The sequence below is a fragment of the Stegostoma tigrinum genome, chromosome 9 (genome assembly GCF_030684315.1).
Source record: "Stegostoma tigrinum isolate sSteTig4 chromosome 9, sSteTig4.hap1, whole genome shotgun sequence".
Classification (NCBI taxonomy): domain Eukaryota; kingdom Metazoa; phylum Chordata; class Chondrichthyes; order Orectolobiformes; family Stegostomatidae; genus Stegostoma; species Stegostoma tigrinum.
This window is the reverse complement of record NC_081362.1, coordinates 53,401,569-53,473,657: the sequence shown is the minus strand read 5'-3', so window position 1 is coordinate 53,473,657 and position 72,089 is coordinate 53,401,569. Positions and strand designations below refer to the sequence as shown.

At 40.6% G+C, this 72,089-nt stretch overlaps 1 protein-coding gene across 1 annotated transcript; it reads right to left on the bottom strand.

Annotated features, from left to right (window-relative positions):
* Window positions 1-23,344: 23,344 nt before the first annotated feature.
* Window positions 23,345-60,066, bottom strand: dusp10 (dual specificity phosphatase 10). The gene is made up of 4 exons (XM_048535422.1): window positions 59,917-60,066; window positions 58,676-59,620; window positions 27,148-27,516; window positions 23,345-24,304 (listed from the first exon to the last, which is right to left on the bottom strand). Exons 2-4 carry the CDS (start codon window positions 59,571-59,573, stop codon window positions 24,039-24,041), a joined length of 1,533 nt encoding a protein of 510 aa, XP_048391379.1. The 5' UTR covers window positions 59,574-59,620; window positions 59,917-60,066; the 3' UTR covers window positions 23,345-24,038.
* Window positions 60,067-72,089: the final 12,023 nt, after the last annotated feature.

Genomic DNA, 72,089 nt, shown 5'->3' with positions numbered 1-72,089 from the left:
GAAGTACATCCCTGCTTTTATATTCAAGCCCAATCAAAATAAATGTCGAAGTTGCATTTACCTTATAACTACTGACTGAACCTGCAAGTTTACCTTGAGAGAATCCTGGACGAGAACTCTCAAGTCTCCTTGTACTTCAGACTTCTGAATTTTCCCCTCATTTAGAAAAGAGCCCATGCTTCTAATCTTCTTATCAAAGTGCATAACATCATGCTTTCCCACGTTCTGCTAGACTGGCCCTGCAGTCATAGGTGATGGAACCAACAAGAAGGAAATGTATTTGATATCATCCTCACAAGAATCCCTACAGTGTGGAAACAGGCCCTTCGGCCCAACAAGTCCACACTGAACCTGAGAGCATCCCACCTAGACCCATCCCCCTATAACCCACTTTATCTACATCTCCCTGAACACTATGGGTAATTCATCTGTCACTGTGCGTCTGTCTATGACAATATTGTATAAGGGACCACCTGCAGTACTGTGGAGATACATTGCCTCACATTGAAGATACCCACCACTGCCTTATTATGGCATTACGACCGTATTCAGTCAAATAGATTTAAACAGGTCTAATAACATCAATAGTTCAATGAAGAGCTCAGGAAGCCATGCCAGAAGCAGCACCTAGCATGCTTAAAAATTAGATAACAATCTGGTAAAGCTACTGGGCAGGATTTTTCTACGCTCAACAATGGAAATAGCGTGCAATTGAGAGGATTAAGTGATCCCAGAACTAACGGATCAGATCTAAGTTCTGCAGCCCTGCCATGTCCAGTCAAGAATGGTGATAGACAATTAGGCTGCTAACAGGAAGTGGAGAGTTTACAGATATCCTAACCTTCAATGATGGAGGAGCCCAGTATATCAGCGTGAAGGGAAAGCAGCATCCATTATCATCTAGAAATATTGACTGGATGATGCATCCCAGGCCTCCTCTTGAGCCCCCCCACCCCCTCCCCCCCAGCATCATGGGTGCCAGTCAATTCGATTACACCACATGATATTAAGAAACAGCTGAAAACATTGGATACTGCAAAGGCCACAAGGCCTGACAATGTTCTCGCAATAGCACTAAAGACTTCAGCCCCAGAAATCACTGCACTTCCTAGCTAAGCTGCTCTTGTACTGCTACAACACCTTCATCTACTGACTTTGTAGACACTTGACCAGGTATATCCTCTTCATAAAAAGCCAACACCATTCCAACATGGATACTTCCTGCCCTCTCTGTTTATTCTTGATCGTTAGCAAAGAAATGGAATCTATTACTAACAGTATCATCAGTGATGCTTGCTTAACAATAGTCTGCCTGCTGATGCACAGCTTGGGTTCCACCAGGGCCACTTCACGCCTGACTTCATCACATCATTGACCCAAATATGTACAAAAGACATGAACTCCTGAAGCGAGGTGACAGTGACTGCTCTCAGCATCAAAGCCGTATTTGTATGAAAACTGCAATCTCTACCTCCTTGAAGGACCATGATACCAGATACAAGGAAACGCCACCAGCTGCATATTCCTGTCCAAGCTGGACACCATTTTTAAAGGGGCTGTTATTGTTCTTTCACTGTCGCTGGCTCACAATTCTGAAACTCCTTTCCTGGCAGCACAGTTAATGAACTACCTCCCATTACGACAGCAATTCAAGAAGGTAGCTTACCATCACCTTCTCAAGGACAATTAGGAATTGTCTAGCCAGCAACACATCCCATGAACAAGACAGCATAAAATGCGAGGAATCATAATTGGCCTTTTCCTTAAGATAAAATGTTTAATTGATTAAGACGTGTTTGTCAGCATTAAAATGCTGTAAATAATTTAATCATGTTTACAAATTTACAGATTTCACAATTATCATTGTTCCTACTGAGCTGAGTGCATAATGAAGTCTGACAACTTACAATTGACTTATCAAATTACATTTTGATTAAGAAGGAATTGTTGAACAGCTTAGAGCCTGAAAAGCCATTGGGGAATTGTGCAGTATTCTTAGTTAGAATATTAACTGCAATCTATGTTGCAATCGTAATCATTATTAGGAATGCAACTGATGTTTAGATTGCAATGTGTTTTTTCTATGAATAACTGCAATCTAAAATGTAAAGAGTCAGTCCCAATTGGAACTATCTGAATTCCAGGGCAGGAATTGTATTTGTCATGTTATTTGAAAAGACTGCGCTTACACATATGGAATTTTGATTGCACTGCATCACCGTGCTGAGTGTCTCTGATAACAGGATTTTAGAAGTTGGAGTTATTAAGTAGTGGAAAGTTCAGTGCAAGGGAATTTATAGCTCAAGTTGAGGGGTGGGTGGGGAATTAGTGGGGGTATGTTCATCCAAATTTCCATGATTTTTAAATGCTAGAAATTGACGAAGTGCCACAAATGCATGAACTTGTGGGCACAATTTGACAGGTACAATTTGAGAGCTACTGCTGTTCCTATTACTTAGAGTCTTATGGTCATCATATATCTGCTCCACTTCAGCCAGAGATGGGCAAATTAAGAGGTATAGCTCGCCCAAGCTCAAATTCTCTCTCTGGCCACATAGTGCTTTACCTCTGCTTCGAGTGGTCTTGGAGTTTCAGGGCTGGGGTCAACCTTCTCCGAACCTCTATAATACACCTTCTAAGGAGGGTGTTTGAAACTGCATATAGTAATGGCTCAGAGAATCAGGCTACAACGTTGTAGTCCTACAGCCCAGGGAATGAAGGATGATGGAAGCACAGCTAATGTATCAATAGCGTCCCCATGGTTAAAATAATGTGTCTGAACTTTTAATAAAATGCCCTTGAGATGAATCCTGCTGCTTGATTAGACTGGTTGATAACTTGATTAGCCTGTTGCTTATCATTCTAAATACGCCAACATATAGACCAGATTTGAACTCTGGCTTGTTTTAAGCTTGCTTTGCTGGAATTTTAATGATGCTTTCTTAAAATAAATACTGCTCAAAAGCTTTGTCTGGAGGAATGCCAACAGAAGGTAAATAACTCAGAAAGAAAACACGAGTCAATAAACTGTAAAGGCTGAGGTGAGTAATTGTATAAAAACAGATCTCAGCAGAAGCATTGCTGGTGAAGGCGAAAGGACAAAAATTATCAGAATATTTCATATCTTTATTTAGGCACCATGTTTGCACCTTGTGAGCTTAATGTCAAAATAGAATTGCTGTCACATCTATTTTGACCTAACGTGTGCGTTTGTTTAAACAGTTTTATGAAATCAGTACAGTACCATGGCAAATAGAGTTAATTCCCTGCACTGCTAATAATTTCACTCACAAACAGTGCTCTGCTATGTGTAACTACACACACATTCTGTATCAATGGTGCTGAGGTGGATGTGGTCTAGAGCTTCAAGTTCCTGGGAAAAAATATCAACAAATTGCGGAGGGTTGTGAACACCGCTCAGTACAACTTGAAAACCAGCCTTCCCTCTATTTACTTGGCCTACACTTCCTGCTGCCTTAGGAAAGCAGCCAACATAGTTAAAGACCCCTCTCACCCCAGTTATACTGCCTTCTACCCTCTTCAATCAGATAGATGATACAAAAGTTTGAAAATACTTACTACCAGATTTAAGAACAGCTTCTTCCCTGCTGTCACTAGACTTATGCATGGACCTCTTGTATATTAGAATTGATCTTTCGCTGTGCCTTTTCTGTAGCTGTAACATTATATTCTACATTCAGATCTATTGCCCTGGTATGCTTATGTAAAGTATGAATTGCCTGGTTAGCATGCAAAACAATACTTTTCACTGTACCTTGGTACATGAGAATAATAAATCAAGTCAAATCAAATCAAATATTCATGATCTATGCTGACACTGGGGTAGATTGCTAAGGAATTGGTTTTGTAGTTGCAAAGTGGATGAGCTAAAAGCTGGGCCATCAGGAGTGGTTCCCATTTCTGAATCCCCATTTGATTCAAATTGTGCCTGACTCCAGCACTGACATGAAGCCACACTGCACAACCTGAGACAGAATGGTACTGTTCTTGCTTCACTTACCTGCAGAAGCCAGAAGGTAAATTGGACCATTCGCATTTTCCCACGCTGGATTTAATTTTCAGCTAAAATACTTTAATAGACGATAGCTTGAATGCAAGTGTATGCCTACTTTAAAGACAGTGGCCGTTGTGGCTTCCAGGATATTCTGTATAAAGGTAACACGCTTGAAATAAAATGACAGAAACTTTGGGTAGTATTTAACACAGACAATGTATGCCTTGTCCAATGGCTAGAGAGCAGGTGAGAGCATTGCACTGTTTCCTTGCAGGAAGATCTGCCAAACTAGGTGCCCATCAGTTCCTTAAGTGGAAAATAGTGGGCCTTTACTGAGATCAGTCACACCAGGAGGGTGAAGTTTCATCCCTCTGAAAACAACCAGATGACTGAAGGCTGACAGTTGTATATTGAGGTAGCCTCAGGGAGACTGGCAGCTGTTGGGAACCCATCCATTAGAGGCCCAGGGTCACTGAGGAACATAGACCACTGTGATTCAGGGTATGAGCAGGGGTCACAGGCTCTGGATTGTGTGGGTTTTCAATACATCTCTGAGAGAAAACTGGATATAATATGTTGGAACAACTTCATTCATGTGAGATGGTGAGAGAGAACTCTTCACCTCAGAGAATGTTAGACCCTTTCATGTGTACTTCCATGAGACTCATTATTGCTTTATTTGTTCCATTCTTAAATCTTATTACTTTGCACCTGTGTCCCTTTTCTCATTTAATCTACTGTCTTTCCTCTTACCTCAGGTTTTGACGCTTTTCCCACCTTTTCTCCTGTCACTTGTTTAAAACGTATAATTTTTTGAACTTTTCCCAGTTCTAACAAAAGTTCAATAATCTCTGAAACATTAATTACTTCTCTTGCCACAGATGCTGCTGGGCCTTCCAAGTATTTCCAATCTTTTCAGTTAGTAATCAATGTGGAGGTTTAGGAAACGTTGGAGAGAAAGGAAGCAATATTAACCTTGATGGTTTGGCAGAAACTATTTTTCTCCAAGGTTCTAATTTTAACTTGTCCTTCTAAGAATCTTGAAATTGCAAACCAATGGTTTGAATCATATCAGGCTTGAATCATTAACCCAGTTTCCATCTCTATGGATGCTGCCATACCTGCTGAATTTCTCCACCATTTTATCTTTTTATTTCATATTTCCAGGATCCAACATGTTTTGTTTTAAACTCACGGTGTGCAGATTGCACTTTGATGGTTTCAGTTGGCTTGTCTTATGTTAGCTTTGGCTCAGCTGGTAGCACTGTTAACTTAGAATCCCAAAGTTATGGGTTCAACTCTACTTCCAGAACAAAAAATTGAGGCTGATGTGCCAGCACAGTACAAAATGTGCAATACTATTGCAGGTGCCATATTTGAATGGGACGTCAAATTGACATCCTAACCAATGGACATGAAAATTCCAATGGCACCTTTTGAAGTGGAGGAAGCAAGTAATACCCTGTATCTCGACAATATCTATCACTTTATCTATGTTACAGGCCAGACTGTCTGAGCATACTCTTAATGCTTGCAAATTGGCAACCGCGTTACATTATAGGAATGACTACACTTCAAATGTATTCCATTAACTGTAAAGCACTTTGGAATATCTGGTGGGCATAAGAATCACTGTACAAGCAAAAGTCCTTTTTTATTATTTTATTTGGATGGATGCATGGGATTCATAAGGAAAGTTCAGGTTATCCCTGTTCCCAGTGGAGCACTCCTGTCACCTATAAATATATAGCTCATCATGTCAGCCAACTGCCATTTGCCATTATTTTCAGGCAGCAACTCCCCAGTCTATGCAGATAAGGACTGGAAATTAACGTACCCTGTATCTTACGTTGCAGAGGGGATGAAAGTTTGTTGCCCAACTTGCGCCAACCACCCTCCTTAACTTGCCAAAGATTTAAAATTAGCTCTTTAACTACAAAAACACAGTCCGAAGAAATCTGTAAAAGGAAGTTAGGCCCAACTTTCATCAAATTATTACTTATGAAGCTCAGGGAAATTGCTGGTCAGATGAGATGACATGTAGAGATGGTGAGATATTGATTTGTTTGTTTAATTGTTGAGATACAGTTTACAGAATAGATTGAAATCACTGCATGAGCTGTTTATTTACAATTGGTTTGGACCCACAAAAGCATTCTTCTGTCTGTTTCTAAAACTTAGAAGAACGCAGCAGAGGGAGGGAATGATGTTAGTGTTGGCTAGGGCATGTCAAAGGTTACAGCATCGAGTTCACCTAAAAACACATTTCATTGTTACAACTCCCAGCTCTACTGGATACTGGATATCAGGCAATAAACGTAAATTCTAATGGCTACGCAGAAACTCGTTATATGATAAACCAGTGATGTTGAACATGTGAAAATATTGTTCAAATCCAGTTGGGAGGGCTGGACTACTCCTTTCCCCATCTAACTCTTCTACCAGTCATGATAAAATCTGACATTAAAAGAAAGGGAGTGATATACAATACCGTATATAGATCAGTAACAGAAATGCGTCAGCAAGTTTCTTAAATAAGGAATAAAAGACAAACATATTGCAAATAAAACTTGCTCAAGCAAAAATATTGAGATTATTAGCAGAAGCTGTAAACTGTCCAAATGTATATCTTATACCTTTTTTAAAACTAACCCCTGAAATCTGGAAAAAATATATAAACACACTAAAAAGTGTCAACTTAAAAATGCTTTGGTAAAATAACAGTTACATTCAGGGAAAATAATTATTCACTGAATGTGCAAAATGTTGATCTACAACTGAAGTTACTTTGCAATCCAATTGTCTTTCTGGTTGAATTATGGCTTGATGAATTTTGGTTTTATGGAAACATTGGTGTAAATTATAAAATCTTCTTTACAAACCCTACATTTGTAATAATGAGTTATGCCACTCACAAGGCTTGATGAGACAAGTTTCAGAGAAAGAAAGGCAGGGCACAAGTTATTATTCTGGAGGAGGGTTATTTTCACCTAGAATTTGCGGGATGTGCAATCAATCCGAAAAAGCCAAAATTGGTGATGTAGTGGACAGTGAAGAAGGTTATCTCAGAGGACACTATGGGTAGGCCATGGCTGAACTATTTATCTAGAAACTCAGCTAATGTTGTGAGGATCTGGGTTTGAATCCCATGACAGCAGATGGTGGAATTTGAATTAATTTTTTTAAAAAATCAGGAATTAAGAATCTACTGATGAAATCATTGTCAATTGGGTAAAAACCCATTTGGTTCACTCATGTCTTTCAAGGAAGGAAACCTGCCATCCTCACCTGGTCTGGCCTACATGTGACTCCAGACACATTGCAATTTGTTTGACTCTCAATTGCCTTCTGAAATGGCTGAGCAAGCCATTCAGTTGTATCAATCGTTACAACGTCTCAAAGAAATGAAACTGGACGAATCACCTGATATTGACCTAGTCACTGGAAATGACAATGGTAGACACAACCCTGTTGACTTTGCAGGGTCCTCCTCACTAACATCTTGGGACTAGTGCCAAAATTGGGAGATCTATCTTATAGACCAGTCAAGCGATAGGCTGATAATGACATACTCAAGGAATTATACAATTTTCCAGACACCACCATCATCATTCCAGGAAATGTCCTGTTCCTTTCAGCAGGACAGGCAGCAGAGGTGGCAGCATAGTGGTATACATTTGACAGGGGGTTGCTGTGGGAGTCCTCACCATTGACTCTGGACCCCATGTGGTATTGTGGTTTCAGGTTAAACACGGTGAAGGAAACACCTGCTGATGACCACATACTGACCTCCCTCAGTTGATGAATCAGTACTCCTCCATGTTGAACAACACTTGGAGGAGGTATTGAGGATGGCAAGGGCACAAAAAGTACTCTGGGTTCGGGATTTCAATGTCCACCAACAAAAGTGCCTCAGCAGCAGTATTATAGATTGAGCTGGTCTGGTCCTAAAGGACATAGCTGCTAGACTGGGCAGGTGGTGAAGGAACTAACAAGGGTGAAAAGCATCTTTGACCTCATCCTTACCAATCTGCCAGCTGCAGATGCATCTGTCCATGACAGTATTGGTGAGAGTGACCAACCCAACTCATTATCTCACTACAGTCTTCATTCAAACATGGGCAAAAGAGCTAAATTCCAGAGGTGAGGTGAGAGTGACAGCCCTTGACATCAAGGCTGCATTTGATCGAGTGTGGCATTAAGGAGCCCTAGCAAAACTGTAATCAATGGGCATTGGGGACAAACTCTCCTATGGTTGGAGTCATACTTGACACATAGTAAAATGATCGTGGTCATTGGACATCAGCCATCTCAGCTCCAGGACATTTCTACAGGAGTTCTTTAGAGTTGTGTCCAGGGCCCAACCATCTTCAGCTGCTTCATCAATGACATTCACTTCATCATAAGGTCAGACATGGGAATGCTCACCAATGATCGCACATTGTTCTGCACCATTTGCAACTCCTCAGTAACTGAAGCAGTCCATGTTCAAATGCAACAAGAACAATATCCAGGCTTGAGCTGACAAGCGGCAAGTAACATTCATGCCACACAAATGCCAGTCTATGACCATCATGAATAAGAGACAATCTAATCATGGCCCCTTGGCATTCAACAGTGTTACCATCACTAAATCCCCCATCATGAACATCCTGGAGATTATCATTGACCAGAAACTCAAATTGACTCCCCACACAAATACAGTGGCTACAAGAACAGGCCAGAAGCTATGAATACTGCGGCAAGTAACTCACCTCTTGACTCCTTGAAGCCTGTCCACCATCTACAAGGCACAAGTCAGGGGTGTGATGGAATATTCCCCACTTGCCTGGATGAATGCAGCCCCAATGACACTCGAGAAGCTTGTCACCCTCCAGGGCAAAGCAGCCCACTTGATTGGCATTGCATCCACAAGCATCCACTCCCTCTATCACTGATGCTCAGCAGCAGCAGTGTGTACTATCTACAAAATACACTATAGAAATTCACCAAAGATCCTCAGACAGCACCTTCCAAACTGACAACCACCTCCATCTAGAAGGGCAAGGGCAGTGCATATATGGGAATACCACCACCTACAAGCTCCCCTCCAAGCCACTAGCCATCATGACTTGGAAATATATTTCCATTGGAATTCCCTACCTAATGGCATTGCGGGTCAACCTAGAGTGAGTGGGCTGTGAGGTGTTGCATTTTTATAAGGCAAATCAGGGATTATACACTTAAGGGCAGGGTCCTTGGGAATGTTGCCAAATGGGGGATTTAGTGATGGTAACACTGTTGAATGCCAAGGGGCCATGATTAGATTGTCTCTTATTCATGATGGTCATAGACTGGCATTTGTGTGGCATGAATGTTATTTGCCGCTTGTCAGCTCAAGCCTGGATATTGTTCTTGTTGCATTTGAACATGGGCTGCTTCAGTTACCGAGGAGTTGCAAATGGTGCAGAACATTGTGCGATCATTGGTGAGCATTCCTATGTCTGACCTTATGATGGAGTGAAGTAACATTGGGTTGCAAGTTCATAGGTTCTTGAAGGTGGAATAGCAGGTAGATAGGGTAATGAAGAAGGCATTTGGTATGCTTGCCTTTCAAAGAAAAGAACAAAGCAAATTACAGCACAGGTACAGGCCCTTCGGCCCTCCAAGCCTGCGCCAATCAAGATCCTCTGTCTAACCTGTCATCTATTTTCTAAGGGTCTGTGTCCATTTGCTCCCTGCCCATCCATGTACCTGTCCAAATATATCTTAAAAGACGCTAACATGTCTGTGTCTACCACCTCCGCTGGCAACGCATTCCAGACACCCACCACCCTCCGTGTAAAGAACTTTCCACCCATGTCTCCCTTAAACTTTCCTCCTCTCACTTTGAACTCATGACTCCTAGTAATTGAGTCCCCCACTCCGGGAAAAATCTTTTTGCTATCCACTCTGTCTATACCCCTCATGATTTTGTAGACCTCAATCAGGTCCCCCCTCAATCTCTGTCTTTCTAATGAAAATAATCCTAATCTACTCAACCTCCCTTCATAGCTAGCACCCTCCATACCAGGCAACATCCTGGTGAACCTCCTCTGCACCCTCTCCAAAGCATCCACATGCTTTTGGTAATGTGGCAACCAGAACTGTACACAGTACTCCAAATGTGGCCGAACCAAAGTCCTATACAACTGCAACATGACCTACCAACTCTTGTACTCAATACCCCGTCCAATGAAGGAAAGCACGCCATATGCCTTCTTGACCACGCTATTGACCTGCGTTGTCACCTTCAGGGAACAATGGACCTGAACACCCAGATCTCTCTGTTCATCAATTTTCCCTAGGGCTATTCCATTTACTGTATAGTGTTCACTACATTGAGTGTAAGAGTTGGGATGCCATGTTGTGGCTATAAAGGACCTGGGTTCAGCCACTTTTCCACTACGAGTTCAATTAGGTCTCACTGCTATAGATGTTGTTTAACCTGGAAGCATTCAGAAAAGATTTACAAGGGCATTGTCAGGTCTGGAGGATTTGAGCTATAGGGAAAGGCTGAATAGGCTGGGGCTATTTTCCCTGGAGCATTGGAGGCTGAGGGATGACCTTTTAGATGTTTATAAAGTCATGAAGGACCTGTAAGGTAAATAGCCAAGGTCCTTTTCCCTGCGTAGGTGAGTTCAGAACAAGACTATACACATTTAAGGTGAGAGGGGAAAGATTTTAAAGGGACCTAAAGGGCAACTTTTGCAAGTAGAGGATGATGCATGTATTGAATGAGCTGCCAGACGAAGTAGTGGAGGCTGGTACAATTACAACATTTAAAAGGTATCAGGATGGATATATGAATTCGAAGGCTTTAGAGGGAAATGGACCAAATGCTGGCAAATGAGACTAGATTAATTTAGAATATCTGGTAAGCATGGATGAGTTGGACTAAAGGGTCTATTTCTATGCTATACAATTCTGACTCTACAACTCTATGACTCATTGCAGACTTAATATCTCCATCCAAGCAGATGTTCCTTGCAAATGCAATTTTGTTGCTGCTACAGCCAGTTTATTTTCCTTTGCAAAGTGTTACGGACAAAAGGTTCAACACATACACACACACACCCATATATGTAACATATTTTACATGTCCTATCAATGATATTATAAAATAATATTCACATCTTCACAACAATATTTAATACAGACTCAAACTTTTAATAGTAGAGATAGAGACATTGGCTGAAAAAACTATTTGGGCCATGATGGCTTCCTCAGTTATATTTCCTGTTCCTTGCTTTGTGGCTCACACAGAAAGATTGCAGTTTGGACAAAATATGAAAATGTTGCCTGTTAACATTTTAACAAAAATGCTGCAGCACTTTCAGGAGAGAAAGGAACAAAATAAGGGAGAAAGTGACTGGGACCATGGACAGTTGGGAGTATAACGAACAGTAGAGTATATGGACTTAGGAAATAGTCATAATGAGGAAGATAGTAAAGACCATGAGCACTTAATGTCATCTTGAACCTTCTCTCTGCAATAGTAAATGATTAACCCAACGGAGCAGATTCAGGGTACAGTTGGTACCCTATCCAATGATGCTGTAAGTCCCTGTCATTCTTAATTTTTATGAGGCTGATTCATTCCAAGGAAGTACAAGTCTATAGGTGACATGATGGAGAGAGATTCAATGATAGTCATGGCACAACATGTCATATAGATAACCATCAGTTTGCTGAAAGGCACGTTTCTGTTGCCTCGGTCATTCTGAAGCAATTCTCTAGATAGACTTGTTAAAGGTGTCAATAGTCTTTGTGCACTGTGCACTGCGGACCATTGTCATGTAAAGGGAGGGTGAAGAATCGTGAGGAATTAAAAGACTCATTTGGTAAAGAGGGGATGGAAATACAAGTGACATGGAGAGGATCCATGTTAGTGATTGCTGTTGATATGCATTCCAAGGAAGCCAACACATGGAAAGCAAGGGATCACTTCATACTGTCTGGCTTCCAACTACCTTACTGGTATTAAGTAAGCAAAAAAGCATCAACTTTCCATATTTCCCAGGGAAAGCACATACTGTTGTGTTTAAGATCTCATAACTCTTTTCTTCACAACTACCTCAGCCTGCAAGCAAACTTCCAGTGCCCCTTAAACACATCAAATTATATATCACCCATCTCTGCAGTGAAGATGTTATAAGGCACTTCTAAGAAAATGCACTAATTAAAGCCCAAAGACACAATGCTGTGAAACTAACACTTCTTCCTTAAGATAATCATATAGATGTCAGTGTTACCTTATGGTGTGCCAATGAGCATTTTAAAACATGACTGTGTGTGCTGCAGTGAGATACATCCACAATGTCTGCACACGTGATGGGAGCAGGCTGCTGCCCACTCTTTAGGGATTTGGATCACTGACAGAGAGTCAGAGGGCTTCTCACAATATTTAGAGTGCATGGAGATCGTTCTGAAGCAAGTGCGCCAAGTGTGTCAGGCCTCTTGGTGCAAGGTGGCACTGCCCTGTTCCCTCTTGATTGAAGTACACCTGGAGGAATGCCCAGGGGCGTCGAAAATCTCTGCTAGCCACTTCTTAATATGCTCAGAGTGCCAGTGATGGTATACAGGGTCATGCTGACACCAAACATCTAGTGTAGACTCTTGGGCCTGCCTCTCCATGACAGTCAGTGACCTGTCCATGAAAGGACTCATATGCTCTCAGGCATGAGATATGGTAGAGGTGGTACTGTGGAAAGAATCCATCACCTTCCTACGTCTGTTCAAAACCTCAAGCATTTCTGCCAAATTCTTCCTCTGTTTTTCTCTGTAACTCCAACTGATTGAATATGACCCGCATCAGAGGCCTTTCAATAGGAGCTCTTCTCCAACAATGAGCTTGCTCGTCTGCTTGATCACAACCAGCACACCCCCATTAGCTTCACAGTTTCCTTTGTTTAGACTGTGGACCCTAAATTTGGATTTGACTACCTTCTATCCTAATAATGAATTCCATAACATTATGGTCATTTGTTTCTAAAAGCATCTCACAATAAGTTTATTAATTAAGCTCTTCTGATTAGACATGACCAAATCTAGGATTGCAGGATCCAAGTTTGTTTTCCAATGTATTAAAAAGCCATTTTGTACACATTCCAGGAATTCATCTGTTACAGCATATTGCTGATGTGGTTCATCCAATCTATACATATCTGTAGACTAAAATCATCCAAAATTTACTGTAGCAATGACATGGATTCTCTCTCCTCCTTCAGAATGTCCTTCTGCTGTTTAGGAATGTTCTTGACATCCATGACAATCTCAGCTTTGTGGATACTCCACAGAGTCTCCAGCCAATGCTCCACATTCTTAACATCAATTTCAACTAGCTGCAGGTGGTTACGTTTCCTGCACATGTCATTACATTGGATACTTCCAGTGTCCCTGACATCCTAAACAGCACAGGATGAGTTTTCCAGTGGATTAGGTTGTTTTGGCTTGACTCAAGCTTAAATTACTTTATTGCTATTTACTTCGTTTAATCTAAAGACTATTGAATATGAAGCAGGGGCCGTATCTTATTCCCAATTCTTTAAATATTCTTAATTAAAGCTAGAGACCAATTTCGACTTTAAAAACTGGACAGCATATCAATGTGGACTTCACAAGCTTCAAAATCTCCCCTTCCCCCACTGCATCCCAAAACCAGCCCAGCTCGTCCCCTCCCCCCACTGCATCCCAAAACCAGCCCAGCCTGTCCCCGCCTCCCTAACCTGTTCTTCCTCTCGCCCATCCCTTCCTCCCACCTCAAGCCGCACCTCAATTTCCTACCTACTAACCTCATCCCGCCTCCTTGACCTGTCTGTCTTCCCTGGACTGACCTATCCCCTCCCTACCTCCCCACCTATAGTCTCCTCTCCACCTTTCTTCTTTTGTCTCCATCTTCGGTCCGCCTCCCCCTCTCTCCCTATTTATTCCAGAGCCGTCTCTCCATCCCCCTCTCTGATGAAGGGTCTAGGCCCGAAACATCAGCTTTTGTGCTCCTGGAATGCTACTTGGCCTGCTGTGTTCATCCAGCTTTACACTTTGTTATCTTATAACAGAAATGCTCTGTTGGTCTTGTTTATCAATACAGTTGCTCAGTCTGCCCAGGCACCCAATCCCATTGATGACTTTATCATTTCCCTGTGATGCTACTCTTGAATATTTTCAGCTTTTCAAGTCCTGGTCCATTTGGATCTGCATCCTAGTGAAAATTGTAGGTTACATATTGTCATGGACAGAAAATTCAGTAGTGAACAGGAACCAGAAATAGACATAAAAAGATCAGTTTCTGATTCGTACGATATAATGAGTGGTTTGCCACAAGAATCAGCTCTCAGGCCTCAACTTTTTACAATTTACGTAAATGATTTGGATAAAGGGATCAAAGGGATTGGTAGCCAAATTTACTGATGATGCAAAGACAGATAGGGAAGTAAGAGATAGTTGGAACTGCCGATGCTGAAGAATCTGAGATAACAAGGTGTAGAGCTGGATGAACACAACAGGCCAAGCAACATCAGACAACCAGGAAAGCTGGCGTTTCAGGTCTGGACCCCTCTTTTATGAAGAAGGGCCCAGACTCAAAACATCAGCTTTCCTGCTCCTTTGATGCTGCTTGGCCCGCTGTGTTCATCCAGCTCCACACCCTGTTATCTCAGATAGTAAAGTAAGTTGTGAAGTGGACATAAGTAGGTTACAAAGGGATATAGATAAATTAGGTGAGTGGGCAAGTATATAGCAAATGGAGTATAAAGTGGGAAAATGGTCCGTTTTTGCAGAAACTAAAAGAAAATGTATGATATCTAAATGGTAAGTATGTTACATTCTTAGATACACAAGGGATTTTGGTGTCATTGTGCATGATATGTAAAAGGCCTGTGTGCAGGTACAGCAAGTATCCAGTAACATTAATGGAATGTTATCATTTATTGCAAGAGGAATTGATTGCTAAAGAAAATAGGTAATGCTTCACTTATATAGGGCATTGGGTATGACCGCATCCAGGTATCGGTGTAAAGTATTTGTTGACTCTCTTAAGGAATGATGTAAATGGATTGAAAGAATTCCACAGAAGGCTTTCTCAAATAATGTCAGGAATGGGTGGGTTGTCTCATGAAGAGAGGTTGGATAGGCTAGGTACGTATCTGCTGGCATTTAGAAAGATAAAGAGATAACTTTATTTAAGCATATAAGATCTTGATGGCCTTTGACAAGGTCGAAGTAGAGAAAATGCTTCCTCTTATGGGAGAATCCAGAACTAGGGCTTGTGGTTTAAAATAGGGGCTCATCCAGCAGTTATGACATGAGATTTTGGACCTCTCTTCCTCAAAAAGTGGTGGAAGTAAAGTTTTGAATATTCTTAAGAAGGAAGAAGACGAATTCTTGAGAAGCGAGGGGGTTAAAAGTTATCAGAGGGGAAATGGGAACATTGAGCTATCAGATCATCCGTGATCTTTTTCAATAGCAGGACAGACTTCAGGGGCAGAGTGGCCTATTCCTGCTCCTTGTTCATACATTCCTATCTTCTTGACAGAATGAAACTCAAATTCACCCTTGTACTGCTGTGGAATGTAATCATCCTTCTTTGGTAGAGGTTGCAGTCCCTGAGATGGAACCCATTGCTGCTCATCTCGACAGCAACCTCATTCATTATGGCCACCATCAGCTGGAAATTGAAACTACACGAGTTCCCAAAGTGTTTGGAGGATATCGCACAATGAGTCGTGGGGCAATGTGCTCAGTGACAACATTCCTGCAATACCTGCCTGCCTGACAGCTGAAACAAGTTGCTGGCTTCCCAGGTTGGTAACCAGAGCATCCCTCCTGCCACTTTGGGGCAACTGGCAAAATAGATTTGGGGGATTGGGAATCAACAGTGTGGGCTCCGAAAGTCCCATGCACGTGATTATGAATCACCAAACTCCCTCTTTTGCAATTTCCCATTCCAGCAGAAGTAAAGGAAAACAAATTTACATTCTTGCTGTTGTTCGACTGAGAAAAAGAGTTCGACCAAGACTTTGGACTCTGAAGCTGCCAGCCTTTAGGCTGAAACACCATTGTTGAGGCTAAAATAGGTCAAGGTTCACCACTCAGCTCTTAAAAAGCTGATTGGCTATTATCAGTCAGGATTTTCTTAGCACTGGCATACAGCGTGACTTCAGAAAAAGAGTATCACCAATTTAAGACTGAGATGAGGAGGAATTTCTTCTCTTAGAAGATTGAGAGTCTTTGGAACTCCAGGAAAGTGCACATGAGGAAGGTTGGCTCAGCCAGGATCCTTTTGAATGGTGGCTCAGGCATGTGGAGCCAAACAGCCTGCTCCTGATCCCATTTTTAAAAGGTGTTATGGTCACTCGGAGTGGAGGATTAGTTGACACTGAACACACCCACCACCATCTTTGGCCTGAAAAACGTTAAATTGTGGCCTTAAACTTTGTTGCCCCATCCATTCCCACATTCGATGCTACCCAACTGAGTTTTATTTTCAACCTTTATTGTTTAAATTTCAGCTTTCCGGCATTTGCAGTATTTTACTTCTTAAATTCGCCATACAAGTGTAGCCTTGCCTCATGTGTCATTTAATCAGTCTAATGATACCCTTCAGCATGGAGAACAATACATTGTTTGCAATAACATGATTCTTTATCAATATGGATTTTTTGATCAATTCTTTAATCCCATGTTAAGTTCCATGTACTGCCCCGCCAACATTACAAAAGTACATCAATAAAAACTTGTAAAACAAATCTCATAGATAAAATTCCAAATTATGTTAAATGTTTTCTGCTGCCAAATCACGAGAGAAATTTTACTGTGGATGTTTTGAATGCCGTGTTCTTCTCAATGGGCAGCATATCGAAGTCCTCTGTGGCTTCATATTTCAGAGATTGCATTTGTTACCCTGGCCTATCTGTAGGATAGGGTTTGAACCACATTATCTAGATGGCTATGATCGCCATTGACTGGTTCATGGCTTGTCTGAAAAACAGGTCAAGTTCTTTGCTTGTAAACAGCACCAAAATAGTTTCAGGAGAGTTTCTAATTGCAACTGATGAGCAGCCCATCATATTAATCCTCTGCTATCAGCACTGCATACTCGTCTGTGCAAGAATAGCCCTGATCTCAGCAGCTCTGTATTCAACCTTGGATTTCTTTTTCGACGTATTTGGAAACACCAGCTTCTTTGCCTGAGCCTCTGTGGACGAGAGGCAGAAATGTGCTGGCTTTATATGGCTTGACAGCACACAATCAAATCAGTTTCTGAGTAATTTTTATCAAGCCAAAAACTCGGCTGGAATTTTAAACCTTCTTCCCGTGTTACATCAATACCAGATATAAATTTAAATGAAAGATTTCACGACCACAAATTGAAAAAAAAACACACTCAAAAAGGGTTTTAATAGTTTTAAAGAAAACTGTACCCAGCAGACATCTTGGTTGTACATCATGTTGCAGTTCCAATGCAGTTTGTTTCTGATAATTGGAACACAGATTTCTCTCTATGCTTCCATACATGATGAGCTTCCAAACCACAGTCAGGCAACTTGGTTTTGGCCAGTCACTTTGCTATGGCAAATGAGGAATCAGCAGGCAAGCTGCAGATCTTTAGCACTGAATTTTTAAATATGTAACTAATTACTAGTTGTTTGCTGGCATAGTACTTGAGTATTGTAGTTAACTATTTTTAAAAACTGTAGCTCCATAGAATTGACCAATTGCTTAGGATATTGATGAAGAAAGACATATTTCAAAGGTTATTTTTGTCTTACACTCAGAACAATTTGCAGGAGATACCAAAGCAAGATGATAACAACATTTATACTGTACAGGAAGAGAATGCTGACTGATTAGTAAGCAGACTCTGGTGAAATCAATAGCATAGGTAGTGTATCTGTTAGATGAATTGACAGCTAATTGCCATATGGCCCAGAAAAAGTTGGGCTTTTGTGGTTCAGTGACATCTTCTCTACCGCTGAGCCAGGAGTCCTGAGTTAAAGCTACCTGCTTTAGAGCTATGTAATAACATCTGAATAGGTTGACTGGAAAATACCTTTTTTTTGCAGTTGAGTTTACTTTGAAACCACAATGTCTGCCTGAATGGATTGTATTGCCATGGGATCACTACAGGCCCATTTCATGCAAACATTGTTGTTGGGTTCCATGAAATATGTCTATGATTGAATGACACTTACCATTTACACCTTACATTTGTCTAACATGTAAATTAAATGTTTTCTGTATCTGAATTCACTGCTGCACACCAAACTGCCTCACATATCCGTATGTGTTCTGTGTTCTATCTTGCACTCAAATTTACATTGAAATCGAGAAGTCAAATGAGCTCCCTTTCTTTGACATCCTCATTGAGAAATAAATGGGTGGGTGGAAGGAGGTTTCTCTACCACAAGCCTAGCTTAACTGCTCAAAATTAACATTGGAATACCTACAGTTTCATATACTACATTTTTGGCTTTATCAGTAACTTTAAATTGACTGCAAGCCATTTTCTTATTTTGCAAGCTTGATGCTGAAATATGTATGAAATTCAGTGCTGGTGCGATGTTAGCTATGAGGGCCATTTGTTCAAAGACTGGCAGGTCGTATCAAACAAACAGCAAATTCCTTTAACGGTTCGCAACAGGTGAAGTACTGATGGTGTTCTTCTGGCCTGTGCTTACAAATCTCAAAACTCAGTGGCCACCATTAAACACAATTCTGCGATAGATAGCATTTGCTAAATAATACTGTTCTGTTCAGAATTATGCTGACACTCTTGTAAGTTCGGCCTGTGCTGTGGTGCACTCGATTATACTGGAATGTACATACAATCATACACAGGGTTCTGCTCTTTCCAGACAGAAAGAACATGTGTGCATATTCTAACAGCTTTAACTCAACAAAATAGATGACAGCAATTCACAAATTCATTTCTCAGGTCTTTGTCTTGACCAGAGTCAAACCTACATGGTTAAAGATTTAAATAAAAGTTGGCAGATAACTATCTGTCATCACCTAACTGGTACATTCTTCAATAAAAATGCTTGCCGATCAGTTAGCACACACTACTCATGCAGTATAGATGTTTTCCTTTACACTGTTATTTCTTATCAGTTGAATTAGTAAGTGCAAGGCAAAAAGAATCAATCAGCAAAATGTGCCTTTTTCCAGCAATACTCATAAGTACTATGCCAATTTTATAGGGCTACTATTTTGAATCTAACAATATCACCGGGGTCATAACAAAAAAATGGATATTTGCTGTATGCTGTGAGAGGTGTGTGTGACTGAAAGCTATATACCCATGTATACCTTCAAACAGTCAGCACAAGTGGTCATAGTAAGAACTTGATTACCACTTGACAGAAACAAGGCTTACAAATAGCAATGATGCGGAGGTGCTGGTGTTGGGACTGGGATGGGCAAAGTCAGAAGTCGCACAACCCAGGTTAGAGTCCAACAGGTTTATTTGAAATCACAAGTTTTTGGAGCGCTGATGAAGGAGCAGTGTTCCGAGAGCTTGAGATTTCAAATAAATCTGATGGACTGTAAACTTAGTGTCATGTGACTTCTGAATTTTTATAAATAGCAATGCTCTGCCCCTTATTAAAGTCTCCCCACATGGTTATACTTTGTACCAAATTTTCAACTCGATAGCGCACTGGCAGCGTAATTGTTATTACCAAATTACAGTTCCTCCAAGGTTCTTGAGTAGATCTGTAGCTTGGGTTGTGGTTGGTGTGCTCACCTAAACGCTGTTACTTTATCATTCTTCAAATATCCAAAGCTGTTGCTCACCACCACTTCTCATAAAATGCCTGTTGAGTCCACTCTGATTTATAAAGATATCCTGCTTCCTTTCATAATCCATCCTCTGTGATTTCAATATTCATCTTAGCTCCCCTTACCCTCCTTTCCTTGAATTCATTGAACTCCAGCCTTTTCTAAAGATCTCCCTCTAAGTGAATACTCCCAACCATGAGTGAATATACCCTCAACTGTCTGAATTTCAGATCAGGTTCACCTTGACAATAAATTTGTTACAATAATAATAATAATAATAATAATAATAATCTGAAAAACAGAATGTTAAACAATATAAACTGGCAAGAGCACAGCTTGCACAAGAATACATGCCTTTCATAATTATACTTGTGAAGACATCTCAAATCAATTCATGTACAATTAATAATTATTTTACAGTTGCAAAGTAAGTGAAGAAAACTATATATGGCATCAGACTCTTACACATTCTTGTTGTTATACTGGTCTTTGTACCAGTTATGACCCAAGGCATGACTCTACTCACTGGCCACAAATAATCTCAGCTCCAGGGTATCACTGTGGGAGTTCCACAGAGCAAATCCAGAAGTCTATTATCTGCAGTTGCTTCCTGCCATCATATGGTCTAAAGTGGAGCTGTTTACTAGTGACTACAGTATTCAGTTGCATTCCTAATCTCCCAGATAATGAAACAGTCCACGCCCACATGCAGCAAGATATACACAATGTCTAGACTTGGGCCAATAAATGGTTGATAACAGTCCATCCACTCTAGTGTCAGTCAATGACCATTATCACCAAGACAGCCTAATTATATTGTGCAAGATATGGATTAATTTTATTGGATCATCATTGACCAGGAGTTCAAATGGAGTAGCCAAATAAATATTGTTACTGCTACAGGAGGTCAAATGCTTTGCATTCTGCTTTAGTTTTGGAATGTCAAAACTATCTGACCATGGAAATTAAAGCCAGATAGGCTTCCAATTTGCAACCTGTTTTGCTTGTACCAATTTCCATCACCACCTGAAAACAAATTTCATCTCTCAAGATCGTGTTCCTGTTTAGGACGGAGTAAGGCAGAACACAGACTGATGGATCAGAAATCCATGAAGTTAGATGATCACAAACATATTAAACAGAATCACAACACAATAACGCTAGACAAATCAACTAAGTATATTAAAAAACCTTCAACTTGTTAGAAAGCTCACAAACACATTTTACAATGTGAGGTAGATATCTTTCAACCACGTAGAATGTTTTGAGTTTCAGTACGCACAACCTACAGGCTACAGGTTGGATTCATGAAGAGGTCATCAAAAATAAAGGGCCAGAATTGGGAAGCAACTTGAAAGGTTAGTGCTTTTTCCCTTTTACACAGAGACAAAAGTTTACTTGAATTGCTTGAGACCTTAAAGATTCTGAATGGTCATGAGAGGATAAACACTAAGATCATTTCTCTTGATAAACAAGGTGATAATGAGGGGCTATAAGGAGAGAACAGGCAAAAGCTTATTTCTGAATTGCTTTATCTAAATATTTATTTAAAAAATTATTTAAAATTTGTTTTTATTCACAATTAGATGGATGCTCAAGTAATGCAAATTCACAACTGGGAAGATGAAAAAGATAAAATGATAGGTTTGTAGTCAATTAGGTTGGACAGATGCTTAACACAGAAAGGTGAACTCTAAGCACAGAAATCACCCACAGCAAAAGATTTGAAGGAGAAGGAAGTCACCTCTCCCAGGAACAGGGACATTAGAGCCTGCTGCCTCAGTGATTCTACTAACTTGTTACATAAACATTCCAAAGGTCAGTAATGTTGATAATAGAAGCAAAAGAAACAGCTTTTAATTTCACACGGCAAGGTAATGAAGGTAAGGTCAGTTCCTTTCCCTGCAGATGTTACTGGAAAGAAAAACCCAGTTGGGGTAACGATGAAGTGAAACATGCCTGGGATAAAGGTCTGGCCTGACATCTCCAGATATCAGTCAAAGCCATGACTAATTGCAGTTGTTGGACAAGCTTAGTTTAAAAAAAAAACACATGCACAAATTGGTAAATTTCTAGGTAAGTACTCTAACTTTGGGAAAACAGCCACTGGAAGCAAATGCTTGTCAGTTCCACATTTGAGTATCCAAAGGTGCTTTTGGCAACCGTCCATGCTTTGAAAACTTCAGTTCACCCATAAACTTTGTTGGCTCGGATTCTGTTCACATTGAACCTTCAGGAATAATTTGAGGGCCCATTGCTGTTTCCGAAAATCGTCAGGATGAGGAGATGGTCTCTCAGCCATTATCCAGGACAATTGCTGCTGGAGCCCTGAAAGATATTCACCCTGCCTGTCAACACAAAAAAGTTTCTACAGCTATGGTGGCAGGACACACCTTGACGAGGTTTCCCTCTGCTAAAGTGGTCTGACAGCATGGTCATTGTTATTCTCCAATATTTTGAGAGGGCACTGCATCCTGTTGAGATCAGGAGCTGGCCTGCCATGCTTAATTGGACAATCCCAAAAAAAAGGTGCATTGAATAGATCATGCTTGCACTGTTCAGCCAGGACCCTGAAAATTATCCTGATATCAGTGGACCTCCTACAAAACTAAAGGTCTGCCCCTTGACCATTTTAAAAATCATATTGGTATGATTAACTTCCTTTATTGGTTTGGGCAGAATGTAGATTCAAATCACGTTATGTGTGATTGCTAACAACAAATTTAATCACTGTACATTTGGACATTGCAATCTAAGTGATGTTTCTTTTTGATTGACTACTGTCTATTTATATCCATCTGGTGATCACAAAGTGGGAGGTGAGTTCAGTCTTTATTTTATAAACTTCCATCACTGTACTCATTACAATTATTTTTCTGATCAGAATGATTGAATTCAGTATTCAATTTTAATGCTACCCACACAAATGCATTTCAGACAACATAGCTTGCACTTCAACCTAAACGTTTAACCCATTAATAACACTAAAGCTGAACACTACCAGCTGTAAGCTTTGTTCAAGTCAAATAACTTAATCCAAATACTTGCTAAATTGGACCAACTTAGAAACAGCTTCAGAGCTTATCTGTCACCTCAGCCATTTGAACACGTGCAACTGGGGGGAGGGCAAGAGTCCTAAAAACAGGCAAACAAACATTCAAGCGCTCAATCTTCAAAGTGCATTTGGAACTCCATATATACGCTCACCATACTATTTGGCAGGACTTAAAACTGGCAAATCTGATCTGATAAAGAAAAATGGATTTATATGTATCAAATTGGATTTTTGTGGGGGCTAGGGACTGTTCACAATAAATGTTACATAATCCTGTTAAAAGTTTGCTCGAAGAGGGTGGCTCATACACGATTAACTGTTTTCCCATTAGTTGGCAGGAATCAGCTAGATGGTGCGCAATTCAGATGTGTCTCCTTGTTGCTATGACAAATGTTGCTTCATATTAGCTTTACTAATTACACAAAGAATAATCCACAGATTTGTATGAACAAAATTATACACAGACAACAATAAGATTGTGAAAAATATTAAATAACATTTTACTTTAACATTCTGATCCAATATATTTCAAAGAAGTTGCATCAGTACATATGGTACTGTGACCAGAATTTGAACAAAAATTGCTTTCCATTGATTTAATTTTCCCCCTAAGTTATGAGTAGGTGCATGTTACTGTCTATTTACATGAAGGAATATGCACCTAACTCCATCCATTTGGTATTTCACACGCAAATCAATTATTGCACAATGAGCCTCAAAAGGGCATGTAATTAATGAGACCATTTTTAATTTAACTCCCAAAATTCTCTTCAACCCTTATAGAAAAATATAACCAACATCAACAGAACCTGAACATACAAAATCAGGTTTCACGTTAGAATTCTTTCTTCGTAGCTTAAATTGAGATTAGAAGCAGCCATGTTTGTTGGTACTGTCACTGCATCCAATCTGCTTTGGCAACCTTTGGATAGTTAAAGGACATTCCTTGAGAAGACTCCAAACCATATTGTCACCATCTCTTGCTTCTCTCCACTTCCAGTTGTTTGTTGCTGTCTATGAACCTGCACAGACCATCAACTCTATAACTCCACAAGTAATGACTGTGCAGTCAGTCAGTCTCAGGTTCTCAGTTCCAGCATACTATAAGACACTGCAAAGCAGCGAGGGGATCATTTTAAAAATAAACTACAAAAAGGCAGCCAGGTCATGTTAGACAACTGTTTCCACCCCAACCAGCTTTGGTGTGAGAATACGAGGAGTGACACCATTGTTCAGGTCCTCTTCAAACTCCAGCAACTGTCCCATGAAATTGAGGTTCGGGGAAATAATTGGTCTTTTTCCTTTAACAAATTTGTAGGCATCAGTCATGGTCATCCGTGTGTGCTTCATCAGATAGGCGATAACTATTGTAGCAGAACGAGAAACACCAGCTTGACAGTGAATGAGAAGCCCCTTACCACACTGGTGTGCTTCCTCTGAAACGAAACAAGATATTTTAATGCTTTGTTGGCGGCCCCGTCAGAATATAAAACTACCCTTCCAATAGTTTTTGATGAGACAGAAGATAGTTAAAATTCAATTCACGCATCTGAAGACAGATTCATAAAAAGTTAAACACATGAAAATAGGATTGAGAAAGGATGGTACATATATGAACTCCAATGTTGTTACATTGCTTGTCGATTATTTGAAATTGCATATCTTTCAGTTTCAGTCTCACATTTCTATTTCCATATATCTAATTGTATAACTGATTACATCATTTTGAAAATGGCTGAAATTACTGCAACCTTATTCTTAGGTCATCAGCAAATATACATTTGGATTTTTTATCTTGGCCATTTATTGATATTAAACAAGATGATATTCAAACACTGGTCCATTTGGGACTTTATATAGGACATCTTAGAGTGATATTATTCATCTGATACTAACTGCCCATTTCCTAATTTTAACCAGCTTTTACTACAAATTGACTGAATTCCTGTACATTTTGTTTAATTAGAAGCTTATCATTTGAAAATTGTCCAAATATTCTGAAAATGGAAGTCGAATAATATGGGCAAAATAGATTTTTGAACCGGCAAAAAAGTAAAGAATTTCTGCAGCAAACAAATGATTATCTTCATACAAAATGTCTCCTAAAACAGTTCAAAGAACTTCCTTTTGAACTTAGCAACACACTTACCTGAAATATAATGGTTGGCATTTAACACGATCTTGAAAATTACAGCAGCTTGCTTGTTATTAATTTGTCAGAATTCAAAACATGGGCCTTGCTCTCTATTCCATTTATAACCAATCACCAAATAATTAAAATCTCCAACTTTACATAGATTCAGAGCAAAAGAACAAGTTCTGAAAGGAGTTTCTGGTCTAGGAGATGCAATACCTTGAGCCAGTAGGGATGGATTTATTTACTGATAAAAGGAAACATGTCAGAATGACAACTAAACCCAGCTCAAAGCTGAACATCGTTACAGGTTCTCTGATCATTTCAGCAAAGCAAAATCTTAATGCACAGTATTTTCACCAATTATCAAGGGGTTTTTAAGGGCCGTGCAGTATAATCTAATACATTCATTAGGCTGAGTGAATGACAGATAAAACAGTCCACTCGAGCATAATAAGTACAATCAATCCAGAATTTTGGATGCTGTTAGAAACTGGTCAGCTGCAATGATCGCAGGTGCTCGCTGATAAAAACAGCAAAAATGCAACAAGCACTATTAAGAAGAATTCTCCTGCATCAGTGCCTCAGGGTACTTAAAAGCAGCTTTACACAATGTGAGCTTACAGAAATTTCTATTGACCTTGTGATTATTTTGTGTACTTACCATGCAATTTATGGCTAGTCATCACGCAGGCTTTAATCTATGTTGCTGTCTATTGAAACAATAAATGAATAGCAAGACCTGCAGATGATTTTCCCTGGTTTATCAACGCTTTTTTCAAAAACCTTTTGCTTGAATGCTAGACTGTGTTTAAATATGTTCAAAAGCTTAATAAACAGTATTTTCTAATATACAGAATGGCAAGCCCTGCAAAACAACACTAGTGAACCACAAAGAGGAACAGAACTGAAATCTTCAGCCACACTGAAAATGTTGGAAGGTGCACTGACACTTTGTTTAAGTCAAGCAAAATGACTTGTTGGCATGAAGAAGCATTCAATATATAATAATTCACCTTTAAAAATGGCAGACGGACAATTTTCATCAGCAAGGATTAAGGGCACAGAGTTGGGAGCTGCTGTCTCAACATTGCTGGCACCACTGCAGAGCTGCAATTTTGATGGACCTGGACTCGTATGGAAGGTGACATGAGAGACACTAACACAGTGGTGGTTTGCAGGTGGGAACTATAACAATTGGCAAAGGAAAGAGCAGCTTTGTGAAAGTACAAAGTACGCAAAGTGTTAGCCTTCGCTGTAGAATTGCTATATTTGATCTGACGTGTGGAAGAATGAAATATCTTCATGGCTTTGATTTTGTTTCATCCCTCTTGATACTCAGGTCAGTCAGCTGTTAGGCTGTTTTAAAACTATGGCAGATGGCAAGAGCTTCCAGCTGTATTGAAATAATTTTGACAGATTGTACTGAAAAAGGTTTGTTGACAGCTGTTTAGTGGAATTTATCAAGAATGCTTGGCTGACTTCCTATCCATTAATGGATTCTGCTCTTCAGGGATTGTTGGAATAGCAGACAAGAGGAAGGTAAGTGTTTTCATTTTGATAGATTTAGGAGATAAGAAAATAATGGTTATTTAAGTGGATGCTGGTTTATTTTGAAAGAAAGTTATGAGCTTCTCAAAGACTCCCCAATTCATTTATAGAAGATGCTGACAGAGGGATATTGGAAAGGTTGAAGATGGCTTGGGATGGGAATGATAGGCAGGGAACAGAGACTCTCTGAGCTGATGCCTTACTGAAGAAACACAGACCAATAGATCTGGCCACTTTGTAACTAGCAGCAGAACTGAATTCAAAATCCAGCCTCTACTGGATGAAAATATCACCAGTGGGCACACCTGACTGGGAGGTTGGATCGCAATATTGGGACATCTCCCTGACTACACATCCCGTCTGAAAGAAAATCCAGCTCAGAGCGCCAATTTAACATTTGTGATGACTGTTTAGGACCACAACCTGCTTTGGCAGCAAATGAGGTTATCCTAAAGCGTAACTTTAAAGAACTGTGAACTTGCTGAACCCCCACCTTTGACCAGCACATTGTAATAAGGGGAAGTAATAGACACACTGAATATATTTTTGTTTCAAGAATAAGAGAAAGAGAGTATATTCTGAAAAGAAAATTACCAATGAATTCAAAGGCCTCTTCGAAATATTGCCTGAGATTCTGCTTGTTGCTATCGGTGGCAGGTAGCCGTTTGTAACGGAAGATACCTTTCTCGTAATGGTAAAGAGGCAGGTGGGTAGTTACATTGATAATGTAGCCAACATTCATCCGCTGCATTTTTTCAATATCCTGAGCATCCTGCTCATTTCCAAGAAACAGGAAGGGTAGGATGGGGGTCAGCTCGGCATTTTCAATGTCAGGCGTAGTGGGGATGGATTGAGGTAGTTGAGTTGGAATTGCTGAGGCCGCCCCTGCATCTGGGCACTCCTGAAGTTGCAGAGAATGATCACAGAGATTCTCATGGTGTTGTTTGAAGCTGCTGTGTCCACCTTTGGAGAGGGAAGAAAATAGAACTGTTAGCCACTTGCAGAATTTCACAGCATTCCCAATCCATCAACTGCACTGTGCAATATTGCATAATTCTATTACTCTCAAACATGACAGTCTGGTTTATTTTTTACAAACTAAGACACGTGGAAAAACTCTGCTTGTTTGTCTATTGCAGCACCACGCACTGGCCATAGAAGGTAGGTAACACAGACCAAGAAGATTCAGTACAATGATTCTGTTTCCTACAGTTATCCATAATTCATCCCACTTTCTTCCCACAATCTTCACCTTCATTCACGTCAGTTATTTATCAAACCTCAACCATGTGTTTCATTATTGCCAAGTGATTATTTTATGAAGCTTTGCAAATGGACTTTTGTGAGCATTCATAAATAAACCACTGCAAATAAATGAGTCTGTGTGCCTCTTAATCAAAAAGATCCCCAATATCAAAAAAAGCTCCAGTGTTTTTTTAATCAGTGACTGATCAATGTTCACAATAACGTTGTATCAGTGATAATGGGAATTGCAGATACTGGAGAATCCAAGATAATAAAACGTGAGGCTGGATGAACACAGCAGCTCCTGAGATGCTGCTGGGCCTGCTGTGTTCATCCAGCCTCACATTTTATTATTTCACAATAACGTGCTAGCCCAAACAGTGATGTATCAGATTACTTACTACGCCGTTTAGACTGGCAAGTTCTGGTCACTGCTATCTAAGGGTCATTAGATAGGAAGCTAGACCCCTTTCTTTGTTACAGTTTGCAGACCACTTTTGACATGTGTAACCAGAGCCTATGACATATTATGCTGCTTTTACCATTGAGATACAACCAGGTCTGAAGCAAGTTCTGTCCAAATTATGCAAGCATTAGGTGGCCTAACCTTAAAATGGACCACTGGAGGCTTTTAAGCAAAAGAAACCAAAACCTAATTCAATCCTTTGTTTCCACTCCCTCTGGTTCCGAGCAAATATTTTGATGTCCTACAGATTTTTGCGTGACAGTGACCTAGGGTTCACTTCTTGACCACAATTACTAGTGCTTTTCTCATCGGAGCCAGCTGATTTCATGGCCTCCTTTTGTGGAATGTATTATTTATGGCATTCACAATGACAAAGAGAAACAACTCATGGTGGCACACATTGTTCTGAACACTGGAACATGGGCATGTTCCTGCTGGAATAACGGACAAAGAAATAATTTGTCTTTTAAACCATAATGATGATTGTGTGTTGCTGCAGTACATCAGGCAGGGAATAAATAGCCACGTCCTCTTGAATCTTCTGGTATTAGGAATCTTGGTTATCAATCAAGGTTTAGCCCCTAACTATAATGTGCCATTATACTTTGAAGTAGTTTTCTGGGTTCCAATTCTGCAGAGGATCCTCAAATTTGATAATCTAAAATTGTACAAAGATAATCCGGGGCCTAAAGGAATAGATTTTAGCAGCCAAGTGTCGTGGTTCACAAGATGAAACTCTGCACTATGATACAACCATTGAGATTCTCTGTTATTCCAGGCGGAATGCTGATAGTCAGGTGAGTTTAACTCCCAAACACACACTGATCAGGTTAGACTGCAGCTGTCAAATCGCTCTATTAGTGTGGGATTCATGTTGAAGTGGCCTAATTTGGAAGCATACCCAGGTCAAGAAAACAGAATCTGGATATTGCTCCCAAATGTCTTGTTGAATATGGGGAGTGCTTTGGACACAGAACTGCTTTCGCAGTCATTCCAGTGGTTTTAGCTTTCTTCGATATTTTTAATGAAAGCCTTTAGCAATCTAAATTTCAACGTGACCCTTGTCAGTGGCATGTTTTTGCAAAATGAAGACCATCCCTGTGGCTGTCAATTTATACTTCGTTTCAGATAAATTGCTGCCTGTGTTTTTCTAACTGTTTTCTAGCCCAGATTTCACACAATGCTGAACATTTTGCAGAATACGATAAACTATCAACATAAAATGAATTGATATGAAAACAGAGTGAAGAACTCTGGTTCTCACCATATTGGCTGAGTATTCAGTCGACCAAATGAAAAGGAATTTGGCCCTGATACATTCAAAATAATGGGCCATAATTTGCTGACAAGATAACACTGGTGTTAATGCTTCTCATCGTTATGCACATGCAAATAGTGCAGCTTCTTTGGGTGAAGGGCACATGCATGATTAAACTGAAAACGTCCAAGTTGTTCCTGTTGGACTTGCACCATTAGTTCCATATAAACAACATCTTGCCGACTGCCTCACTGTTCACTTGCATTGTGTGATAACGGCTTGCTATGTGTGTGCAAAGATGCGAAACAAATCTTTGATTGAAAGTCAAAGTCTTACCCATTTCAGTCCAACAGCCCCTTTTACAACACAATCACTAATCAACCTCACTTACGCTGAAAATAAATTAATACAAATATCCAGTCTCATCCCTCATGTTTAAGAGGCATCAATAATAATCACATTTTAATTTTTTTTTGCTTAAAGCTATTGGAAATTGGAGCAGGATTAGGCCATTCTGCCTCGCAAGCCTGCTCCATCATTCATCAGAATTATGGTTAATCTGACATTCCTTATGTGCACTTTCAACCCCCCTACTGGTGGCTCAGTGGTTAGCACTGCAGCCTCACAGCGCCAGGGACCGCGTTCGATTCCAGCTTCGGTCAACTGTCTGTGTGGAGTTTGCACATTCTCCCTGTGTCTGCGTGGGTTTTCTCTGGGTGATCCAGTTTCCTCCCACAGTCCAAAGATGTGCAGGCTAGGTGGATTGGTCATGCTAAATTGCCTGTAGTCTTCAGGGGTGTGTGTGTTATAGGGGGATGCGTCTGGGTGGGATGCTTCAAAGGGCGGTGTGGACTTGTAGGGCCGAAGGGCCTGTGTCCACACTGTAGGGAATCTAATCGACTGACCAAGAATCTATCCCAGCCTTAAATACATACAAGGGCTCTGCAGCAACGAGTTCCAAAGACTCTCAAGCCTCAAGAGAAATTCCTCATCTCAGTCTTAAATTGACATCCCTTTATTCAGGAGACTATGCCCTCTGATCCTGGAGATTCTTTCCGCTGGGCAGTTCCACTATGCTTGGAATCCACCAAAAGACTTGACTTAAAAATCAGGCGGTTTGGACGAAATTAAGCCAACTTGTTGCTCAGGAAAAAAAGTGTTGGATGATTACATATGTAACTTCGGTCCTGAATAATTAAGGAGAGACTCCATATTTACCTCACGTCCCCCCATCGCTGGGACCTAAAGGCCTGTCTCCAAACCCAACCCACATACACCTCCCTTCTCCATCCCCGCAAGATGCAACTGACACTATACTCTTCCCATGCTCTGCAGGCCAGACACAGCAGCTATAAAAGTGGCTGACGGCACTTTTAAATTTCAGAGTATGGCAGCTGTTATATTCTTCTTAAAAATGAGGTGCAGTTTGCTTTCCCCTAAGGCATCCTGACTGAAATCTCCAGAGAAATGTGGAGCTCCCTTCTTTTGTAAAAAGGCTGGAGCGGTACACAAGTGAATCTTCATGTCCATTTTCACTAATCTGACTCAATTTCCAATGATAAGAACCACTACTTTTGTTAGCGTAACCATTGTCAATCTGAAAATATGAAGCATAGTTTCTTCCCTTATTTCTGATAAAATGCCTGATATACTTCAAAATGAAGCAGGTTAACCACAATTCAAAAGAGATCGCAATGTCATTTTACTCTTCACTGAGTTGAAGTCAGTTATGATTCTCCTCAGCAAGATTTTGGACAAGTTATGCAAATGAGGCTTGTGTCAAATTCTTGTTTTCAGTTGGCAGTTTAAAAATATTGCTGATTTTGCATTTATGGAAACATTACTGTGCAATGACAATGTTATTCTGAGTGAAAACAAAAATTTCTTTAAAGGGAAGTTTCAAACAGGCCAGAAAGTGTGTGCAAAAATGCACGACAAAACATAACAGGCAGTCCCCCAGTTGTGGCTCAAGATCACATCTGAAGTGTCAGTAATAAAAGGATGGGAAAACCCAGTGGCTAATACCCCAGAGCCAGACCAGCATTGGAAATAAGTGGCCTACAGCGAGACATCAAGAAAATCAGGCTCTTGCTGCTTACCCTGTTGATTTCTCAGCTTCAGATATTTATTCAGTTTTCCACTAAAAGCTACAATGATCTCAGCCTCATGTTTGTGCCAAAACATTCAACATGCTTCAACAACAGGGCATGCAAAAATAAAACTCCTACAGTCAAATCTCCAAACCACTGTTTTCACTATAAGGTGTATGAGCACATCACCAACTCGATCCATACTCACATCTCCCACAAATTCCTCAAATCATATTTTTTCCATATCTTACAATAAGCATTAGCCAAAGTAAAGAATGACACTTGCTGGCTGTAATAATGGTATACTACTTGTATTTTTAAAAAATTTTCTGTGGCATTTAAGTCAGTGAACCACACAGTCATCCTCCAACAGGTCTCTTGCATTATACAGCTTCATTTGACTTGGTTCACAGCATCTCAAACCCAGCGTTTTGTCTCTCTTCAGGACTCCAGCTGTTCACATTGGAATCATCCCGATGAATTTACAGCAGGTGTTCTCCGAATGGCTTCAAAACTCACCCTTCATTCTGGGGCATGTGTCAATGCATCAACCAATGGTTTGCACAAAAGTTGTTACCACTTCTTTATCTGGCCTTCTAAAATATCATCAAGTTCTTCACTAGTTTTATTTATTTGTACTTTCAGGAAATTGTGCATTCAAAAAAAGTGATCAGTCTGTTGATAATGGGAACTGCAGATACTGGAGAATCCAAGATAACAAAGTGTGGAGCTGGATGAACACAACAGGCCAAGCAGCATCTCAGGAGCACAAAAGCTGACGTTTTGGGCCTAGACCCTTCATGAGAGAGGGGGATGGGGAGAGGGAACTGGAATAAATAGGGAGAGAGGGGGAGGTGGACCGAAGATGGAGAGAAAACAAGATAGGTAGAGAGGAGAGTATAGGTGAGGAGGTAGGGAGGGGATAGGTCAGTCCAGGGAAGACGGACAGGTCAAGGAGGCAGGATGAGGTGGTAGGTAGGGAATGGAGGTGCAGCTTGAGGTGGGAGGAAGGAATGGGTGAGAGGAAGAACAGGTTAGAGAGGCAGAGACAGGCTGGGCTGGTTTTGGGAAGCACCCGGTGTGGCTTCCTCTACATTGGGGAAACCAAGCGGAGGCTTGGGGACCGCTTTGCAGAACACCTCCGCTCAGTTTGCAACAAACAACTGCACCTCCGGTCGAGAACCATTTCAACTCCCCCTCCCATTCTTTAGATGACATGTCCATCATGGGCCTCCTGCAGTGCCACAATGATGCCATCCGAAAGTTGCAGGAACAGCAACTCATATTTTGCTTGGGAACCCTGCAGCCCAATGGTATCAATGCGGACTTCACAAGCTTCAAAATCTCCCCTTCTCCCACCGCATCCCAAAACCAGCCCAGCTCGTCCCCTCCCCCCACTGCATCCCAAAACCAGCCCAGCCTGTCTCTGCTTCCCTAACCTGTTCTTCCTCACCCATCCCTTCCTCCCACCTCAAGCCGGACCTCCATTTCCTACCTACCATCTCATCCTGCCTCCTTGACCTGTCCATCTTCCCTGGACTGACCTATCCCCTCCCTACCTCCTCACCTATACTCTCCTCTCTACTTTTTCTCTCCATCTTCGGTCCGCCTCCCCCTCTCTCCCTATTTATTCCAGTTCCCTCTCCCCATCCCCCTCTCTGATGAAGGGTCTACGCCCGAAACGTCAGCTTTTGTGCTCCTGAGATGCTGCTTGGCCTGCTGTGTTCATCCAGCTCCACACTTTGTTGTCAGTGATCAGTCTGTTCTTCAGTTTTAGTTCCAGGAGTGTTAAACCAATAATGAATTGCATTTTAAGAGACGGCTAATAATTTAACAAGTCAGCTATCAAAGTATTCTGCACATTGTCATAAATTGAGTGATTATATCCCATAAACAACCAAAATGGCTGCTGTACTCATGTGACTGAACTTAATAATAACTTTCCAGAAATTTCTCTAAAATCAACACCAGCCAGACCATCAACACCCAAATATGCACCCCCACCCCCAATGGGTGTGCGGTGATAACTATTTTATTATAATCAGCTACAAGAAAAAAAATCACGTCAAATTCACAAATCCCTAAAGATCATGTGTTAATGGTTTTCTACATGAGCCCCAGCCATGTTGCTAATCTGCAATTCAAGCCTTTGTCTCAATGGCAGCCACTTGACCTTCTAAAGAAGATTGGGTCATATGACTCTGTGTCAAACCCACCTGCCTTATTAAGTATGCAAATTTTTAAATATCAGCATTTAGGAGTCAGTTCTGCTTCATGTCATATGTACTGACTAAAATCAAGATCTTTTAACTTCAGACAACAGAAGGGAAAGCTCCTGCCCTGTAAAAAAAAATATCGGTTTTTGGTTAAAATTCTGCAAGTAAAAACTTGTTAATGTAGAAATCATATTTTGACAAAAAACACATTCTTCCTCAAAAGATCTGAAGAAAATGTTGGCTAGCCAATTAAAGTCCCAAATGAGATTTCAGATTGCTTATATCAACTTTGGACTTTTTGCCTTCGTCTTAAAAGCAAAGACATCAATAAACTGTTTACATTTAAGTTGACACTAATTGAATACTCTATTTTGATTTTGCATGTTTGCAAATGATCGTGTGTTGAAAGACACTGGCTGGGGAGGAGCAGAGTCTAAGAATGTGTGAAATAAATCTTACTTCTAGTTTAACTCCGAATGGTTTTTGTTCTTTGCAAGGTAAATGGCCATAAATAAAAGGGGAGTTGGTAGGAGGTGAGAGTGGGGCGAACAAAAAGACAAAGTACAATTGTTAAAAATAAATAAATTACCTGCTTACAGACAGGTAGTGAGAGGAGGCCGTGAGATTTGTTTTGAGGCCTTTGTATTATGGACAGCTAGCATTACATATAATCCCAATTACAAACTGCTTAAAAAGGTGTTTGAAGTCTGGTAGATATCCAACCAGTTAATTTGTTTAATACATTCCATGTTTCAGTCTCACACAAGCCGGCAAAAACCTCTCACTGAAACATTATTCCCTGGTTTACTTTCTAAATTTGCTGGTGTATCCAAAATAAATATTCACAGTTACCTAGTGAAATTAATTCACCACAGTTTCACTTATGTGTTTGATTCACCATTCTCTTTGCAATTTTAATGTTCCAAACATATTATCCACTGTACAAATAAAACAGTGTCAATGGCAAACTTAGATATACCATGGTGTTCTCCGAGTCATTAATAAACATGGTGAATAGTTAACACCCTTGTACAGACCCTTGCTGCTATCTCTTTTCAAACAAGTAGAACTTGCTTACTAGGGTAAAAGGTTCTTCAGAATGTCAGGAAAAATCAGTCCATTAAAAGTAGGAAACTAGCAATCTGCTGAGATGCACCAAAAAACATTTGTTTTACCTGTAAAATTTGGAATTGCTCAGGAGATAATAGGCCAATTTGTAATCACACCAAAACACCAATCTTCCAAATTACCAACTGATCAGTAAGCTAACCTCAAGGCATTAATTTGTTGATATTAGCATTGTTTACTTTTATTGTGCAAAGTGTATGTTCTACTAAAGTTAGTATGAAAAATGCTGTTACCATAGCATTTTCAAACCATCAATTCACCTACCTAATGGACAACGCAACTATAACAAGAATAAACCACTTGCCCCTTTGAACATACATCACTCTTTAGTTAGCTATGGTATCTACTGTAAATCCTTATTTTCTGGTTCCTTTAACATTAATCTTCTATCCCCCATTTAAACATTTTAATTGAACATGCATTTAGGACAGTGAGTTCCATCTCCAGTTTCAAGTATCAATCTTGTTGTTGCCTTCTTTCAGGCCCCTTTGTTCAACTGAAGTAAAATTAACTTGCCGCATGAAAGCAAAAAAAAACTTTCCTGATTCTATGAGACACAATAGGTTGTAACAAAATATCAACAGGGCTAGAAATCAGAGATAACAAAGTGTGGAGCTGGACGAACACAGCAGGCCAAGCAGCATCTCAGGAGCACAAAAGCTGACGTTTCGGGCCTAGACCCTTCATCAGGAATCAGTCAGAGCCCATTTGAGTCTAGACTTCATGTATTCAAAGCAAGAGACTGGAGGACCAGGTATTTTCTGATCAACCTGTTCAGAGATATTGTTACATTCCTCTGGAACAGATGAGACTTGAACTCGGGTATTCTGATCCAAAGGCAAAGGCAGACACAATATCAATGTACCAGGAGTCCCTCCAGACCGAATGACTGATGGAAACTGGTTAACGGGTTTCAGGTCATCTGGCCCTTGACTATATATTCAGAAAATGAAAGCTTGAAACTGTGGCCTTTGAAAACACAAATTAAACCTAATTTGAAAGTAGTGTGAAAATGGCTCAATTTTGGGAGCTGCTCCCATGCACTTCTTTTTCCTAAGCCATTGATTTCCCTCAGTGTGTTGCACAAGGATGCCTATTCTAAACTGACCTCAGTATTTCTCTCAAGGTAAACACATTTTTGGAGTCAAATTCAGATTTGACTTCACTTTAAATGGAATAAATGAAAAACAAAAACAAACAAGTGTGGTACAAAAGGCAAGTAAACTTATTATCAAATTGAGAGTCATAAAACCAGTGACAAGAACATGCACAAGGACAAGAAAAAATTGGAATGGAGGACCATTGATGAGGTTTAAATGGTTCATATGGATTTTACTTTTACATTATTTGATTGGGTTTTTCTGGGAAAGGTTCCTTTTTGTCTTCTTACTTTTGATTTTCAGTCACAAGCTACCACCTCCATGAATGCATTCTCAATTTCACTACCCTATGATTATGAGAAGGAACCAGGAACTCAGCACATGTAGTTCTCGCATTGGATTATTTTCTTCACCCAAGGATGGGGTAATGCAACACCATTTTTTTCCACATCCCCTACCTTAATGTAGTTCAGCTTTCGAACACACCTCCACATTAAGGTGTTAACACATGATCACCACAAGTTCTGTTAAGATTGAGATGAAAGAAATTGACCTTTATTTGTTCTGTTTGCTTAAGCATTTCCGAAAAGACTATTTAGCCTCTAACCACTAACCCTGGTAATTATGAGAAAAATTACTATAAATAAACATATTCCTAAGCTCATGAGAAAGTGAAGAATATATTTTAGCAAATGTGGAGTCAAATAACTTGAGAATGTTTCTTTCAATTAATACAATAAGCTATTCAGTAAATACTATAGACGTAAACCATTAGGTTTTGACTCTGTGATAGTTTTTCTCTTGGAGGTATTTCAACTACAAGGATAACAAACAAGTGGGTTAGTTTACATTGGTATTGAAAATTTTAAGTGAAGTTCTTATGTAGTGGCTGCAAATTGAAATTTTAACCAAAGATTGTTACTTTGTGTTCACACAACCAGGACCTTGTATCATGTGCACATTAGCATTTAGAGGTCAGATTGGAGACCTGCCATTTGCAGAATAAAAACAACTTTGGCCGACTAAAAGATCTATTAGGTATATCATTTTGGACAATCACACTGATTGAAAATGGAATTCCTAGCCTAAACCAACAGCCAGAGACTATTTCCCAGGGCAGAAATGGCTAGCATGAGGGGTCATAGTTTTAAGCTGGTTGGAGGAAAGTATAGAGGGGATGTCAGAGGCGGGTTCTTTACACAGAGTTGTGAGAGCATGGAATGCGTTGCCAGCAGCAATTGTGGAAGCAAGGTCATTGGGGTCATTTAAGAGACTGCTGGACATGCATATGGTCACAGAAATTTGAGGGTGCATACATGAGGATCAATGGTCGGCACAACATTGTGGGCTGAAGGGCCTGTTCTGTGCTGTACTGTTCTATGTTCTAACAACAATGCATGCTACTCCTGCATGATAATAACCTCTTCCTTACCCCCAAGTGAGCTTTAAATATTTTATACAATTAAAACAATAACTGACTGTGACGTGACCTCCATAAAATACAGTTTCACCTAATGTTGGGTGATGGAAGTCAAATGCGTATATTTCCTAGCAAAAAATACTCTCACTTTCAAGGGAGTTTGCTATCTTTTAACAGTCTGTGAGAAATATGTTGGAAGATGTTAAACCACAACGGTCTGATTTGTGCCTTGCACAGTTTTAGCTGTACTATCTTTTTTGACTGTATTTGTGATGACAAAGTCCAACCACTTCTGTTTGGTTTTGGAAATCTTTTTCTTTCAAAAAAGAAATTAAATCAACAAAGATATTTCAACGCGTCAAATGGTTTCAAAGTATGGGAATTTGTGATCAAACCTTACATGGCCTGGTCTAAACACTACTTTAAGTACTGTATCTTGTTGCAGTATTCAGGACATTAGGAGGTTATTCAGGCACTGGAAATGATGCAGGTAAGAATTGTACAACTTTGAACATTAGAACTAGGGGCTCAATCAAAAGAGGAAACTGAAAGGTGGTCTTACTGAGATGGATCATAAAGGAACAAATACATTTGAAATGTTATTTCTGGACGTGGGCCATAGGCTTCCTGGCTGATAGTATTAAAAGGTCATCTTCAGGTTGCTCTTCACATTGTAGCTTTATCTTCTGCAATCTTGTAAAACCAGCAGTATTGGATAAGCTGCTGATTCTGTACATTCCCAGCTTTTCTTTTTCATTGAGATCTTTGGGGGAAAATTGTGAATCAGGTGACATCCAATTGACTATTACAGAAGTATCCCAAGAGCTTGAGCAGTATTTTAACTTCTGTATTCAGATGCAGTTGTTTTGCAGAAGGTGTTGGATCTTTCTGGATGGGTTAATGCATTCCTAATTGTTTCAAGATGTAATTAACTGGTGAGGAGCTTGGAGTGCAACGTAAGTATGCTCATGTACAGCACCTTAAGTCAAGAACCCATGGTGGTGAAGATACTATAGTGGCATGGATAGAGAATTGACTAACTAATAGAAAACAGTTGGGATAAGGGGAGTACTTCCAGAGTGGCAACCTGTAATTAGTGGAGTGTCACAGATTGGAGTTACCACAATTATTTACCAGTAGATAGCAATGATTTAGTTGGGGAAAGTTTACAGATGACACAAATGTAGATGGAAAGGCAAGTGCTGAGGATGCCAGGATCACCGGAGTGATATAGACTGGTTAGGTGAATGGGCAAAAACTTGACAAGTGGAATAAAATGTGAGGTTATGCACACTGGCAAGAAGAATAGAGGAGATGATTATTATTTAAATGGAGAAAGGCTGCAGAAAACTACAGCATATAGGGATTTGCAAGTCCATAAGCATAAATTTCAAAAAGCCAGCATACAAGTTCAGCAGGTAGTGGAGAAGTCAATATGGAATATTGACCTTTATTTCAAAGGGAACGGAGAATAAAAATAGGGAAGTCTTACTAAAACTGTACAAGACACAGGCAGATCACAGCTGAAATACTGTGAACAACTTTGGGTCATTTATTGAAGGAAAGAGTCAGAGATCTACAGTACAGAAAAAAGACCCTTTAGCCCATTGAGTCTGTACTTGTCAAAACAACCACCCAACTAGTCTAATTCCATTTTCCACACATACTGGTATTGGGAGGCAGTCCAGAGAAGGTTCACTAGGTTGATCCTGGATATCAGAGAGACTATTATTGAGGCGAGGTTGAGTAGTTTGGGCCTTTAGTCATTGGAGTTTAGGAGAATGAGAGGTCCCTTTACTGAAAGTACAAAATTCATAAGAGGCTTGACATGGTAGATGTGGAAAGGTTATTTTCCCTTCGTGGCAGAATCTCAGACCAGACGGTGTAATCTCAAAATAAGAGATCACCCTTTTAAAACAGATTAGGGGTAATTTCTGCTGAGAATAGTGAATTTGAGATTCTTTATGGAAGGCTGTTGAGAGTTGATAATTAAGTATATTCAAGACTGTGCAAGACAAGTCTTTAAATCAAGAAGGGAATCCAGCGTAATGGGGGGAAAAGCAGGACAGTGGAGTTGAAGATTATCAGATCAGCCATGATATCACTGAATGGTGTATTAGTTTCAATGGGCTAAATGGCCTGTTTTAGTATTCGCGTTAGAGCACAAGTGCGGCGCCACTTGTCAGTAGCAGTCTGGTTTCTTAGTTAATGAGCTCTTAATTTCAGTTGAGCCTGTATGCAGTTAATCAAAGGAACAAGATGATTCCCCACAATAATTAAGGGAGGTTTTTCTCTACATATAAAAACCTCCCTTAATTAATGCTGACATTTGTTTCCATACCCAAGCTGTCTTGAGGAAGTGATGCTGAGCTGCCTTTTTGCAACATTAAGCATGTTGTCACATTGGTTTAAAATTCTGGTATTCCAATGACAGCATGTATTCAGTGATGTATATCCAAGTAATGATGTGTGATGGGGTAGTATTCTCATGATTGCTGTTCAAGTGGTGGTAAAGATCATGGTGCTAGTAGCCGCTATGAGACTAAACTCCAATAGGCTTAATGAGGTTCCAATTCTTCTCTTCATTTTTCTTCCAGTTGTGGATCTGGGAGGCCTTATCTTAAAAAAAAAGCACTTTTGAGGTGAATAACAAGCTGCTTCAGGTTGTGGTTTGCACCCACAGCTAACTAGGTGAAATGCAGTAGCTGTAGCAGGGCCCACAACCAGATCTGTCCTTCGATAAGGAAGATAAGCAGGAGAGGACACTTGTGAATTAGAGGGAAGTAATCTGGTGAGGCACATTGTGTATATTGACATCGCTTAGTCTCTTACAGATTTCATGCAAGAATGTTACTTCACTGCCATTTATAGAGTAAGCATTGCATCTATTTTGCCTCTTGTATGGCCTGCTCTAAATTTCTCAGCAAAATTAATTGGCCTCAAAATTGGACAGGGCCTGGACACTGTTGTGGGCATCCATCAGTGTAATTAAGCTGTACAAGTTGTTTCTAGTACAGGTAATGTATAAACTTCTCACTGCCTGCTTAATTGTAGCCAGCATTAAATAAGGTGGTTAATGGCTACACATCTCTTATTTTCCTCTCTTCCAAATAGATGGACCGCTAGTATCACTTAAAATCAAGCTCACTACTTATTGCTACTTAAGTGAGGGTACTTTCTGACTGGAGGAGGTGCTGGAACAGGTTGCAGAAGACAGCAGGATCAAGTAGAAAGCTGGGCTATGACACAGGCAAGAGAAGAGAGAACATGCTCCAAGATTCTCGAGCATAGGATGGTTCAGTTGTGGTTCTTTATCCTTAGAGGACCCAGATAAACTGTGCATAAACAAAGGAAGTAGGCAGTTATGGCAGTGGATGTCAGATACCACTCCAAGCATGTCACAAGAAATTCAATCTGAATAGTTAAGATTAATGCACACAAGTGAGATTCACACCAACAGCTGTATACCACTGCTGCATTACATACCTAACAATGGTGCATCAGCCGTGGAGTTCCCACCTCACGTTCATTGCTTCATCACACCCTCACTTGTTTCTGCTGCAAGCCATGTACATCTTCTTCACCCAGCTCCAACACCCCTTTCCCCCAACATAACCCATTTCTCAGTTTGAGTATAGTGCCAACTATTATATTTAAAATGCTACTTACATTGCCTTGTCAGAGAGTGTGAGGGTGATGTAGATAGCATTCATTTGGGTAAAGTGGTGGATAACAAGAAGTAGCTTTACTTAAAAGTATAAAATTCACATAATAACACAGTCACCTTCACTGGAGCATCCCCTGAAACCACAGCAAAATGACAAGGCTAAAAGAGAATGTGGACACCTCATTCTCCTCCTTACAATTGCTTCTCCCCCCCCGCCCCCCCCCCCCCCCAATCCATTTTCATCCCCTCAAAAGCCTCTTTGTTTCTCCCTCCTTTCAGAAGTCAAAGGTTACAACCAGGCCAGATAGTACTGCAGGAGTAAGAAGAGCAGGGAGTCAGGGGGCCCTCTTACTGGTGTTCTCAGCCTTTAATTAAGATACAAAGTGTACTTTAGAGGACGCCTTAGGGAAAGCAAATGATGGCTAACTCCATTAGCACACTTGCAGACCCAACCAAGATGCGGTCTCCAAAAGCCAATCACTGAGCTTCAACGGCAGCACAAACAAAACGTGTGGGTGCCGTGTCAGATTAGCTCAGCTTGTTGCTCGGCAAGATCAGACTGCTGCCCTAATGGCTGCAGATACTGGGGCTCAAAAAGGGGTTTGCAGTCTGTTACAGCAGTTCGTCCTTCAACAAGTAATAGAATTATGGAGTGTTGCCCAAAGTGTCTCAGTTTCAGGTGGCTGAGGCAAGGATACATTCTACAGCACAGCCTACTTCACTCATTTTGGAAGTCAAGTGGTTTGTGCAAAATCCTTCCTGTAAACTTCAGATTCTTTTAAAGTCTGGAAACCACCAAACTCTCTTGCTTTTGCATCAAGAGCCAATTGAGAATTCAGTAGCTAACCTGAAAAAAGTTTGCCAATCTATATAAAATATGACTGGTATGGTGGTGAGAGTCTTCCTTACTGCTGAGCACGTTTGGCTGTGGAAAATTAAGAGGGCATAATCTGGATCACTCGGCTCAAAAAGAAACTGGCAGCTTGTATCAATTCAGGATTATCCACTGATCAATCTGCTGATTCTGCAGATTTCTGGTGAAGTAGCTTTCTGCACACACAATGCTCTCCCAAACATCTTGCATTATAGGCGTGTACACTATGGAGGCAAAAAAAAATCATACCCACAGCACTGAAAAAAAAAACAAAATCTAGTGCCCTGGAGCCCAATTTTACAACCACTTATTTTTTATTCCATTCACTTGCTTATTTTATCCAATTTAGGCCGTAATTACTGAGAGATCTCCCAATGGGAGTTCATACTCATGTAAAAATATTACTTGCCCTTCACAAAACAATACAATACAAAAGTTCATTAACTGCATATTGAGCTTTACAAATTTGACACCTCTAGACCAAGGATCACATTGTTAAAATCTTCAATATAATTTGGACTCATTTTCTAACAGGCTTCAAGCAGCAGCAGGCCAGTTTCGCCACTATTTTGACACTTGAACAATGTTTAAATGAGATATTAAAAACTCTTGGCAGGCCATTTAGTAGTGAAAGGCATTATTAAATCCAAAATGTTCTCTTTAATAGGAATCTTTTCAAGGTAGTCAATCCACTGATACGACACAGTCAGTTCTTTCGGAAAAGGTAGCAGTATATTTCTTCATCAAAGTACAAAATAAAATGTCAGCAACTGGATTTTTCTTGAATTGCAATGGAGAATTAGCGGTATCCTTAGCCAAGTTGCGATATCAGCATTCACAGAGTATGGAAAACTGCTCGGTTATATCCTGTACATGAAAAGCAGGTCAAATCCAACTCAGCGATTTGTTGCCCTATTAATCTACTCCTCTCAATCAATGTGTTGGAAGTGGCCATTGCCAGTGCTATTAAGCAGCACTTGCGAAGGACCAACCTGCTCAGTTCAGTGATACTCAGTTTGTATTCAGGCACAGTCTATTGGCTCCTGACCTCAGTGAAGCCTTGGTACAAACGTGAACAAAAACTCCAGAGGTGAGATCAAAATGACGGCCATACATCAATGACCTTCCCTCCATCATGAGGACTTAAGTGATAATGTTTGCCAATAATTACACAATGGTCAACTCCATTTTCAACTTCACATTCTGCATATAGGCAATAGCTACTTTACGAAGAGCTGGCCAAATCCAGGGCTGGCCTGCAACTTTAGTAGGCAGGCAGTGACCATCTTTAACAGAGAATCTAATCACCACCCCTTCATGTTCAATGATATTACCATCAATGAATGCCCATCATTAACATCCTGGGGGTGATTATTGACCAGAAACTGAACTGGACCAGCCACATAAATGGTCTGGCTACAAGTGTCAGTCAGACACTACAAATTCTGAATTAAATAACGCACCCGGGACTCCCCGTTCGGAATCCATCTACAATCTACAAGTCCAGAGTCAGATCATATGATCTGTATTTGCCTGGATAACTGTAGCTTCAACACCACACAAGCATGCCACCACCCAAAACAAAGTACCCTGCTCACCATTTTTCACATTTGCTCCCTTCACCACTGGTGGCAGTGTGTACCATCTACAATTTGCACTGCGATAAGTTAGCATGGCTCTTCAAAACAGAGACATCCAAGCCCAAAACTTCTACTGCCTAGAAGGACAAGAGCAGCAGATGCACAAATACACCACAACCCACCAGTTTCCCTCCAAGTTACACACCATTTTGAACTAGAACTGTAATTGCAGTCTCTTCACTGCTGCCAAGTCAAAATCTTGGAACCTCCTAAATGCACTTTGGGTGTTCCTGTCTCAAGGACCGCAGCAATTCAAGAAATTAGCACAGCCCCTTTTCCACAGTAATTGGAGGCAGGCAATAAGTGCCAGCCTAGCCAGTGATACCCACATTCAGCTGAACAAATAAAAGCAAAGAACAAACCGGCTCTTGGTCAGTTTGCACTTACACCTGCTGGCAAGTGATAAGAGTGGGTCAGTTTCCTAGTCATCCTGCAGAAGTAATTTGGGCCAATAAGCTTGACTAATTGAATGGAAATCCATGGTTCAACCCTTGGAACTGAAAAATAAATGGAGAAAAGACAGACTTCCATTTTAAAATATTTACCATATGTAAAAATGAAGATTTGGAAGAATGGTGACACAAAAATCCACATCTTATTCCAGTGTGACTTGAAGTAACCAAGAAGTGGTTGGAGTCCCTTACTATGATTATTCATAAGTTTTCATCCAAAATCTCAGGCGAATTTTAAAAACAGCCAATCATCTTTTAAAGGTAATTGTAGCTGAAACATTAATCCATTCCTTAAATGGTGGGGGCAGTTATTCTTAATGCTAAATATGCAGCAAGCTGTTTAAACATAGATCTGGGTCTATATGGTGTGCATTGCAATTACTAGATGGGCCATGGTGATCAGCCCTGCCATTTGCAGGCAGGGCGGGCTTGGTGGGAGGCCCTCAATAGAGGATACACACTTTTCCATCATTGACTGGCATAGAGGGTGTTGCATCGCAATCCTATGTGATTAAAAAAGGATCAAGGTGGCTTGAATTCTCAGGGCTGTCTTTGTGGACCGTGTTCCACGTGGCTGTTTACAACACCTCTTTTTCTTTTTGTTGGGGGTGCTCCTCAAATTTTATTTTTTTTTTAGTTTGAACTTCTGATTTTTGGCTACCAGTGTGGAGGCACTGAGCAGATCAGAGGGCTTTCATCGGGAGTCTGCTCCTGAATTTGACTTGGGCAGTGGGTGGACACTTAGCCTCACTGCCTGGCGCTTTTCTGTGGTTGTGTGTGTGGCTAGGCTGTCCTTGAAGAGGAAGCATGTGGTGTCCATTTGCACATTTGAGACCACCTGACAGTTTAACACCACAGAGGCTGGAGCGTGCTGTTAATTTTCAAAGGTACTTTTTAAGTTGAACTTGGTCAAATTAATTTGTACCTTCAATTTCTGTTCCGCTTTTGAAAGGGTAAGCACCTATTAACTAGTGGTTTGACAGGCTTACTTGTTTTGATTTAACTAACTTTAAAAGAGTAGCACTTGGCAGACCCATTTGGTCTAAGTATTGAGAGTCCTAGGGGTGTTCTGGAAGTCAAACAGAATTTCTGAAAAAAAATGAATGACAATTGGTGGGGCAGGAGAAGCAAGCTTGTCAATGTATCCACTTTTGGCTACCAAGGCCGTTCTAAAGGCCACTTGTCTAAGGTGTTGAATGGAAATTTTAGTTTGTTATACAGATCTTAGGTACCTACACATCTGATTTACTGTTTCTCTGATATGCATCTGCTGAATATCTAGTGCTCAATATATTGCTCAGTGCCTCCAAAACAATAATGGTCATGTAAATCCATCCGTGCAGGATGATAAATCAGGCACAGGCTTAGGAGTATGCAGCTGATTTTTGCTTAGCCTTTACTCCAGTGTCAAAATTGCTTTACAGAAACATGTAAATTAGGAGCAGAAGTAGGCTATTCAGTCCCTCAAGCCTGCTCTGCCAGTCAAAGAGGTCATAGCTGATTCGATTGTAGCTTTTAAAATTGTCTTGTCTACTATAAGAAAAGGAACAGTGTAAATTGAAGAGGTACCTTATGTGACGTATAGGACCATCAGTCTGGTGGGCTGTTGACTGCAAACAGTCCCCTACATCCCATTTTGACCTCAAGAGGACAGGGTCTGACTCCATAAGACCATAAGACATAGGAGTGGAAGTTGACCATTTGGCCCTAGCTCCCTGATGTTTGCTACATTTCTAGCCATCATTCTTTTCATGCAGTTGGTCACTTCCTCCAGTATCTTTGTCTTCATTTAAAATAAAGAGAGAGAAAGGAAGGGAGATTTCATAACTACAAGGTTTTCATCATAGGATTTTATTGCCTGTGTATCCAGCAGCCATATGGAGTATGCTTTCCTCTGAAGTCTTCTGCCCTGACATTGCACACGCCACCTCCCAACTCCCATTTCTTAACCTGTGACAATATAGACTGTATTTAAATATAACTAATTTAACATTGAAATTTGTGGCTGTGTCTGTTTCAACACTTCTTAAAAGCCATGTTTTACATTTCAATCATCCAGAACAAATATTATATAAACTAAGCAGAATAGAGTTTTAAAAGAAAATGCATGATATACAGGAGTTGAATTAATTACTGCTGGTTAGCTCCAAGCAATAAAGAAGACAAATCCAGAACAGTGTCATTGATTGGTAATATATGGTACTACAACCAAACATCTTGAAAACCGCATGACAAGTCCCTGAAGTCCTGAAACATGTGACCAAATGAAAACATTATTTTATAAATAAAAATTGAGAGCTCAAGCTTTGATGTGTATTACAGCTAAAAGATTCAGAAGACCAGAAATAAGAGTATTCCGTAAACGTTGGGTTGAGCTGTCACTAACTTTTGTACGCAAAGGGAATCAAGCTGACTCTGTCAGACAAAATTTCTATGGCATTTTCAAAATATGCATATAATTTGCATAGGATAATGATGGTAAACTCTTTTAATCTTTAAAGAGTTAGACATGTGCCTAGCACCACCTGTTAGGATTACATCATCTACCACCACTTGCAGTCCTGCCTAAACAAAGTATGATCACTTGTATTGTTAGTATTCAAGAGCTTGATGTCATGCCAACTGATGTCATTGTTATTATCTAGCTCCAGTGCATTTCCATAGTAACAAGGCAGGTGGAGGGCTTCAAGTCAATGTCAGAATAAAAAGGAGTAAAATTACTTTGAAAGACCAAGCCCATCTGTTCGGGGAACCACTCTCTCCTGTAAATAAGCTTGCTAAGAATCCACAAAAGGGGATGACACTGTCCCATCGTTTCCTTTGCTGGCACCTGCAAGCTAAAGTCGGCAGTTTAACACTGCCCATCATGATTCAGGGCACGTACGGTATTTAGTTTCCCCTCATTTGTAAAAAAAAATAAAAATCGGTCTTGAACTGCAAAACAGTTCTAAAAAGACAAATAAAATTTTACTATTTCTCCTTGAACCACATACTTCTTTTTTTCAAATAAACTACACTAATTCCATGTTAGATACCATTTAAAAATACCATTCAATCTTCATTCGGCAGAGCTGTAACTTTAAATGGCCATGCATATTAAAGCGTATGGTACAGAAAAGAACATTAACGTCAGAAGTTTGGATGATTGACAAGACAATTTCTCACATTGTTCCTGTTTCTCTTTCTACACTCCTACTGCAAGGTCTGGAACCCCCAATGTGATTCAACATTGGCAAATATATTTTGGACTGGGAGCACATGTGTAATGGAAATAGATGGACCTTGATCTTCAAATACATAATTCAATTTGAAGTGCAAGTATATGTAAGCAAAATTACAAAAACAATCCAATAACATTTGTTATCACAGAAGTGCGGAGCTGGATGAACATAGCAGGCCATGCAGCATCTTAGGAGCACAAAAGCTGACGTTTTGGGCCTGGACTCTGATGAAGGGTCTCGGCCCAAAACGTCAGCTTTTGTGCTCCTAAGATGCTGCTTGCTAAACTGTGTCATCCAGCTCCAAACTTTGTTAACTCAGATTCTCCAGCATCTGCAGTTCCCATTATCTCTGACCAATAACATTTGTGTTGATCATCTTAGACGACCTCGATAGGTTAGAAAAGGGCCACTATTTTAAAATTATAACCAAGAGAACGAACGTGGATTGGCCGTGCTAAATTGCCCGTAGTGTTCAGGGGTGTGTGGGTTATAGGGGGATTGGTCTGGGTGGGATGCTTCAAGGGGTGGTGTGAACTTGTTGGGCCGAACGGCCTGTTTCTACACTGTAGGGAATCTAATCTAATTCCTAATGTAATAAGTTATTAAAGCTTAGAGCTCTTCCTGAAGGCATGGGATCTCTTAAGAGATGGATATATATTGATCCAAACAAAAACTCCTGCAGGGACTGCTTAAGTAAAGAGACAGTGCACTGAAGGTATGCCAAATTTCCTCACTATTGTAAAATTGTATGGTTTCATGACAAATATTTGGGCCCATTAAAGGGAGACTGAAAGTCAAAAAAAAAAAATCAGGTTTTGATAGTCTGAGCTCAAAAGAATTTCAATTTTAAAAGCTTCAAACATCTTAGGGAATGTTTGCATAGATTAAATTATTGCAATAGACTGCAAAAAACTGTGTATCATGCTCAGAAATAGGCACTGGTACTTTTTAAACTGCAAAATTTTTTTAAAATAAATGTTTGTTTTATAAATGCTGTAACTACTTGGTGACTTTCTATAACATAAGGCTAAAAGCAACAAAGATTGTGTCAACATGTACCCCTTTACCAAAGTAGATGATGTACCGATGTATAAAGTAGTTTAAAGCACTTCATGATCTAGTTACTGAGCTCAGAATGTACACAGCAAAATGGTGCCAAACAAGGAGTCCACGGAAGCAAATATTCTGAGAGGGCTTTACAAATTAATTCCAGAAATGTTTATGTTGCATGTTGCATGAGCTCTCAGAGTTAGTATGCAGTATACCTTTAAGTGCCATGTTCATGATGTCACTTTTTCATAACATGCCAACAGGGGGGCATAAAGGTCTCAGACTCCATCTTAACAGGATTATGTATGTATCACAGCTGTAATAAATGTCTGTTGAATCTTCCAGTACCATGTTATCCACATCTAGTTCTTACGTTACAGGAGCTAACATAAGCATTGACACATTAATTACAAATAGCCTGGGAGACAAAATCCTACACCTTGTGGCAGATCAGTAATGATTGTTTTGATTGTTTTTTGGAGGATTTTTCTCACCCTGGAGCATATGGCCTTCAAAATTCTGGCAAGTTTGAAAAAAAGTGTTAAATCACATATTACTTTCATTGAAAAAGTCACACCCTTTATAAAATCTTTCTTTAATTGTATAGAAGAGCCATACAAAGCACTTGCCAAATATTCCCATCATCCATTTAGTCATTTAAACAAGCGCAGTTAAGAACAGGTTGGTTAAACTCGAAATTAGTTCAAACTACAGCTTTGTCTGTTCAAGCAGGATCATCTAACTAGATTTCAAGAAGCATTGCAAGCCTAATGTAAAATATTGCAGCTTTTTGATGAACCTAATTACAATAATCATAAGGTATTTCTTAATAACATCTTTTGTACTGCACATTTAAGTCAGGAAATCTGCTGCTTTGTGAAAGACAAGACATCAGTAACACACATTCTGATTCTAATATGGAAGATTTCACCCCATCATGGTTGTAACAGTAATATCTTTTATTCAAGAGATCAGATTATCTGTGTCAATCAATTTTAAGACCAGTATAAAATTAGCAAATAACACAGCTCTTGAGGTCAGTACACTTGAGAAGCAGTAAGTCAGTAAACCTTTAAGAAAAATGCTTCAGAAAAATCCTAGCATAGCATGTCACCCATGTGATCATACACTCCATCTTAACTTTGATCACTGGAAGCTGTGAGAATGCTGCTCTATAATTTAGCAATGTACACCACACATTCATTTCCTTGTAATATGTGTATAATAGGCTATTGTAATAAATTCTACTGGGTTCTTCAATTACATATTCACATACAGTTGAGGGGGATAACGTAGGCATGGGTGCATCAAGTAAAACATCCTGCTGCACCCTATAGACCAAACTTTAATGGGAGTGGAGAACCTAGCAGAAAAAAATTACCCTTCAGTGAGAAGGATCTGAATGGGGTGGTGGTAATGGCGATGAGACAGAGACACAAAGGGACAGAGATCTCAGAATCTTGGAGAGATTTTTCAACAGAAGTATTATTGGAAATTATTTACGAGGACCCTAGGAAACAGAATAAATACTATTTGAGTTTATGAATGCTTATTCTCAACAATTTCCCATAAGAGGGAGTGGAAGCTTCCCAAAATAAAACCACTTCATTTGTGAACCACTTGTCTTAGCCATCATTAAAAATAAAATCGAAACTATATACATGGATTTTCAGTTTACTGAACTTAGTAGGAAGGCAAGAGGCGAGGAGGATACAGTCTGCACAGGGATATAGTCAGCTTAATAGGTAGGATATTATGTGGGAAAAAATGAGGTTAAGCACTCGGGCAGGAAGAAGAGGTGCTGAATATTATTTACAATGAAGAATAACCGCAGAAAGCTCCAGCAGAGGAGCAGTCCTCATGCATAAGTCACAAAATAGGAAAATCAAATGTAACGTTTGAAATAAGTACAAAGGAAATGCAAAGCAGAAATACAGAAGTCTTGCCTAAATTAAGGCACTAAATTAGACCAGAGCTGGAATATTGCGAACAATTTAATCCCCTTATCGGAAGAAACTGGAGGCACTGGGGCAATGCAGAGAAGGAGTTTGGAAGGATGATAATTGAAGCATACAGGATTTATGGGGCAAAACTAATATAACTAAAAACAACGAAGTGCAGATGCTGCAAATCTGAAACACAAACTACTGGAGAAAAGCAGCAGTCTTGCGGGATCTGTAGGGAGTAGCGAGTTCAGTGACCCTTCATTAGAACTGATTAAGGACCATGACAGAATAGATATAGAAAGGTTGCTTCCCCTTGTCAGAAAGTCTAGGATCAGAGGCATAATCTCAGAATATTTAAGACAGTCGTCTGGAGGAATTTCTTGTCTCAAATGTCAATGAATCTGTGGAACAAGTACCAACATGTTGCTGCAGAGGCTGAAGTATATTCACAGCTGAGATAGATGAGACATTGAATCAGCAAGAGAGTCAAGGATTATGGGGGAAGGATGCACAAAAGTGGAGTTAACAATAATCAGATCAGCCAATGATCTCACTGACTGGTGCAGCAGACTTAATGGGCTGATTGGTCTACTTTTGCTCCACTGTTTTACTGTTTGATGGAATGAAGTTTCCTGGGCATGCCCGAGAAACTGTAAGAAGTCCAAACTCAGGCTTTTCCAAATAGGCATTGGTCTCCTGAGAACTAAAAAATGTTCTGTTGTATAGGTAATTTCAATCATTTTCTATAAATATTGCACTTTTGTCTATTTCACGCAAGCCAAAAATTTCCTGCAGAAAGTACTCAGTTTAATGAAAAACCCAGTTGGCAGCAAAAATAAAGTCAATATTTTATTAAAATCCACTGGGTTCCTTCATCCTCTCTTTTTTAACTGGTTGTTGAAGAACCATTTTTGATGGTTATTTGTCATTCTTATCATTGCCTGCTGATTAGTACACTTTGCTGATTTGTTGCAAGTTTATGAAGATAAAACTTGAAAAAAAACACTTAATGTGTACACTTGGAGTCCAAACGGTTGTAGCAGGAACAGTGACAGTCAAAATGGACAGAGACCTCAAATGATGCAAATAAATTTAAAGCCACAACTTCAAACTTTCAGTGCAGATTAGTGTCTTTAAAAAATATCAGCAGCATTTACAGAAATGTTGACATTTATATCTATAACAGCAAATTATAATGATTATATAATGCTCAATGGAAATCATTTAATTAATATCAAATTGGAATTTTGATGGTTCGCGGGAATCTCTGGGTGTAACAATGTGTCCAAAAACCATTTCATAATTGGCACTACAGGTGTCAGAGACTAAAAAATGCCACATTCAAGTACAAGCAGTCCCAAAAGGTACCAAGTTAATTTCCCGTTATCTCCTATTGTTCTGTATCATCTTAGCCATTTTTGCATTCAAACCAACAATCTAGGTATTTCTTCAAAGTTTTAACAAGGTTGTATTTATTGAAAAAGAGGTACAATTGCTGAATTGTGACATGAATAAAAGATTGCCTAAGGAAACTTTTTTACTGATCTGCACATAAAAGAAACCATGTTTTTCTGCTCATTACAACAGTATTTAAAAGTAAGTTACACAGATATTAGACCAAAGGGGAGAACTGAACTTTAGAATAGAGTTTAGCTCCATCACAGTCTTAATTTGCATTCAATAAAACATGTCAGAAGACACTGGAAATTTTGTTAGAGCATCGTTTAATTCCATAATTTCAACATTTTCTGTAATCAATCAGGAGTGACCTACAAAAAAAAGGTCAAATGCATTCACGAATCAAATACAAGCAAATCCTTTCTAAAGTCCTAATGCAAACAAACTGTCAGGAAGCCTTCCTGACTCAGTATGCAAATTTGGTGAAACTCAGCTTTTTTCCCTCTTTAGTGATCTGCAGTGTTTATTTCCAGTTAAAGAACTTTGCCCAATCAGAATTGGTATAAGCACCCTTCCTTCACTACCCTCTCTTCCTGAACAACTAGTTTAAACAGTAAGTTAATCCGTCAGACAACTGTGACCTCTTGATCAATTTATATCCAGATACCTCTGCAACAGTAATAGCCCTAACAGGCAATACCAAACTTGGAGTGGACAGCATCCAGTCCCCAGCCTCTAGACTTAGATGGGCCATCACCAAGCAACAGTGTTTACAAACAGACAGAGATTGGATACTTGGCAGTCATTTAGATTATAAATACACACTGATCATTTGAAGAGCAAGGCTTACGAAAATGCCATACTGAATCACAGCACCAGCATTATCCCCAACGCGTCAATTTAAACAAAGTTATATATTTATTCTAATGCTGTCAAATTCAGTAGTTGACAAGCACTTTAAAAAATTGACTTACCTCACCTGTCTTTTCCCTATATAGCATGAACCATGAAAATATACTCCTCCGAACTGGCAAGTTTTCAATTTCTTCAAAATTAGTTTACCACTTGTGATCTTGTGTTTATACTAGTGACAAAAATACATCTATTTGTAGGCTATGCTAACAAAAATTGGACAAAGGACAAGTGCTCCAGCAAATCCATGGGTACCTGTTCAATCGTTATACTTGTGTATAAAAGTAGCACTGGGGCAGACTGCAGAAAGAAGAATCTGTGAGGAACCACTGAACGGTCCAGAGGGTTTTGAAATTATGAAAGGCTTTGCCAGAGATGTCACACAGAGCATTTTCACTTGTGAGCAAGTCCAAAAGTACAACCATAAATAAGAGATTGTGACTAATAAATCCAAGAAACAATACAAATCAATCAAATAATGCAAAACTTCTTCCACTCAGTGATAGGAAGTGACTCAGACAATTGGTTTTAATTGTAATCTAGGCAAACATGAGAAAGATACATAAAATGGATGAGTTAAAATGGGAACCTGAATGGTGCTGTATATACGATTTTCATCTGCTGACCTAATGATCTTTGGTTAAGGTTCCCAGCCAGAAAAAAAAAAAAGAGGCAAAAATGATCATGGTTCAGACTGTCACCAGATGACTCAGGAACAGAAGTTTCTCTAGTCACATCATGATCGATCTGTATTTCCCACAGTTCCATAACCCTTAATAACACTGCCTAACAAAAACCAAAATTAACACTTCATTGAAGCTCCAACTATTCCAGCAACCATTAAGTGGAAAGAAAACAGCAGATTTCTACTACCCATTATTAAGGGTGCACCCCGAATCCTCCAAATGCCATAATTTTAGACAATATTCATTGAGTGTTGATTATTCAATCAAGTCAAGTCAAGTAATTTAGCTTTAAGTTCAAATAAAATCACTTCACCCCTCAACATTGATACTCAAAGGGATATAGCCATTTTACCATTGGCTTAACTTCATAGAATCATTGAAGCCCTACAGTGCAGAAAGAGAACATTCGACCCAGAGTCTGCAACAACGCTCCGAAGAGCATCCCACCCAGAGCCATATCCTATTACCCCACGCTCCCCATAACTAATCCACCTAACCTGCACATGTTTGGACTGTGGGAGGAAATCTGAACACCCAGAGGAAACTCATGCAGGCACAGGGAGAATGTGTAACCTCCACAGACATTCAGTCAAGAGTGGAACTGGACCTGGGTCCCTGGCACTGTGGGACAGCAGTGCTAGACCCTGAGACACCATGCTATGCCATAACTTAACTCTTGAAGCTTTAGTATCATTCTGGAAAGGTTCCAATGCACCTCCACCATGGTCAATACATATCTTTGCTGAGGTTTTAGCCCAAAGCTGAACACACAGTACACCAGATGAGATCTATGGCACTATACAACTGAAGCATATTTTTAAAAATGTATTTCCTATACATCTCAGCTCTCTTTTAAATAAGGTCAATATTCCATCACCATTTTGAATGTTCTTTCCATCCCTTCGTCAGCTTTAAATGATGTATATACTTGAATGCTTAATATCTTTTATTCCTTCCTGTTTATAAGTTTGTAAAAAAAAAGTATTTTGTTTAGGTCCATACCCCTACACTCGGGCATGTTAAACCTAATTTGCTATTATTTTTCCCATTTGCTTCTTTACATTCCTTCATAACTCCTTGCTCCAATCACAATTTATTAAATTCCTTCCACTTCCATAGTGTTCTAGTCTTTTATTCTAAATAAAGCTGGGAACCACCACCAATCACATGCCTCCAATTAGAAGAACTGCTTCTTTCTCACCTCCCCACCTCGCATAGCCTGGCGCCTACCTCCCAAATAATTATCCAGTCACATCACATGGTGTTCAATTCCAAATGGTTTTGACTTTGCTAATCTCTCATGTATTCTTGTTAAAAAGTCTTGAATGTCCATTTTGATAATAGACGGAAACTCCATTGTTTATCCACCATGTCGGCACCCTCCTCAAAGCAAAAGTTAGATTAACAAGACATGGTTTAGACATCACACATTCAATTTTATTCTGATCTACTGAGAATCATTGAGATGTTCAGTCATTCTGCCTGTCATCACAGATTCCAATAACACCCGAAAATCATATTAAACTGATGGCTCTGAAGTTATCCATTTTCTCCCACTCTCTTTTCAAATAGAGTTTTCAAATACAATTCTGAAATCTACAAAAATTTATGACAAATGTCTTGTGGATCTGAAATTCAGACCAGTTTCCTTTAATGTCCTGAAGTGGAACCCATCAACTCCACAGAATTTGTCTACTTCAGTCTCACTATTTTCTCCATTACCATTTTTCAAGCCTGTTAGACAAACTGAGCTCTGGTCCCTGACTTAAGATACATTGTACTGCTGGTATTTTCACTATGGAAAGAGGATCAGAATACTAACTGAACAAGCTTACCATTCTTGATTCTTCATCATACACAGTTTCGACTTTGCTTCAAAGAACCCCTATTTCACACTTATTGTTCTATTACCTTATGTTAACAGATTTATAAAAACACAATTTTAATGAATAGATTTGGTATCTTTTACAAGTTCTTTTCATATAAGCATTTTGCTCCATTTGATACCATTTTCACTTGATTTCCATTCTGTAAGTCTTGTCTTTAAGGATTACACTGCCTTGTACCATTTGAGCGGAGTTGCTTAAAATACACAACAAAAAGAGCCTTCTAATAAAAATCATTTCCCTCCCATCCCACATTTCTTTGAAGTAAAAGAAAGAGCTGTGAATGTTTGTCATTTGAAAGACACATTGAAAGTGTTGGAAAAACTCAGTAGGTCTGTTAGCATCCATACAGAGAAAGAAGCAGTATGGTGACTCAGTGGTTAGCAGTGCTGCCTCACAGCACCAGGGATCTGGGTCCAATTTCAACCTCAGGCAAATGTCTATGTGGAGTTTACACAATCTCCTTGTGCAGACCCCCTTTGGGTGTTCAGGTTTCCTCCCACAGTCCAAAGATATGTATGTTAGGTGGGTTAGCCATGGAGCAGTAGGGGTGCGAGGCTGGATGGGATGCCCTTCAGAGAGCTGGTGTATTCCTGTTGGGCTGAATGGCCTGACCCCACACTGTAGGGATTCTATGATTCAAAGTTAACGCTTCAAGTACAGTGAACCTTCATCAGGACTGAAAACAGCTGGGGAAGGGTGACATTTATGCCGATGATAGTTGGGGTGGGAATAGGATATGTACAAAGACAGCAGGAGAAAGAGGTTCACAGGCAAACAAAGAGTTTGTTGATAAGCCTAGAAGAGAGATAATTGCTTGGAGGGTGCTCATGATAAATGTGACTGGTTGAGAACGGGTTGGTACAATGATAGTGTCCCTATTTCAGGTTGAATTCAAGTTGAACCTGCTTCAAAAGGTATGTAATAACATCACTGAACATGTTGGTTCGAAAAGTATCTTTGAATCCTCTGTAAACAGATCAAACTTAAACCTGTGCTTAGGATTTTGTGGTACAGTGGTAGTGTCTCTATCTCTAGGCCAGGAGATCTGCATCCTACTTGTCCCAGAGATGTTAAAAGATACCTGAACAGGTTTATTTAAAAAAAACGTTTAAAACTATGGTTGTTTTGGTTTTGCACATGTGTAGCCGCACAAATAAATAGTGTTCAAATATAAAACTGAAGTGAGTTGGGTGTGCTCTGAGCAGCCCTTACACAAACACCTATGGGTTTAAGGGAAGATAGTGAATGTGGAAGAGAGTGTGTTCATGTTCTGAAATTGTTAAACTCGATATTAAGTCCTGAGGCTGTAAACGTACCTCCACTTTGGGTGCAACATGCGATGCTATTCTTCCAGCTTGCACTGAGCCTCACTGGTACACTGCAGTAGGCTTGAGACAGAAATGCTGGCCTGAGGATACAGTGGCGTGTTGAGGTGGCTAGCGACTGAAACTCAGGATCATTTTTATGGATAGGTATTCCACAAATCAGTCACAGTCTGCAATTCAGCTCTCCAACGTAAAGGGGATTCTACTGTGAGCAGAGACTACACTCTGTCCATAAACATGGTGCTGAGTTGTGCACCACTTCAACACACTGTGTTCCAGTGAACATTCCAGTCTCAGGTCTGCAGCCGTGCTCCAGTGAGGTTAATTGCAAGCCGGGGAAAGAAAACAGTATCTTCCACCTAGGTAAAATACAGCCTTCAGGACTCAAACATTGTGTATAACAATTTCAGAAAACAAATACAATCTTCTGTTTTCATTACCTTCCCCAAATCCTCCAGGTCCTGTTGGGTATGGGCTATTCTGAAAACAGCCAACCCATTTTCAACCACTACATTTTTCATTGGCAACTTCCTAACAATTATCTCACTCTCAGCTTATCCTCAGCAATCTCTTTCTTTCCTCCCCCCACCCCACTCCATCACCCCATCACTCTCTCTCGCTGGGCACCATCTCTACATATTCTATTCTTCCACCCGTCACCAGCATCAATACAATCTTTCCCCAGCTATTTTCAGTTCTGATGAAGGGTCACTGGACTTAAACATTTACCGTTTTTGAGACTGCTAACTTGCTCGACGAGCAAGGTCAACAACCGCATCAACAAACCAAGCCACAAATCTTCTCAAAAACCTTGAACTCTCTTTCTCTCTCTCTACAGATGCTGCCAGACCTGCTGAGTTTCTCCAACACTATTTGTGGACCCTTCTCTTCTTGTAATTAAAACTCTATTCTCAGGCATCATTTTAATAAATCTTTTTCTATTACCTCTGCATAACCTTCAGAATAGGCCACACCTCTCTCTCTTATTACCAAAACAATGATTTTTGGATCTCCTGTGACCAATTATGTTTGCATTTGAGCAGGTCTTTCGTCATTTACAAAGTATTCCCTGTTGCTCATGATGTTAGAGCTATAATAAATATTGAACCACTCTTCCATCATGTAGCTTATAATTTCTTTGCTCTTGTCCGCACCTTTGCATGTTTTCCAACATGGGCCCCTCTCTTGACACTGAAGGTCACTCAAATTTTTCAGATCATGTTCTGCAGCTAACCAACAAGAGGAAGCATGCTGTGGTGAGACCAGACAGGCATATTATCACTTTTTCATTGTCCTTGAAACAAACGCTACAAGCAAACGTGCTCCACCTAGCAGCCTGGCTAAAACTGGCAGAATTTAATCCCAACTGTTGCAGGCAGCTTCGAGTGACAAACTGCCTTAGGACTCAAACCCACACCAATTTGTGGGGACGGTCAATACTGCAGCTGTTCAGCTGTTTTGCCTTGGCTACTGTAAATGTCATCTATACTGCTCACTCTTTATGTGATGCATCTACTGCAACGAAATTGAAAATGCATATACTGCATTGCATTCGAACGAAACAAGGTCGATATCATTAAGTCAATGTTTCTAATTATGCTGCATTGGAGATTATGTCTGTCATGTAATCAGGACCTTTCAGAAGTTGTTCATATTTGCAGACCATGCATGAATCATCATTAATGGTCTCTTTCCCCCTCAATTTCTGTGCTAGTAAAGCAGTCATGCACAGTAGCTGGAGGGACGTGCTCCACATACTGTATTCGTTTTCAGGATGTTGCCCTGCGCTCCTGCAATGTGACATTTCAAAACAGACATTTTCATTCAATAAGCAGAATTTAAAAATAACACAGGTCACCGTCTTCGCTTCAAAGTCAATCGCTTTACGCACTTCACGTTCAGGCTATGTAACTAAAATGCCTAAAATCGATCGAACCTTGAAACGAACTGAATTAGTTCCGCAGGCTGTGTCGCCTACAAATTACTACCAACTCCTGACGACTTTTGCTTTATGAACAGACTGCTAAGGCAACGAACATATCTATAGCTGTATTCTACTCTACCCTAAACTCTGGAAACATCCGATCGTTAAAACTTTCTTATTTTTTTTAAATGAAAAGGAAGATTCCAAAGGTTTACCTTTTAAAACCAGCGGATCCTTGCCTTCTCGTTTCAACGACTCCAGCACTATATGAAGTGGCTGAGAGGGCAGCACCCGGTTGGGCTCAATAGTGTTCTCATCATAAACTACTATCTCCTTGGAGAATATCCTTTTATAGGAGTCCTTGCCTTCCCTGCAGGAGATGAGATCCAGGACGGTGATCTTGCCCTGTTGCAGCCTCCTCCTGCTGATCTTGTCCGAGCAGTTGATGTGGACGGCTCCCTGGATGTGGCTCTTGTTGTATTCCATGAAGGGGCGACAGTCGATGATGACCGGTCCCTGGCTCTGAGACGGGGGCCCCTTGGTGCCGCTGCCTTTGGTCAGTTTCTTGGCCAGCTCGGCTGGGGGGATGGTGCGGACGGCCGCTGCGGCCGGAGGGGACGGGGTTCCTCCGACTCCGGCAGCCGGGGGGCTTGCAGCAGAGCCGCCGTTCTCATTGCCGCTCACCATCGGGCTGCCAGCGCAGGAAGGGCAGCTGAGTTTGGAGGAGGAGGCGGCAGCAGCAGCAGCCGGGGCTGGTAGAAGGTGGCTGCCCCCCGCCACCGAGCCCGGGTCGCCCTTGTTGGGAGGGTAGGTGCTCACCGTGCAGCAACTAGCGCCGCTGCATCCGCAGGACAGGGAGCGCACCGAGCCGTTAGATGATGGCATATACGGAAAGTTGCCGCTTCGGGACGGGAGCGGAGCCGCTGCCGCCGCCAGGCTCTGAGCTTTCGGATGGCCAGCTGCCGGAGTCGCCGCTGCTCCGGGACGAGAAGGAGGAAGAGAAGAAGAAGCCACGTAGGTGTGATCCAAACGGAGATGGAGTTCCTGCGGTCTGACCGGCCTCGGCAATGCCACCACCCCAACAATCCGTTCGTCTAGAGGGGATGGAGGCATCAGGATGATGTTGATGAGCCCTGCTGGCGATCCGTGGAGGAAATGGACTGAAACGGGATCAAATGTACTGTCAGCATCAGAGCAGAGGGAGGGGAGGGGAGAGCAATAAATTCAGAGGCACGCATTGGTTATTTCTGCCGCAAATAGAAGGGGATCGCAACTAAAAATAAACTCGAGGCACAGGCGCCTTCATTGGGCAACCTTTCTTTTTAAGTAATCAACAAACTGCCCGCTTATTCTCTGGGCGAGGTGCTTGCAATTTAAAGTCCAAGTTGAGCCACAACTTTGTGCGGAGCTGGGGCTTCACTCCGCTGCAAGAAGCCATTGAGAAAAATGTACTCACATCACTAAGTGCAGCTCCTCCCGCTCTCCTGGGACTTAACTGTCTACTCGTTAGTGATCTAGTCCCAGAGAAACTTCCCAACATTTGTGGTGTTTTTTTTTCCCTGTCTCTCAACTCATTGAGCTAGTTACCCCGCCACAGCCGCTTTAATTCAACTACACTTTTTCTTATAACAACGCGATTCGCCTTTACCTGACGGGGGCGGGGCCGTATCGTCGATGGACGGAATGTCCAACCAATGGAAGTCTGTCATTCCCAAGGTTCGACCCGCTTCGCAACCCGCTCCCCGACGTTTTGGCCAATTGCCGTCGGCAGAGGGCGGGTACCGCACCTTCATTGGTCGGCCGGGCGTCGACGTTATCGTTTGCATGACATCATTGGCAGCCAATGGGCTGGCCGCTAGCGAGGCTGCTCCCGGAATCGAGCGGCTGCTGGCTCTTTCTCGTCCAGGGCCAATGCAGCCAATACCAGTTTAAAGTGACCATGGAATCAGAATGAATGCAGCCAGGGCTAGTGCACCCAGAGTCAGTGCCAACAGGGTCAGTCAAAGTTTTAATGAAAAGGGACAGCCGAGTCATCTCATTTTGTTTTCCTCTTCACGCCATATTACTATTCATTAAGTAATTGCACTCATGTTTTAAATCATTCATTACAATTCCTGATGCGTAACATTCCACAACAGTGTTTCTGGTCGGAATTTCGGACATAAACTAGAAGGCAAAGCAAAATCAAAATAAAAACAAGACGGCCGGGTATTCCTCCCCAAGCCGTAGTAACACCTTGAAATTGAGCTGGCGTCAGCAGCATATGATGTTGCAGATAATTGAAACAAAAAAGCCCGCCAATGTTGCACCGAGAACTTCAACTGGACCCGCCATGAATTCACTGCTATTATCTAAAAAGTACTGCAAAAAAACACGTACAGTAAAATAAAACGATATGGCGAGAAGGAAACGATAATTCTTGAAACTTTTTATTGTCGGTGGCAGATCTTGTGGGGTACTTTAAAATAATTTATCTGTAAATGGTTGAGTTAACAACGATGAGAATCTTGAACGGTACCAACACATGGGATGTTGTCATTATTTAAAGCAAGGTTAAGCGTAATACTGGAGATCAATTAACTCTTGCGTGCAATTGTTTCGACGTGGTTAAGTATTCTTCCTACTGTGAAAACATTTATCTAAACTGTATTTACTCTGCATGCACTAGGAGGCAGGATTTCTTACTTACCACATATTAGAGCAGATGGGTGTAGTGAATGTCAGTTGGTTGTTAGCAGTCCGTCAGTCCGGGCAAGCATACCTTAAACAAGAGATAGCAGCCTTGAAGGCAATGCAGCATAGATTTCGAAGATGCCTGTACTGCAAGTGTTAAATAATTTGGAGCAATGCACAAACAAGGTTGTATTCCTCGGAAATTAGAAGTTTAAGGGGTGATTTGATCAAAGTTTCAAAACAAAAATAATGTAAGAGTAAGCGAGAGATACTACTTCTGGTGGGAGTCTCGAACTACAGATCACATTCTAAACATTAGAGCCAACCAGACCTTTCAGGAGTCAATTTTAGAAAGACGTTTACACAAACTAAGACCCTTACTGTTTGTTAGGTACATTGATATCTTGGATTTACATCTAGAAGGTAAAATTAATAAGTTTGCAGATGGTTCATAATTCCTTGAAAGTAGAGTCGCAGGTAGACTGGATAGTGAAGAAAGCATTCGGTATGCTTGCCTTTATTGGTCAGTGAATTGAGTACAGGAGTTGGAAGGTCATTTTGCAGCTGTATAGGACATTGGTTAGGCTGCATTTGAAATACTGCATTCATTTCTGGTCTTTCTGCTGAAGGAAAAATGTTGCGAAACTTGAAAGGGTTCATAACAGAATTAAAAAGGATGTTGCCAGGTTTGGAGGGTTTGACCTGTCGGGAGAGATTTAATAGGCTGGGGCTATTTTCCCTGAAGTGTCAGAGGCTGATAGGTATTTTCCCTGAGGTGGGAGAGTCCAAAAGTAGAGAGCATAGGTTTAAGATAAGAGGGAACAGATTTAAAAGGGACCTAAGGGGCAACTTTTTCATGCAGTGGCTGGTGTGTGTGGAATGAGCTGCTGGAAGAAGTGGTAGAGGCTGATACAATTACAACATTTAAAAGGCATGTGGATGGGTATATGAATAGAAAGGGTTTAGAGGGATACGGGCAAATGCTAGCAAATAGGATGAGATTAATTTAGGATATCTGGTCAGCATGGACGAGTTGGACCGAAGGGTCTGTTTCCATACTGTACATCTCTATCACTCTAAAGTTTGGAAGTCCCTTCCACTAGTAAAAAATGTTAGATAAATATTAAATTTAAAACTGATGTTGATAGATTTTTGTTCTTTGTAGATTTGAAGGAATATTAGGCAAAATTGAATATGAAAAGTCGGTCACAAATCACCATTGAATGATAATTTGAGCTTGAAGGGCTAAATTCTTGTTCTGAAGGGTGGGAGATCATGTACCAGCAATATGGACAGCCCTGCACTGTACACTTAGTTTTTGTTGGAAAATAAGGCATGTTTCTTTATCGCCATCTGGTCACCCCCACTGAATATCCACTATGGCAGAACCAGGTGTAAAGCAGGAAAATATCCCTCTGAAGTTTGTTGATGGTTCAAGTGTGACTCTAGCACTTTCAGCGCATAATGTAGACTGCAATTTGAGAGCAAAATTGAAAGAACACTACAGATTTGTCATATTTCAGATGAGACTTTAAGTAAAACCCCTCTAAAACCCAGACTGTGACACTGTTTGTTAAGAGCAAGGGAATTCTTTCTGGTGGCTAACTAATGTGTATACCTCATTCAGATCATTAAAGCAGATTATCTGTTTGTTACCATATTGCTGTTTCCACAATTTGCTGTGTGCAAATTGATTGCATTATTTCCTTCATTGCACCATTAACCACATTTTATAAGTATGTTATTTACTGAAAAGAGCTTTGGAAAATCTTCCTTTTGTTTGTTTAAAATGTAAATAATATTCTTGATCTGATATAATCATCAATCATCTTTCTCAGTAAAAACCACAATCATTTAAGTAGGGAGAAATTATGGTTGGTAATTCCCTCAAAGCTGTTCTCACTCCATTTCCATAACCATGTAGGAAGTCTGGCAGAAACCCTGTTTATGCTGCTTTTCTGGTGAGGTTGTACCAGTGGAATGGAACAGCTTGGAGGAAACCCCCGGACTATGTGTTCAAATTATAGACTTTTAGGAACAATTCTATGCCACATGAACCTTTTGTGATAAAGTCTTGTATTGTTAGTGAGTGCGTAATTCATGTTTTCCTAATTAATTTTGGAGATAAATAGATTACATAAATTTACAGGATGGGAACAGGTTGAATGGCCCAACAAATTTGTCTTGATCTGTAGTTTAAACAGTTGTGATTCTTTTTGTCTGCAATAAAATTGTAACTTGGGGCTGAACATTACATTGTTTGGCAAAACGTCATTCATGCAAGTTTTTGGAGAGTTTTTTGCCAAGAAGTCTGGTGAGATCTTTAACTGTGTGTTACCAAAATCACCTCATTCACAACTTGCTCTGGTGCTGTGACATGCCTCCTGCTGGATTCTAACCCTATCTCAACACCTGGAACTCGCCAATCCCTGGATATCAGCTGAAAGACTGGTGTCTCTGGCATCTTTACAAGGCTGCTGTGCACCAGGCAAACATTAGCAACCTGGTGTTGCCCCCGCACTGGCAACCTAATGGCACAGCAATCACAAAGCCACACAGCTCCCGACATGGCAGACAGTCTTACATATAAAGTTCATCCTTCTCAGCCACAATTACAGAATAGTTACAGTATGGAAGGACGCCATTTAGCCTACACCAGCTTTTCAAACAAACATCATTATCAAGTGCCAATCACCTGTGTTTTCGCCGTACTCTTGCACACCATTTATATTCAATTAATCATCCAATACCTTCTTGAAAACCTCAAATGAACATGCCTCCACCCCTTTTCCAGGCAGTACCTTAAATACTTGCTGAGTGAAAAAGTTCTTTCTCACATCAACCTTTCTTCATTACACGTCACTTTATGTCTAAGCCTTCTTGTTCTTGTTCCTTTTACAAGCTGGATCAGCTGCTCCCAATCCACTCTATTCAGGCTGCTTATGATTTTGAAACTCTATCAAATTTCCTCTCAAAGAAGGACAACACAACTTCTTCAATCTATCCTTAGAGCTGAAGTTTCTTATTCCTGGAACCCAAGTCCTTGTTTAACCAAAGGTCAGTTTAACTGTTCTTAACCACATCTTTTGTAAATGCCGTCTCTAGGTCACTGCTATTCTGTTACCCACCAGAAGAACATCACTTAAAAGCAAGTAACCAGACAATTCCAGAGATGAGCTTTAATTTGAATCCAGCAAAAGCAAACACATATAAGTAAATAGAGGCTGCAGTTCATCCCCACAATGCAAACTAAATGCTGATACGATGACCAGCAAATATTTAACATTTCACGATGGTCTCCTGCACCCAGCTCTCATCCACTGGAACTGGGTATCAATCAGGTACTGTCTGACTTGTATTATCTGACACACCTAATCTCTGACATGCACAAGGAACACATCCTCCTCCCCAATGTCCTCATTCTGCACCCTGGAAGACTGCTTCTGTTCTCTCAGGTCCTCAGTGTCTATCACATTGCTTTGTCACCTGCTCCACTTATGCGTAGCACTGCATTCCAGGGTGATGCAGCACACTCTGTGTGGACCCGTGTCTTGTTCCAAGCTGTGGACCCTCATCTTCAGCAGCTCTATCATCTGCGCCACCTTGGCCCTGGTAAAAGCAGTTGAGGGGTTGTGCAATGGTGTCATCAGTCATGATCACACTGGATAGCCCTTGTCCTCAGTAACCAGCCTTGGACCCTTCAAATGCACCAGATTCACAGAAGTGCTTCAGAATATAGAAGTCATGTCAGCTGCTGTGGCAACCGGTAGGCACGTCACAGATCATCTGAACAACAATCAAGTGGAACCACTTCCTGTTGATGAATTCAGCAATGGCACTGTCAATAAGTCCATCATTTGCAATGTTGGTAACCTTTTCTTGGGTCTTCCTTATTAATTTTCTCGTTAAATAGACCGCAGGAACTTACAGCACAGGAACAGGTTGAATAGCCCAACAAATCCATTTTATTCTGTGGTTTGTATGGTTGTGATTCTTTTTCTCTGCAGTAAAATTGTATCTCGAGGCTGAATCTTACATTTTTCAGCGAAATATCAGTCGTACTGAGGATGAGGTTGTGGAGGACTAAGAAATGCCTGTTAAAATAAGACTCAGTCAGCATGGGCTCATCAAGGGAAGATTGTACCTAATAAATCTGTTAGAATTCTTTGAGAAGGTAATGAGCAGGTCAGACAAAGGACAGCCTGTGGATATGATCTATTTGGATTTTTAGAAGGCCTTTGGCAAGATGTTGCACAGGAGATTGCAAAATAAGGTAAGAGCCCACGGCGTTAGGGTTAAGGTACTGATTTCGGTAGAGGATTGGCTCTCTGGAAGAAGGCAGAGAATTTTGATAAAGGAGTCTTTTTCAGACTGCTGGAGTTCCACAGGGGCCAATTTTGGGACCATAACTACTCACATTATACTTTAATGATCTGGATGTAGGAACGGAGGGATTTGTTGCCAAGTCTGCAAATGGCTCAAAACTAGGTAGAGGGACAGGTAGCGTTAAGGAAGTGGGGAGGCTGCAGGAGAATTTGGACAAGCTAGGAGAGTAGGCAAAGAAATGGTAGATGAAATACAATGCGAAAAGTGTGAGATAAGGCACCTTGGAAAGAATAGAGGTGTAGACTACATTTTAAACGGGGAAAGCCTTCAGAAATATGAGGCACAAAGGAAATCCTAGTTCAAGATTCCCTTAAGGTTAACATGTAGATTCAGTTGGCAGTTAGGAAGGCAAATACAATGTTGGCATTGATTTCAAGATGGCTAGAATATGAGAGCAGAGATGGATATTATTAAGATGGAAAAGGGTTCAGAAAAGATTTACTAGGATTTTACTGGGGATGGAGGGTTTGAGATATAAAAATAGACTGGAAGGACTGGGACTTTTTTCACTAGAGCAGATAAGGTTGAGTTGTGACCTTGTTGAAGTTTATAAAATCATGAAGTGCATAGAGAAAGTGAATGACACGGGTCTTTTCCTTAGGGTGGGGGGAGAGGTTCAAAACTAGGGGACACATTTTTAAGGTGAGGGAAGAAAGATTTAAAAAGGACATGGGGGCAACATTTTTGCTCAGAGAGTGGTTGGTGTATGCAGTGACCTGCCTGGGAAAGTGATGGATGCAGGTACAGTTACAATGTTTAAAAGACATTTGGATAAGTTCATGAATAGGAAAGGTTTGCAGAGAGATGGCCCATGCGTAGGCCGGTTGGGCTAGTTTATTTTGGGAACATGATCGGTGTGGACTGGATGGATCAAAGGATGTGTTTCCGTGCTGTATGACTCTATGTACTGCTGAAGCTGTATAAGGCTCTGGTCAGACTGCATTTTGAATATAGTGAGCAGTTTTTGACCCTATTTCTAAGGAACGAGGTGTTGCTGTTGAAGGGGATCCAGAGAAAGTTTGCAAAAATGATCCCAGGATGAAAGGCTTGTCATATACTCCATGGAGTTTAGAAGAATGAGGGTGGTCTCATTGCAACTCAGAGAATGCTGAAAGTCCTGGATAGAGTGGATGTGGAGGAGATGTTCCCACTACAGGAAGGATATTACTAAATTGAAGAGGGGTCAGAAGAATTTACCAGAATGTTGCCAGGAATGGAGGGTTTGAGTAATTGGCCATTTATGCTGGAACTTTTTTCACTAGGGCATAGGAGGTTGAGGGGTGACCTTACAAAGGTTTGTAAAATCATGAGGGGTGTAGATAAGATGAATAGCAAGGGTCTTTTCCCTAGGGTGGGCAAATTCAAAATTATTAGGTATATTTTTAAGGTAAGAGAAGAAAGTTTTATAAAAGACATGAGGGGCACTGTTTTTACACAGAGAGTGCTTCGTGTGTGAATTGAATGCCAGAGAAAGTGGTAGATGCAGGTACAATTAGATTTGGGAAAGTACAAGCATTGGAAAGGTTTGGAGAAATATAGACCAAATGCAGTCGAGTGGGATTAGTTTAGTTTGAGAACATGGTCCGCGTGGGCTAATTGGACCAAAGGATCTGTTTCCATTCTGTGTGAGTCTATGAGACACTAGGACCTGAACACACTGCCCTAGAGTGAAGAGAAAATCCTTTAGAATTGAGTTGAGGAAGAATTTCTTCAGCCAGAGGATAGTTAATCTGTGAAATTCATTGATGCAGATGGCTATGGAGGGCAAGCCACTGACTGTATTTAAGATAGAGATAGATAGGTTATTGATTATTAAGGGGATTAAGAGTTATGGGGCAAAGGCACGAGAATGGGTTTGAGAAACATATAAGCCATGATCAAATGGTGGAGCAGACTCAATGGGCTGAATGGCCTAATTCTGCTCCTTTATTTTATGGTTTGAATACCATGTATTTATAATCAGTGGCAATGTGTACTGGGGGAACTCAGCTGGGTTTCTAAATCTTGCTGCTTGGGAAGCAGTCCTGGTCTTGTCATTGGGAAACAAAATGAATTGGTCACTATCCTGGTGCATTTATTGGTTCATGACTGAGAGATTCCACACTGGTCACCCATTGCTCCTGCGAAGGCACAGTAACAGAAGTTCAAAGTATCTGTCAACTTCAAAATCATCAGAGTAGGTTTCTTCCCATACCTCTAGACCTCAGGGCCTGCTCTAGCATCCAGGATAGTTCTGTCACAGTATACCGGTACATACAGAACCTTGCATCAACATTGGGTCATGGTCATCCCAAGGAAATGAAGTCAGAAGTGAAAATCTCTGGTCCTCCTGTGAATCTCATGCCGTCTGAGGGGCACTGCAGCTGTGACCTCTGCTTGAACTGTGTGCTCTGTGACCTTTAAAACAGCTTGCTGTTGCTCCTAAACTTGCTACCAGCCTTTGTCCCTCTGCATCTGCCTTTACCTGCTTAACAAAGGAGCTGCAGAAACCAACATCTCACAGATGCTGTATCTCTGGCTCTTGAGGGGAAATGACTAATGTTATGAACACAAGAAGCCAAACAGAAGCTTTAACACCTTTCCATTCTAGACCCACAAGCACGAATCTCATCATTTTGTTCAGCAGAGTCTGTCATAATACCTTTGGAAGTGTCACCAGTTATGGGTCACTTTTGGCTAGCATTTTCCTCTTTTTGAGCCAATGCCATTAATGCTTGCATCTTTGAGATGCCAGGGTTCAATTTGTAAATACTAATAGCTTGGTGCAAATCACCATTGACCAATATTTGAATGCTAAGCACAATCACCCTGCATGCATTGCAAACAATTGATGAAATGATAGCAAATTAAATGTAGCTGGAGTTTGCAAGTTCCTTCTTCATGTGTTTGGCCCTTCCAATGTTCTTGTGTCCATCAAAACTGACATGGGCTGTGTCCTCCCCACACGGGGCATTGTCCCAAGCATTTTCCAGTTGCAGTAAGCTACCAGTAGGTGGCAAGTCATAGCAGGACCAGCAGCACCGGGTTCTACCTGGTCACACCAGCCCTAAGAGCCTCCCTGTCCCCTTTTACCTCACATTACTCTGGCAGCACATCACTGCCAGTCTCCCCATGTGGAGACATGTCACATTGAACTTTCCCTCCAACTGCCCTCTCTGCCTTCTGTGCCCTTCCTTGTAATTTAGTGATTTTCACCCTGTTCCTTGGCACTCTCACCCGAGAAGACCACAGTGGTGGTCACTGCCAATACCACCCACTCCTGTAATTAACAAGCCCTCTGATGCTCTGACAGCAGTCCTCCTTTCACTAGACTGAAGACTAGCCCACTCTCACTTTCTAACATAGCTATTTGGTTGAATAAATGTACAGTGTGTTTGCTGCGCAGATAGCAAGTTCGCTCCAAGTGTTATGTTGATGTCTTGGTGGGCCATACAGCAATGGTGCCCAGCCCAAACAGATCTGTGCTGAACAGCATGACACGCAGCTTTGTGTTTCTGTGCAGAAGAGCATAGATATGAAAAAACTGTTAGCTTTTAGGCTCTGGCTAAATTGCGACAGCTCCAACAGGCATGGCATTACTTTGCAAGGCATGGATGCTACAAGCATGCAGGTAGGTATTAAGTGAGCAAGCAATTGAGCAGGCTGATCCAATCCATGAGCTGGATCTTTGCCCCTGCACAATAAGTGTCCTTGTAGCAGTGTTTTAATGCTAATTACTTATGCATCCTGTAATGCAGGTTTTCTCTGTCCGAACCATCCTTCATGTGGATCAGAGAGGTGCCATGAAGTTCCTGAGAGTTTGGTAACTATTGGATACCAGGTCTGATGGACGAGGGACATATGCAGCTGGAGACCTCTGATCCTGCCCTGAAATGCCGTGCTCAGTAACAAAGAAGCTCTTCACAGCCAGTGGTGAGCTGGCGTCACCAGATGCCGGTTCTAACTTCGATATGGAGAATTCATGGTGTCGCGTTTTCTCATAGCAGGTGATAGGAGAGGAACTAAGGTCGAAAAATAAGCAATAATCCCCTTTAATTGGTAATTCAATGATCCCTAGTAAGAATCTTACCTCATTACCTGGATATTTAGTTAAAAGAGGCAGTGAGCTGTGCCTGATGACAAGATAATCACACCAAATTACTTGCATGATTCTGGCAGAAATTTTGCCATAGACCAGGCTGTCCAGGCCCAGCTGTTCAGGTCCATATAAGATTCCATGCTTAGCCGTCAACAGCAATAGTAGACACACAATGAGAAGGTTATTTCTGCTTTATGTAAGTTATGTATTACAGTTATGGTTTGGACCAAGTTATGGGTCCAATCAGACTTAGTGAATAGAAAAAAAGATACATTTGTAATATTATACAATATTTAGCCTGTGCATTTTGATTTGTTCCAGTTGCAACCTAAAATATTTATTTTCAATTTATGTACCAATTTGTGGAGGCTTCCATATAGTCATTAATATTTAGATGACAAACATATCAAGTTGAAATTTTAGTCTATGCATGCAGTTGCTAACTAATTCTGCAATTATCCTTTCAAATGGAATCTCCTCCTTGGACTTAACATTATTTGAAAAATCTGTATCAAATGGCTTTTTTGTTTTGTCAGTGTGTAGTTAAATTTGAACATTGTATCTTCCTTCACAGCCACTTTGTGCTTATTTTGGGCATTAATTTGAGTCTATTTCAGGCTGTTCCAAATATTGCCTATTCATTACCAGGTGCCTGGTGGGATAAAAGCGGGCTTTTAAACCTTCATTGAAAAACAAGACTTTTTCTGTTTCAGTCTCAAATTCATTTCCAAACAGTACACCTTCCCTGGCATTGCTCCCAGACATTTTTAAAATGTCTCCCTTGTTCTAGCCGTCCTTATGTTCTCTCTCTCTGTTTTTCTCTTCTAATTCTGTTTCTGTAAATTCTCTACTCATTGTTTTTTAACTCATTGTATGTAAAGCAGAGAAATTATCTTTTCCAAACTTATAAGTACATTCCTGAAAAAAATGTAAAATCATAGAAAATCCTAAACTCTTGACATTGTACCAATGAGACTGAAGATTTATCATTTCTGCAATCTATTATACATCTTAAAAATAGTTCTTGTTTACATTTTTCGTCAGACTCCAATCTGTCTTTATTGAGTTTTAATTCACTGTGAGGGAGACTAATGCAACATAGAACAGTACAGCACAGTACAGGCCCTTCAGCCTGCGAAGTTGTGCCGACCTTTTACCTTAAACCTAAGGTCTGCCTTCCCTCCACCCCAACCTTATACTATTATCTATATGCCTATCTAATAGCCGCTTAAATGCCCCTAATGAGGCCAACTCCACTACCCTCTCCTGCAATGCATTCCACACTTCTACCACTCTGAGTAAAAAACCTACCTCTGACGTCTCCCCTATATCCAACTGAATTCACTTTAAAACTATGCCTCCTGGTAATAGCTACCTCCACCCTAGGAAAAATTCTCTGGCGGTTCACTCTATCTATACCTCTGTTCATTTTGTACACCTCTATCAAGTCACCCTTATCGTTCGTCGTTCTAAAGAGAAAAGCCCTAGCTCTCTCAACCTTTCCTCCTAAGACATTCCCTCCATTCCAAGCAAAATCCTGGTAAATCTGCTCTGCACCTTTTCCAATGCTTCCACATCTTTCCTGTAATGAGGTGACTAGAACTAGACACAATACTCCAGATGTGGCTGAATCAGAATTTTGTATACCTGGAGCATAACTTCACGGCTCTTGAACTCAATCCCTCTATTAATGAAAGCTAACACACCATACGCCTTCTTAACAACTCTATCCTCCTGGGTGGCAGCTTTCAGGGAACTGTGGCCATGAACTCCAAGATCCCTCTGTTCCTCCACATTACCAAGAATCTTTCCATTAACCCTGTATTTTGCTTTCAAGCTTTTTCTTCCAAAATGAATGACTTCACACTTTTCAGGGATAAACTCCATCTGCCACTTCTCAGCCCAGCTCTGCATCCTATCCCTTTGTAACCTTGAACAGCCCTCTGCACTGCCCACAACATGACCCACCTTCGTATCATCCGCAAACTTACTAATCCACCCTTCCATTCCTTCATCCAAATCATTGACAAAAATCACAAATAGAAGAGGACCTAGAACAGGACCCAGTACACCACTTGTAACTGAGCACCATGTTGAATAATTTCCGTCCACTACCACCCTTTGTCTTCTAAATGCCAGCCAGTAATAATAATAGCTGACAGGGTTCTGAACCGCAAAACAACCAGGGCAATGGAAATCTGCTCCATTAAGAACCAGTCCATTTTATGGAAAAAGAATTGATCTCAGTGTGGTTCTGAATGCTTGTGAGAAGGATTTCTGCCCATGTGGGGTCATCCACACATCATGCTTAACAATTGACAAATGGGAAGCATTTTGACACACAGGTTGAAGCCAGGAAGGGATTTGCCAAAAGCAGCTGGAGCCTGAGTTAAAGGAGAGGGGAGAAAAAATGAAGAGGAGAGATGCTGAGGCTGTGTGACATGGTGATGTATTGACAAAAATCTCAAATATAGCTCATTTAAAGAGGGAAA

Excerpts from the sequence above, each read along its gene's own strand:
- dusp10 (XM_048535422.1), bottom strand. The coding sequence starts at position 59,573 with ATGCCTCCATCCCCTCTAGACGAACGGATTGTTGGGGTGGTGGCATTG. Across the intron at positions 27,517-58,675 it reads GGATCCGCTGGTTTTAAAAG|GTGGACACAGCAGCTTCAAA; the intron begins GTAAACCTTTGG and ends CCCTCTCCAAAG. Across the intron at positions 24,305-27,147 it reads AGAGGCCTTTGAATTCATTG|AGGAAGCACACCAGTGTGGT; the intron begins GTAATTTTCTTT and ends GTTTCGTTTCAG.